Here is a 72,089-nt window from a genome sequence, read left to right on the forward strand (position 1 = left end):
CATAAAGACAGGGCAACTTCATTTCCTCTAAAAATTTGCGGTTTAATTCTTATTTCATATGATCATTGTTTATTTGAAACATGTCACTTTATTTTGGATACATCAAAATAAGAAAAGCAAAGGTGGTCAACTATATCAAAGTTTGACTGGTTAGCATGGACCTGAAAGCAGGAGATCAGAGTCACGGGGCCAGGTCCCACACTCTTATTATTATTATTTTTTTAACTAGAGCACCGAACCCCACCGATTAACGAACGAAGCAATAAGTGTAGTTGATATAATAATTTGGGAGATATTGACCGTTGAGGAAACGTAAACGGTCGGGGTAGTGGGACCCAGTACAGTCTGACACGTTTTGGTTATTCGCTGTCATGGTCCACACGTGGTATGAATACGTCTTCTTGCATTTTCTATTTTTTTTTATCGAATACGTCTTTTTATCTGTTAAAAAAGAATTTTATTACGTATAAAATTACGTATTAATCTATATATTAATATTAATTATTTTATATTTAAAATTTAAATCAATATTATTTTTATATTAATGCATATATTAATATCTAATTATATTTATAATTAAATTTTTCTTTTTGAAAGGAGACGAGTATCACAATTAACGAGAATACGTACAGTGGAAAAGAGAGGAGCGGCGGAGGTAAATAGATTTGAGGTCAAAAATCATAAATACAAAGAAAAAGTAAAACCCCTCCTTGTCAAACCTTGAGCAAGAGCAAAAGCAAAACAGTATCAGTTAGAGCATTCACATCCCATTTCCTATAAAATTTCCTATAATTTAACTAAAAAGTACATTTCCTCAAATTTTTCCCTAAATTTTACTCATCTTTCAAAAACCTCCTACATCTCATTCCCTATATTTTCTCTATTCTATTAAAATAACATTTCTTTATTATTTCTTTATTACATTTTTCTCTCACCTCCTTTTAGAAACTTAACTACAAATATTTTTATCAATATAAAAATAGTTTGGGGACAAACAGTAAGTCCCCATATTTGGGGACCTACTGTAGCAACCCCATCCCTAAACCCCAAAATGGGGAATGGGATGGGGGGTGGTTTGGGATGAAATCCCTAAATATTTCCTCAAATTATAGGGAATTTGGTGTTTGGGGAACCGGATGGGGATGCTCTTAGAGCATCCACATCCCATTCCTTATCCTCATCCCTATAATTTAACTCAAAATCACATTTTCTCAAAATTTTCCCTAAATTTTATTCATCTTTCAAAAACCTCCTGCATCACATTCCCCATCCCTATCTCTATTCTATTAAATAATATTTTTTTATTACTTTTTTCTTTCACTTCTATTTACAAATTTAACTACTCAATATTTTTTCTTATTTTTTGAACTATTACTCTAGTAAATATTTTAAACAAAAATTTAAATTATTTTTTTTTTTGTGAATATGAGAATATTTTTAAAATTAATTTTTTTATATTTTTCGTAATTAATTAAATTATTTTTAAAACTATTATTTAAAACTATGATAAATATGAGTATGAGAGAAAGTGTAGATGATTGAAACCGGATGGGGATGCTCTTAGTAGCACAATTTTGATATATAACTTCTACCTCAGATATTATAAAGATAAAGAATAATGTTATAAATAGTCAGAGATTATGCTGACACAGCATAATTATTTAAAAAGGATAGAGTCTATTATTAAAAATTAATTTTTTTTATATGAATCTCATATTTACTCTTTTCTTTAAAAAGATTACGCAATATTTGTGTACTCCATAACTGCAAATATCACTTCTCTAAAAATAAATTTAAATGCAACCATAAATAATGCTCAATATAAAATAAGAATTGGAGTCATTGCACATGCCAGGAAAGGTAAAGTATTGATCACAATGAGGATGAACAAAAGCTTATTTCCTGACCTTCTCATTGCAAAAGCTTATGGGGCTCTCCAAGCTATCATTTTTTCTCTTGATTTGGAATTATAAAAAATTATAACTAGGGGGTTTCACTACAAGTGATTCAGACTATAAAAAAGGAAGAGGAATTGTGGACTAGTGCAGAGATGGTGATCGGTGATATTAAGCAAAAGCTCAAGAATCTCTCCCAATAGCTAGACTGTACCACATCAGAAGAGATCAGAGACTAATGTAGTAGCACATATTTTGGCTAAAAATGCTTTACATGTTTATGATGTAATTGTGGACATGGAAGATTGTCAAAACCCAAGGGCCTTTCGTACCCCTAAAAATATAGTTTCCCTAGCCCTAAAAAGTTTGAAAATCCCCCATGGGCCCTACAAATATCTAAGAGAATATACGTATAGGGGATTTTTCCCTAGAACTCAAAAATAGAATCCAGCTCTTAAAAATTGGATAGTTTCTTATTAAAATTTTATATGCAAAAGTTATAAAAGGAAAAGGTTGAGCTTTTAAAGTCAACAATGTATTCCTTTTTCTCCGGTCATTATCTTTTTGTCCCTTCAATCCATTTCTTGATAAAATGGTGACCTATTAGAGCCTCTCAATTCTTTTCCCTTCTCAACTTGCTTCCCCTTTTCTGTGGGGAAAAAAGCTCTCCCATGGTCGGCTGAAGCTTCTCCCTTCCTTCCCCTTCCACTCATCACAATTCGAGTAATCTCCTCTCTCTCTCTCTCTCTTCTTATATTCTCCCTTCTCGATCTCCTTACTTTTTCAGTTTTTCCTCCCATCATTTTCTTTGTTTTCTCAAATTTTCTTAACTTTTAGTGGCTAGATCTAGCAAATTAAAACTCCACCAACCATAACATTTACAAGTGCCCCACAAATAAAACCACTGCCTCCCAATGTTCCATGGACGTACGGTTGATTAAGCCGCTCTCATTCCACATGATAAGCGTGGCCGCCTCTATACACTGCCCCCACCTTTCTACTTTTTCATCCCTTTAAAGAGCTAACCTCCTCATTTGGGACTAGCTTTTCCCCATTTCTCCTCCCTAATTTTTATGTTTTATTTTATTTGATTTTTGTATTTTCTTTGCATGTTTTCTTCATGGTTGGAGGAGATCATATTAGTTACCTCAAATGTACAACCTCTAACTTGAGCTCACCACCGGTGTTGCTGCAATTTCAGCTAGGACGTACATCATTCCATCGACACGTGGGTCTCAAGCTCTATCACTTTCATTAACTTGTATCCGGCCCCTCCAAAGGCGCTCCAAGTACTCTCACATGCACCACTAGGTGTCTTTCTTGTTGGAAACTGTCTCCCCTTATCTGTGGCTGTGAAAGAGGAGATCCCGTACTCAAACATCTCGAAACAAAAAATCTTTATATTCATTGATCTATTATTGTTGGATCCTCTCACTCAATAGAGAATTCTATCCTCAAGATCATGACCTATTTCTCAACTTTAAACTCGAGAAATATGGGAATAGAACCGTTGGATTTAATTTTATTTTCATTTTTGTTTCTTTCCTTTTTAAAAAAATGCAGTACTGTAATGTTTACCAATAATATCCCTTTCTATTGTAGTTTCAATATTAGTTAATTTTTTTCACATTAGATAAAGTTTATCATTCATAACTAAAGTAACTTCATTATCGACACAAAAATGCATAAAATACGGCCATAAAAGAGGAGCAATTAATGTTACTTTTCTCTTAGTCACTGTCATTAATTTTCAGCTACACTTAATTACTGATCATGTAGTATACTTTAAATGGTTTTATATTCATTTACTTAATTGATATATGCTAGTTAAAATATATCATATAGTATACGTGATTAGAAGTAACAAAATGTAAGATAAAAATAATATTTTTCATAAAAGAGTAGTACTACATGGCTAATTTACCGCTGGCTGTTAGGGTGGATTCATTTTCCTGCACCAGCACATGATATTGGGTATCTACAGAACCAGAAAAGTTTACAACTGAGGTCATGATGGACTTTGTTTATGTTGTTACCATGATGATGATATACCTGAATTTATTCCCGTCTTGTTGATTTTGAAGAGAGAAGAAACAGAGGGTCAAAGGTTTGCCTGCTAGCTAGTTATTGGTAAGTTATAAAATAAAGTTTACGTCTTTTTAATTAGTTTAAACTTTTGAGATAAGTAATAATTTTTCATAATATCAAAGTTCTGAATTGAAATCTTGACTTTATATTCTCGATCTACTCTCATTAACATTTCACAGCTTAAAATAAAATAAAGTTTATCTCTTTTTATCAATTTAAACTTTTAAGATAAATGGTGATAATTTCATAGTTATAAGTGTTGTCAGTATTGGAGGTCTCCTACGTACCTACCTATCTTTTATAAAATTAGGCTGCGTATGGATGTTGAGATAAGTTGAGTTAAGTTGAATTGTGAATAATAATATTTTGTAAATTTTATTTAATTTTTTTATAAAAAATTGAAAAGGTAGTGGCCCATCAATATTAATTAATTTGAGATAAATTGAATTGAATTCAACTTTCAAAGACAGCCTTATTGTTTTTTTGTTGGTTGGCTCACTGTTTTTTTTTTTTTTGGAAGGACTAAATCATTTTTCTCTTTCTGCTTTGGGAAGCTATGTCTGTAATTTTATAACCGACCAAGGCTGATACTTAAGTTACATGGAATTGTGTTCTTGTCTCTATTCAATTGCAGGGATTGGCGGTTTGTGAGAGAGACGACCTTGGCAGGCAAGTCAACTATTTGCAATCATTATAAATTTAATATACATTAAATAATTGAAAAACAAATACCCCAAAAATAAAAAAGAATGTGGCATGCAAAGAATCGGGCTCCACACTTATGTTGTTTGTCTAGTGGCATCAAAGACGGTTTGTTAGATGGATGCACGTCATAGATCATCACTAATTATATATAATTATGTAAATTCATTAATTATATTATACACTACATGAGTGACAGGTACTACTGCATGTCATGCATTAATAATAGAGAAAAAAAAATGGTCATATGTAAAGAAATAATTACTTTAATTTATCTTAATTAGTAATTTATATGGAATTAAGTAGGCAGGCATCCTTAAAAAACCAGAAGTAATGATCATGTTGTGGATATATGATTAGTATAATATATAGGCATGCATAGGAGTGCGGATACAATCATGTAATCTTAGCTTTAAAGTTTTGGTTCATCGGTGGGGTGGTTTCAACCATAACACACTTGCTAAGATTATCAAAGCCAACAACAAACTAAATGGACAACGTGGGAACTAGTTAATGCGCGCAGGAATTAATCATGTACGTGTAAGAAATTCCACCATGAAAATGGAAATGATTCAAGATATATAGCAAAAAACTAGTTTTATTTGGATGCATAATTCACCATTAATGGGTGGTTTCGGTTGAATAAAGCAAAATTTTCTTTTTCCTCCTATTTTGAGGACCACCCATGGAGTTGCGTGTACAAGGATACAAGGAATGGCTCAGGAAGACTTTGAGGAATTGATAAATTAAACTTTAAAAAGAAAGGTCTTGATGAAGACTCTCAGTTATTTTTCAGGCTATGTGGCCCCCAACTGTACTAGTAGTTGGTGCCGACTGATCAGTCCATTAATTTCAGGATATATAGTTGTATGAACATCACACAAGCAATTAGAGGCCCGAGAATATTCAATCCACCACCTGGCTCAAACTCTGCCCAACAGCTTGCATGCTCGCTTGCACTGATCAATTTGTCTCCTTGTGTGTGTGTATATATATATATATATATGCTTAGCGGATCGGAGGCCCAAAAGGATGAGTTTGGGACGTCTCCGATTCATGATCGCCTTCGAATGCCACTAATATCAAATCTTGAATATTCAGCTCATAGCAAATTAACCATATATACTTAATTAATTCAAGGCTGAAATATGCTAGCTTAATTGTACCAACGCCAACAGAGCATGAGCAGAACCCAAGAAAAAAAGATCGAGCATGGATTAATAGATCACCTTTGATTGCACCACGGCATTCATGAGCCAGCAAGTGCCAAGTACTCCTGCATGCATGACCCATGAAGCATGATCATTGACCCGCCCAATCAGTTTTTGGCCCGACCCGATTTAGCCCGCAACCCAGAACCAGCATAGAATGACCCGTCCCGACCCACATTACATCTCATAGGCCATCCATAACATAAACAATAAACATGAATATAACGTCCATATATATATATGATCAATGGAAAATATTCCAATCCTTTTAAACAAATTCATGAACTAGAAATAAATAGTCCTCATACAAGAATCTTTAACAACAAATATAGAATGTATAGAACATAAGACTTAGGTCACTCCTCATCAACATAAATAAAGCTTGATTGGAGATCAAATTTTGGAAAAAAGGAAAAAGAAAATGAAAAAAAGATTATTAAATGATATAAAAATAAACATTATGAAAAAATTCAATAAATATGGAAGAAAGAAATATATTCATTACCTGATTCTGCCTCAAAACTTTCAACATTGTCTAACGAGGCACGAAGATCAATAGGTATTGGATCTTTTAACCAATTATGAGTACAAACAAGTGTCTCAACTATTCTTGGAGATAATGAACAACGAAATGGGTCAAGCACACGACCCCCTGCACTGAAGGCTGACTCAGAAGAAACAGTAAAAATAAGAATGACCATCACATCCCATGCAACTTTCGCCAAAATATGATACTTTATTTCATTGATCTTCTACCAATCAAAAATATCAAAATTTGAAGCTTGTGCCTCACAATCATGTTCCAAGTATTGGTCAATCTCTTATTTGTTTCTCAAATTACTTTCAATAATTTCTTGCTCATATTCAACTCAAAAACTTTGCTAAGAATCAGAATCAATCATACTACGATCAATAGAGGAATGCGGCTCAGAATATGAAAATCCACCTGAACTCCCATACATAATACTATACTCCACATACATGTCAATCATCAATTCTTTCACTTTTACAATTATTTCTTCAACTAAATTACCATCATATATATTTTTGAACAAAAAATGAAAAAGACTAAATTTGCATCTTGGATCAAGAGCAGCAGCAATGAATATCATCAAGTTAGTCTTTTCAATTGATCCCCAATATTTATTATACTTACTCTTCATGCGCATAGCTATAACTCTCAACACTGGATCATTAATTTGACTCATTTTTTATAAATGCGATTAGATGCCACAAACCTCTTGAAAATATGCATTAGATGTGACGTACAAAGAGCCAGAAAGTCTCACAGTAGTATCATAAAAAATCTTAAAAAATTTAACTATTATTTTAACTCTCACCCAATCACTAGAACTCGGGAGCTCAAGCCCACACTACGACAATAGCGAGAAAAATAACCATCATCATTCTCCAATCGCAAAAATGACTTTTGAAATGTTTTTGCAACTTCTAATATGAGATAAGTGGAGTTCCATCTGGTGGGAACATCAAGGCACACCAATTTTGAACAAGTGATTTTCTCATTCTCTATACATTTTTTGAATTTTTCCATTCTTGCAAGAGATGATCTAAACTACTTAACCGCACTGCGCACCCTTGTAATCGAATCATCACAATCTTTTAGCTCATCATTCACAATAAGGTTCATAATATGGGTGCAACACTTTATATAAATATACTTCTCCTCCAACAAATGACCTTCCACAAATCTTTTTAAGTAATCGATGGTAACATCGTTTGAGGAAGCATTGTCAACTGTAACAGTAAAAATCTTCTCAATACCCCAATCTAGTAGACGTGACTCTACATGCCTTACAATAGTGTCCCCTTTGTGATTAGGAATCAACCAAAAATTTATAATTTTTTTGTGTAATTTCCATTCACAGTCAATAAAAGTGTGTAGTAAAACACATATAATTGAAGTTCTGATTGGATGTCCAAGTGTTAGTAGTTAAACTGACCCACCTAATTGCCTTAATTACTTTCCTCAACTTCTCATTCTCTTTTTTAAATAGTTTAATACAAGCTCTCGCTGCAGTGGTTTGAGATGGCACTTGAAATTTTGGTTCTAGTGATATACATACCTTCCTAAATCATTGTCTTTCCACCACCTTAAACGGAGCCTCATCACAAATTATCATCTCTACAATTGCCATTCGTACATGTTCTGGATCAAACTTATGTGTAGTTTGTTGATCCCTAGGTCTAATTCTATCAGAGTTTTTTTTTTTTTTTTTACAAACACCAACATGATGCAACATACTTAATGTACCATGTTTTTTTGGGTGACAAGCATAAGTCTTGTGGAAGTAATTACACACCTCTTTTAGGTCACTTAATAAACGTCCATCTATTTTTGTGAAGTGTTCTCATACCGCTGATGGGTCCTTACTTGCCTTCCTTTTGGGAGGGAGTATGGTGTTACTACTACTAGACAAGTTAATCTTTGAAGCTAAAGGAGTAGTAATCTCATTGTCTCTTAAATTTGTAGGAGTGTCACTTGTGAAGGAATTCATGGTATGAACTGACATATAATAAAAGTATGAGAAAATAAGAATACCATACTGTTTTGAACAATGGAAATCCAATTTTTTCTAAATGTTAAAGAGAAACGAATAAAAAGACATAAAGCAAAGAAGAATGCAAAGTGGGTTGTAAATAAATGATTTGCTGCTCTATTCAACCTTGTTAATCACCTTTCAAATATTCCTGACTCCCGAGCAATATATAACAAGTGATAGGTATGTATATTTTTGTTGTTATGACAATTCAATCACTTTGTTCTGTTTTCCATAGCACTATTGGCATTACTACTGTGGGTCGCGCTACAGAGCAGCCACTGTAGCAGCGCACACAGTGCACTCATTACGTGGCTGCCATTTATTTTTTTTTTTTTCAAATACCCAAAAAGTGCGTTTTGGGACAAGATTTGAAAGTCTGTTTTGCACTTTCACTCCCATTCGAAATAACTCACGAAAGAAAGAGTTGTCGTCCTCCCTCTGTCGCAACCCAATCCAGCGACGGCATACCCAGCTGCTTCAGGCGACGCTGTCTGTCGTCAACGACCATGAGAAGCTCCTCCGTCTGGCCAGCGCCGCCCCTCCCCGCCAGCCTATTGAACGGAGCAACTGTGATTTGAAGGCTAAATACACTGCTCAGGTGGACCTCTGTTTCGCTGCCGCCTGTTCTCAGCTTCTGTGGTAACATTTGAATGTCCATTTTTATATGCATACTGGACGTTCATCTTGTTGTATTGAGATTGGTGAATTTAGGGTTTTGTGAGATGGATATTATGGCTTAGTTAGGGCATGGAGAAAAAATACAGAGTGTTTTCATTTGATGGTCATTTTCTTGAAACTGTAAAATATGCAAGCTAGAGGATTTATGAGTCACGTACTAAAGCTTTGAAATATCATGGATTTCAACTGCAGTTACTTCCATACTGTAAAGTATACTTCCGTAGGATATTTTTGTAATAGCCGAAGCAGTTGTCATGCTACAGAAATAGAAATAATTTCGAGTAGTTTTGTTTAATTTGTTGCTGTGTATTTGGATTTGGCCGCACAACCTATACTAATATAGATTCAAACAACCTGTTGTAATGCATAGGCCTCTATTCCAACAGTTAGAGCATCTTAAGTTTATGCAATACCTATAAAGATTCAAACAAATTAGGAAGCTAATTAAGTGAGTCACGTTGATCCATAATCATGCAATTTAATAGGAGGCTAGGTTTTTTTTTTTCCTGAGGTCATTTTCCTCAAGGAACTTCTTCAAATACCTAACATCATTCTAATTGTTTCTGATATGCCAAGATATTAAAACATGTGTAAGCAAGGGTGAATGGTCTCCTAAGAATGATCTGAAGTAATTAATTTTTTTTTTCCCAAACTTACAGTTAGAATGATAAAGAAAAGGAAAAGCAACCCATATGTAGTAAGAATTTTTAGTTTGATTGATTTTAGTACATATGGTTTTTGGTTTGAAAAGTAGGACAGCATATCATCAATACAGAAGTTAACTTCTTTTTTTGTCTTCTTTTGGGTCCTTTCTTTTGAAAGGTGGCAAAATTTTTTTCTAACCAATCATAAAAAAAAAAAAAGACTAATTGTCTACCCTTACCCTTACCTTTATTTTTTTTTCCTGAGCATCCAATTGTCCACTTGATAATTGTGGACCCAAAATCCACATAAGTCATGGATAGATAATAGTTGTGTAAAGACTCTAACTCACCAAAAGTTTGAAAATTTTTCCTTAAATTAATTAATATTATGTGTATGGGGTCAACTAAAATTGTCATTACAACTTTTTTCAATAGGCTCTATTAAAAGAAATGTTATTTAAATTATATTCAAATATACACCATGCCAACATATATCCTAATTAATCATTTACTGTATGCTATGTTGGATGAATAACCAAAAGTGTTATTTAAAAGACACAATTCACTATAGAAATTCTTTTGTGAAATGAAATGAGAACAACCCATTTTTATATTTGAGTTACATAATTATCAATCTAACTAATTGCATTATTGCAGTTTCTTTCATACTGTTTGATGTAAATATGGCCGACCCTTCACCAAATATTAGGGGTGACTTTAGCCCATTTGATGATTCATTTTAGGTATATTTATTTGAATTTTTAAATTACATACGGGATCATATTAATTTTTTTAGAGTCATTCTATTTTCCCTAACAATGAGCAACATTAATTTTTTAGATGCCACTTTATATGCCCTACCCTCCGCCAAGAAATCCAGATGACTTGAGATCTGAAGCTCCCTCGGAGTCAACTGTTCCAAGTAGTGCAGAAGTTGAACAAAATATTGGAAGTCCATTTAGAATGATGGAGGAAAGTTTTCATGACCCTGATGGTATTAAGGTTTTATTTGCTTGGCTTTTACGCTATTTTTGTTTTGATACTAATCCATCCATATGTTTTCTTTCTTAGAAATGTTGTTCGACCTAAATGAAGATTTAGAGGGTACTACCGATCTCCCGGATGATGACGTACGAGTTGAAGCACCTAGATCCGGGATGGAATTTGGAGATGCGAAAGCGCTTATGATCTACTATAAGCAATATGCGAAGCAAGAGGGTTTTAGGGTACGAACATTTAGGACTAGAAGAGACGATGATGGGAGGCCTGTTTATGTGACCATTGGTTGTTACCGTGGTGGGAAGTACCAACCTAAGGGTAGTAACACCTCGAAGCCACGACCAACAACTAAAACGGATTGTAAGGCGAAGGTAAATGCAACTTTGAACAAGAATGATAAGTGGGTTTTCACCACTATTGAAAACATGCACAACCACATAACTGTGAGCCCCAAGAAGACAAGACTTTTGCGATCTCATAAGTATTTAGATGAGTATAGTCAAAGGATGCTTGAGTTGAATGACAGAGTTGGTATACGAATGAACAAAAATTATTATTCTCTTGTCGTTGATGCAAGGGGGTTTGAGAATCTTCAATTTCAAGAAAAAGATTGTCGGAATTTCATTAACAAGTCTAGATATTTAAGGATGAGTAAAGGAGGTGGCGAAGCACTTAATCAGTATTTCAAACGAATGCGAGATCAGAATGATGGCTTCATCTCAAACATGGACGTGGATGATGATGGAAGGGTACAAAATGTTTTTTGGGCCGATGCACGAAGTCGAGCTGCCTATGAATATTTCGGAGATGTTGTAACTTTTGACACAATGTACCTAACTAATAGGTATGGGATGCCTTTTACTCCATTCGTTGGTGTTAACCATCATGGGCAGTCTATACTATTAGGGGCGGGATTGCTTTCAAGCGTTTCAAGCGAGGATACACATATATTTGTGTGGTTGTTTCGAGAGTGGTTAGATTGCATGAATGGTCGGGCACCTAAAGCCATCATTACTGACCAAGATCGGGCAATGAAGAGTGCTATTGTCATCGTATTCCCTGAAACTCGCTATGGATATTGTTTTTGGCATATAATGCGCAAGCTTCCAGAAAAATTAAGATCTCATGCCAAATTCAATTCGGGGTTGAAGATCTACCTGCAAACTGCATTATATGACTTACAGACAACCACATAATTTGAGATGAGTTGGGGTCAAGTACTTATGAAGTATGATCTGACAGGCAATAATTGGCTTGAATTGTTATATGAGGATAGATCTTTCTGGGTTCCAGCTTACTTAAAGAGTGTATTTTGGGCTGGTATGAGCACGACCCAAAAGTCAGAAAGTATGAATGCATTTTTCGACGGGTATGTCCATTCCGAAACAACATTGAAGGAGTTTGTAGACCAATTTAATAACGCTCTTAGAAAGAAGGTCGAGGTAGAAATTGTTGCGGATTTCAATTCTAACAACCAAACTATTTCCTGCGTGTCCCATTTCAACATTGAGAAACAGTTTCAGAAGTTGTATACAAATGCAAAGTTCAAAGAGGTCCAAGGAGAGTAACTGGGCCTAATGTGTTGCAATTGTTGGTTGTTAAACACAGACGGGTACATTTTAACATACAGTGTTTTGGATGAAATATCTATTGACGACCACATCAAAACGGTCCAATACTCAGTTTACTATAACGAGGAGGAGATGGAGGTCAAATGCAATTATGCACTGTTTGAGACGAGGTGCATTCTATGTAGGCATGCATTTAGAATTTGTCAGTTAAAAAAGATTAATGTTCTACTAGATCGTTACTTGTTGGATCACTGGAAAAAAGACCTAAAGAGGAGATACACTTTACTCAGAAGTAGTTATGATGACCAACGGGATAAATCAGATGCACGGAATTATGAGTTTGTCATTAAAAGATGTTCACAATTGGCAACCAAAATATCCTCAGATAATAAACAAGTTAGTGCATTCCTACGTGTTCTCAATGAATTTGATACAACATGTGATGCGTCAGCACAGGAGTCGACATTCGACCAAAATAGGGCCAAACCAGATGAGGTGTTGGATAAGGGTAAGAAGGTGTTAAGCCCCAACATGGTCAGAGGGAAAGGGAGACCCCCGAGTAAGAGGAAGATGCCACCCGTGGAAAAGTTGGCCACAAAAAGAAAGAGACCGGTAATAACACTTTATGAAATAAACACACTCAAATGTATTAATACTGTAATTCTAATATTTGTTTATTTTTGTTTTTGAACTTAGACTTGCAGGAAAATCTTGGTGGATGAAACACAATTGGGTGACACTGCAGGATCTCAACAACACCAATTTGATGATGGGGTTGGTGTTGGGACACAAACCTCCATTCTTACACAATCAACTCCACTGGGCAATGAGGTTAACAATGCACTGTTACATAACTAAAAACCAATTATGTGTCATGTATTAAATTCGTTTCTAATTAATACTTGTTTCCTTTTCTTTTAGATGAGTGACTCAATTGATGCAATGTATGTACCTCCATGGTGTTGAGCATTTCAGATTTTTTGAAGCTCCTAGTTGACATTTTTTCAATCCTAATCCTTTTAGGATTCACGACCAACATCGAGTATCACTCTTTTTTATACATAGAAATGTTTGCAAAAATCTGCTTGTAGAAAGTTTGACAATATAAAGGTTTTAACTTAATTTGGCCTTCCTCTTGATTACAACACTTACGTAAATCAACTGCACTCAGTCAATTTTTGGGTATATTTACAACACTTATGTAAATCAACTACAGCTGTCCAGGATACACCACCCAAACATAAAAAATATTTGGGTATATTTAGTGCATTTCTATTATTGAATGAAAAAAGGAATCTTAAAGTAATAATATTATATTATATTATATTATATTATATATTAGGTCCTGAACAATTGGTGATAAAAAAATATACCTTTTGTTAATTTTTACATTGCGATTTTGCAGGGAAATGATGGCCATTTTTTTATTTTTTTGGCATGTGACTTCTGGGGTTTAATGGGAGCTTTTTGGGAAGCTGGAATTGTGATGCATACGTATTAATACAGAAGTTGTAGTAAAGGAGGTGTCTCTTGTATATGTAAAACCCATGGTTGATATGTAATACACTTGAGGAAGTCAATCATATTTCAATCTGGGAGACCGTTTACAATTTTTGTATCAAATTGTCAAACATTGATATCAACCACTACAGATTCAGGAAGTGTTCACGTTTTTAACATACATGGATTAAAGCAGAATTCCTACATGAACTACTGCTTCTATGACAATTAAACAATAAATCAACTCAACAGCCTTTCAGAAAAAATCCATACTAAATTGCCAACAAAATACTCAAAATGAAGCATTGCCTTAGCAGAGTTGATACAAAATCCTCCTTCCAGCTAGCCTGAAACGGCATCATCTCAGTCTCCTTAATCTATACTAGTCACATATTACAGGGCACTATTGCAAAAAACTACTAAGGTAATGTCCCATGTTGCTATTTACATACGATAACTTATCCAAACCAAGCGAAAATAATTACAAAAACGACAACCCAATACAAAAATAATAATTTTTTTTGCTCCACCCTAAGAGTTGTCTCTCGCTCTCGTACTTCATCTTGCTTTTGCAGTACTTCATCTTCCTTTTTACGAACTTCATATTGCTTTTTACAAACTTCATATTGCTTTCTACGAACTTCATTATCGCACACTACTACATCATCCCACATCTTCCAATTTTTACTCTCTCGCATACGAATGTTCTCCTCTAGCAAGTGAAGTATATCCGCCCAAACGAAAAATTCACATTTCCTCGCTTCTTCCTGTACACAATAATAACATTTAAAACGCTGTCCAATTTTTTTTTTTTTTATGTAAATCATAAACATTTAAACAACTAAAGCATACTGTCGAAATTAAACTCGGCATGCTAATTAACACCAACAAGTTGCTTTACTGTGTTATAGTTTGGGCAGACGAAAAATTTCCTTCCAGGATTTTTAGAAGTGTGCGACGTCTTTAGTGGTGCTTTTGAACCACACCAATAAGTTGGTGTTTCCAAGCAAAACTCATCAATCATAAACGATGATGACTATGAGCATGCCATTCGTAACTCTGAAAAAATTGCACACAGTTTCAGATTACTAAAGAGGGCAATTTCATAACACCCAAAAAAGTTAAGAATGTCAAAAGTTACTGACTTCATATAATCAACTGTTGCTGTTGGGTCAACTACTACTGAAGCTGCCTCATTCTAAGGTTTCCATGCCCCGGATGGCATTCTTCCTCTATGTCTATAATTTTTATAGCAATAACAATACCAATACCTATACCAATACCAATGAAAAGAGGAATTTGCTAAAGAACAAAATCTGCTAATAGTTATGCCAGCTAGACTTAACTATATAATTCATAAAACAATGTCCAATCTTTAGCATATAAATACTGCTCTAATTAGTTAGAAGGTGACCAATCCCAATTACACTTTCAGACTTATTGTTGTAACCCAGTATTAATCAGTGTGAATTTAGGATTATATTATTTCTTACTGTCATTGATGGGTCTCAAAAACTTCCCAAACATCTACTTTATTATCAGCACAAGCTCCACAAATGATATTACAAGTTTCAGCTGTATACATGAGCCAGTAATGTTTTTGTTGGCCACACCAATACCACTTTTTTCGAAAATTTCCCAGCGTAACAGAGTAGCATGGCATTTAACAATCTAAATTTTTGGCAAAACTAGCTTTCATAGCATGAACCCAGCAAGACCCCTAGTTTTGCTCACCTATGAAACAAATATATTCCCACATTTAATCTCAACCAAAGATAGAAAGCCACTTGCTTTTTACTCATCTATTCTTCTAGAATATCACACTCACCAAATTTGATAAGTGGGCATACCTCAAACAGAGACTTCAAAATGTATCTAATAACCCTAGAATGACATAAAAAAAAAAAAAAAAAAAAAGAAAAAAAAAAAAAGAGATGTAGTAAGCCCTATAATGACATAAAAAAATAGACGGAGTAAACCCTAGAATCTCATAGAAACAATTTGAAGAAGGTAATTTATACGAAAAATTACCTTACTGTGTGTCCGTAGATCTCTGGGCAACACAGGGGATGGGGTAGAGAGAATCACAAAGAATGAGGTTACAAAAAATGTGTGGATTGCGATTCACAGTGAATAAACTTTATGCATTCTCTGAAGAAAAGTGAAGTGGAAACATAATCGGAAGGGGTTTTCGTATTCGAGAGGGTAGGGATTGAGGGCTTCAAGAGGGGAGAGAAGGGAGGCTTCACGGCTGGGGGTTTCTTATTCGAGAGGGATCGAGAGGGGAGAGAAGGGAGGCTGAGTGGCTGGGGGTTTCGTATCCTATCGGGGATCGAGAGGGGAGAGAAGGGAGGCTGAGCGGCTGGGGGTTTCGTATCCTATCGGGGATCGAAAGGGGAGAGAAGGGGGGCTAGGGTTGGGGGTTTCGTATTCAAGAGGGAACGAGATGGGAGAGAAGGGGGGCTAGGGATCTTCTGGCGTCTAGAGGAGACACAAACACACTCGCATGCATGTACTTCTGATCTACTTGTGGTCATTCTCATAGTAATGATTTCTTTTTTGTTTTTGTGTTATAATAGCACTAAATGATGCACTCAAAGAAGAGATTCAACACTTTAAAGTGTTGACTGGCACATTCTCAAGTGATTGTAGAATTTGAAGGAATGCACATTTTATGCAATAATCTAAAAATTATTGGGTTTTTAGTTTTCAAAAGGGTGGTCATTAATATGCTACATGCCACATGCATATGCATAGTAGTTTGGTTCAAACTTTTTGAGTCAATTCCAAATTTGGATATTAGAGCTTAGACTTTCTTCTATCAATTTTCATTTGCTCTGCTTAAAAAAAAAAGGGTTCTTGAACAAAAGAAAAAATATTTCACTTTGCATTGTTTCATATCAATGGACCAAAGTTGCCATTCTTGGCAGAGTAGGCTAAAGATTACCCAGAGTGATAAGAATCGGATAGAACAAATGACCAACCACTCAGACCCCATCATTTTTGTCAAATATTCAGATTCATAGCTAACTTTCAATTCCAGCTCAGATTGAATTTGTCTTTTTTACCCTTTTGTATCCAGACCCATGGTTAGCCAAAAGGTTCTACAACCATTTATATTTATAGTCATCTCCATGAAGCATCAAGTGACATTTGAATGAAGGCATAGAGCATGTCTGGGGGCTTGCCATCATCTTACAAATTTCCAATTTAACAGTGAATGCTTTAATTTTAAGTTTTTAATTCTACATACATCAGATTCTTAAAGAGAAATGAATCATGTCAAGAAAACTATAGATTCCCAAATTCAGCACAAAAAACAATCTTCAAAGCCCACTCCAATGACTCCATTTCCATGGGTTCAATCTGGTCATATAATCGAACAAAAAGACATGTTCCATATAAAACCCACCACAATTCGACTCGTAGTCGAATCATCAACACAAGAAAATGTTCAGAAATCCCAAGTTCAAACCCCAGTGGCTCAATATTTCTTATCACCACCACAACTCATAGCCCAAACCATCCGAATAGAAAAACACACACTACAAAAAAATACACTGTATTGGGGTTATGATGCACGGGTATGACCTTGTGAAGAAACTATGTGCTGATCTAAAGGGTTTTATGAACGGATTTAGAAGATTTCACATAAATACATTTTATTCCCAAATTTAGCTGATTTTGGAGAAAATGAACATACCTCTTTCTTGGAAACCCACACCAAAACTGATCTTTGAGCTGTAGCTGAAGAGAGAGAGTGAGAGAGAGACAGAGACAGATAGACCCACACCACCGTCTATGAGAGAGAGAGAGAGAGAGAGAGAGAGAGAGAGAGCCACGGCGGTGAGAGAGAGAGGTTGAGAGATGCTAGGGTTGAAGACAAAGGGAGTCGAGATGAGAGTCTATCATACGGGTTGGTTCTCCTGCTACGGTTTCTCCTGCAAAGTTATTTAGATGACCCACTTATAATTTTAACCCGACTTTATTGGGTAGATTTGATTGGGTCAATCGGATTATAAAGATATTTGCACAAGCCTATGCATGGGTACTAATTCCCTTTAGAATTAGCCCCTTCTAAATTTCTAATTATGAACTTAATTTCCAATTAAATAGTGGGTGACTAATTAGATAGATCTTCTGATCAACCTTATAATCTCCAATTTATATATATAGGAATCGTGTGAAGTAAATCAAGAGCACGTAATAAAATATATCATTGAACTTAGAAAGGGGCTGGCTAATTAATCGCTAGGTTAATTTTATTAAGGAGTTAGTCTCCTACGTACAGCTAATGATCATCAATGACCTAATTTTCAAGTATATGCTAGAAGCCATGCACATACATGAGTTGGCATTACTGTTGGAGAAGAAACATCAAATTTGGGTGCAATGTTTCTTGCTAACCATGGGCGAAGGAGATCAATTAAGTAAGAGTCGGAAGCAAACTCATTTTGCAAAATACAGCTATGTACGTACCAAGAAGATATGATCAGTTCTTAATTTGTAACTATATTATATGGGAGATTACAAGTGCGCGCATATTGAAGAAATTTATGAGTCTAACTTATCTCATAAAATCGGTTCTAAGATAGAGGTTTGCTCAAATCTTATAAACATGTCCATGATCTTGTCCACAGGTAATGTTGTATTTATTCCTCAACACCATCCCTCACGTGCATGCCAGTATTTTTTTTAGATCTTGTCACGGGATAAATAGTGTGAGCCTCCATTTATCTTGTAGCGGACTCTGATATCATGTAGAAATCCATAAGTCTAACTCATCTCATAAAACCAGTTCAATGAAAGAAATTTGCTCCAATCTTATAAACATGTCCAAAACCTTGTCCATAGGCAATGTCTCAACACCCTCCCCTCACGTGCAGATCAATATTTTTTCTAATCATTGTCACGAGATAAGTATTGTAGGCCTCATTTGTCTTATGACAGGCTCTAATATTATGAAGAAATTCATGACCTAACTGATTTTATAAAATCAGTTCTAAGAGAGAGATTTGCTCATTACTTATAAACATATCTAAAACATTGTCCACAGACAATGTGAGATTTATTTCTCAACACATATGATATAGTAGCCAAAAACAAAAGAAAAATGCGGCCATAAACCTATATGTAGTGTATATATATATATGTTTATACATACATAATTTACTCAATTTAACGATTGATCTATGAGATGTTTGGATTTTTCGAAACTCCATTACTTGGTTTTTCTTACCAAGAGAAAACTCAGATACTAGAGACATGCAGTACTTTTCATGATTATTATATATTAATCTGAAAACCTCAAGGACGACTACACAGCCACCTAGCTAGCTTCAATATAATATGAATGCATGTCGCGTTAATTTGGATATTCTGATCATGATGAGATGCCTTTAGCTTTTTAATTTGCGTTTACAGCTCGTAGGTGAGATCGAAGATACATGCTTCGACGCATGCATGCATGATATATCGATCCATCATTCTGCATTAATGATCTTACAATTAAAGATAAATTTAAAAGAGGAACGTTTAATTAGTTGCAATGTGATCATGACCACTTTCGAAATTAGATTCCAACTTGCAGATCACTGAAAAGATCACTAACCATGGGATATTACAAATTCAGCGGATCGAATATTATCAATTCAATATCCTTCTCAAAATAATAAAGAAATCTTGACAGGTGATGAATTCGATTGATCAATATTCTTATAATTCTTGGGAATATATAAAAAATCAATTAAAAACATATATAATATGCATGGAAGAATTTAAGAAAAATTAAAATAAAAAAACTAATAATCAACCACCCAAAAAATATAAAGTGGCCTTCTCGCGATCTTCCGATGAATTCGATGAATATATAGATACACCCATGCACGCTGAATTTGATGTATTTTTTGTTTTTTTGAATGTGATCATGTGATATCGATGCCTACGCCGCAACAATCTAATGGAGTTCGAGAAGGTACGACAAAGTTCTCCCTCGCCTTTTTCAGCTGAAGGCCTTCATGATCATCATATAAATTTCTGGCGTTTCTCTTGTTTGCTTGATTTCCTGCATTGGAAAAGAGACTTTTGGAGTTTTTGAGCATCGAGATAATTAAAGATGCTATCGATATATAATCGGTACTTACTTCTCTAAAGACAGGTACTTGAAATATTTGATCGATAATATTTAGTTATATATGTGCTTACTTATTAATTGATCAACATGCTATATTTTGATCACATGCATGTGATGAATCTGATATAAAAATAATAACAACCGAAATGCATGCATGCATGCAGACTGAATACTAGCTAATCATATAATAATATAATTACGCTCCAACTATTAACCGACCTGAGATGATTTTGCAATCATATCATGAAGTATCGAAAGTTGAATTACGACAACCATTAATAATTAATAAGGGACTCGATTGTTTGTTGAGAAAAAAATCTCATAATATTGCTCGTGGATAAGGTTTTGGGTATGTTTATAAGGAATAAGCAATCATTTCTTGTTGAACCGGTTTTACAAAATGAATTTAGCTCATAAATTTTTTTATGGTATCAGAACGTGCCACAGGACTAATAAGGGCTCACTATTTATCCTATGACAATTACTAAAAAAAATATTGACTTGCACGTGAGGAAATGTGTTGAGGAATAAATCTCACATTATTTGTAGACAAGATCTTAGACATGTTTATAAGGAAATATTGAATGAGCATTAATCCTTTTTTGTTGAACTAATTTTATGAGATGAGTTAGACTTATGAACTTTTTAAAAAAGAAGAAGTCAATATCAAGCATATATGTGATTAGACGCACAAAGAACAAATTAAGGAATGTGTACGTATTCTAGCATAATAACAGAGAAACTCATGTCTTTTAGCTAGCTGTACTCGAACGGATGAAAACAGAGAAGTTTCCCTTAAAAAATATAATATTTTTCATTCGAGAAATGCATGGAGTACGTGGAGATCTTGTTTGTTGTAGTACCCATCCAATTATTTCCCCACAAATCCCAACGTTTGTCCCCACGAGCTTATGATTTTTCTTTAACCGTAAATATTAGGAGCCATGTACCCTAGCTAGCTAGCTTCCCATATTCTCCCACCTTCCCCATTATAAATAGGTTCGGCTGCATGGGACGTATACCAAAGATATTGCACAAGATAGACAATTACTTTCATTGATCTTTCGCTGGCTAGCTAGCTTCCAAATATTAGTTAAAACATGCAGGAAGCCTGCAATATTAACGTGGAATCTCCAGATTCTCCAAATCCAGAAATGAAGAAAAACAAGGAAATTGTGGAGGCACTTTACAGGCATTGGGAGATGGGTAACCGAGACAGTGGCGGGGCTGGTGGCGAGTGACCTCGAGTGGTGGTTTCATGGACCTCCAGAGCGCCAACACATGAGGAGGGTGCTCACCGGGGAGTCTGGATACGACGAGTTCACGTTTAAGCCGAGGAGTGTCACTCCAATAGGCGAGGATTTTGTGATTGTGGAGGGGTGGGAAGGAGCACAAGCTTACTGGGTGCATGTTTGGAGTGTAAAAGAAGGTGTCATTACAAGGTTCAGGGAGTATTTCAACACATGGCTGACGGTGAAGGATCTGAGGCCATGGGAGGTCGGGCACGACGTAAACAATGACACCGGCACCATTTGGCAGAGCCAACCTCGGGACCTCCATCACCGTTCTCTGCCGGGCCTTATGCTGGCTATTTAGAATTAATAAAGCTGATGATTCAGGTAATTTTAATAATTAAGCATGAACTCCACCAGCCTATAATTAAAACAGAGAAAAATGAAAAGCATTAACTCGATGAGATGGACCAGCTTATGTCTGCATGGACTGGATCTAGCTAGCTACCATACATATGTGTAATACTTATGTGACTTGCTTTTGTTTGTGGACCTCTTAGATAAATCTTAAGCAATTTTCATAAAAAGGACTAGAATATGTGCCACATTTATAATAACCAAGTTAAGTCACTAGGGTTATCTTACAAAAAAAAAAAAAAAAGACTTTATAATCTAAGATACTACGTAGATCGATCGAATTCTGTTTTATTGACATAAGACATATAGTTGAAAATGATCTCTCTCTAAGCTCTCTTTAGTTAGTACGTACTGATCTCCAAGCCTGCTGCTGCACTGTACGTACGTAGGAGGAAGACCATATATATATGACAGCTATCGATGCGGTCTACGCCTTGAAGAGTTTCTGAAGGCAGTAGTATATGTATTCTGATAATTTACGTACAGCTTGCATGGATCTTTAAGATCGATGGTAAGGGCTTATAGTGGTAAAGTTTGTATGTCATATATGATGACTACTATATGATCTTGTTTCCATGATTTTTTGGTTCTTTTTACTGTACGTTCTGTTTGGTAGCCTGGAAAAGGGGATCATATAATATAAGGCTAGAAAGATCGAAGCTTCAAGTATTTTGTAAAAGTCCCTGCCCTTCTTAATTAATTGCAAAATTTGACAATTTAACGCAAGTGCACATGAGCACAGTACAAATTAATAGATCATGTGAGACTTAAGTCCTGTTTATTGTGGGTTTGGGGTTAGCTTGGAGTATGCTTTAATTACCTACAAACAATGCATGGTCGTTCTAAAACATATATACGATAAAAGGAACTTAACATGCATGAAAAGGTTTTAAAGGATAATATTGAAGATTTTAATAAACAGTTTCTACTAATTAATACATTTATCCATCAACGTTGAGAATGATCTTTTGCTTAAATTGAAGCAGAAAAAAAGAAAAAGAAAAAAAAAGGGAAGCATTTTCATGGCCGCCTAAGAATTTCGTAACCACTAAATAATTAACCATATGCATATATATATATATATATAATATTTAAAAACATTAAAAAAATATATGAAAAAAATAATAATTTGTTTGCACTGTCGGGATCCCGCATGGGATCCCATGTGTGGCTGTAGAGCCACTCATTAATCGAACTCAGTTTACATTGCAGCAGTATCCTTCCATACATTAGCTTTTGCTTGGGATCGAAGAGACCCGATGTCATTTCACTTGCTACCATCTTCAAGGAATGAAATTCTAGCAAAAGAAAGCTGTGCCTATATATACGTGATGGTATTTTTAAGAATAATAAGAACAAAAAGTAAAGTAAAAATGGAATCAATCACACATGATATACAAAATTTCCCTGGTTCTGCAATATGTCTATACCCTTGGAGCAGTAGAGGGTTTTATTTCAAATGGCAATCGAATACATAGTGCAGTAATATAGCAGCTGTACGAGATGATACAAATATATAGTAAACCCTAATTAGCAACTAAACCATAATTAATATGTCAAGTCGGATCGATTCAAGAGCCAAAAACAAGTCTAAAATTATCTCATTAAAAATCTATTAAAAAATTGCAACAAATTCTTGTTGGGTCAAGTCATCAAACCGGACCCCCATAAAATAAACCACACAAAAAATTCAACAAGTATTTTTTTTTTTTGATGAATAAAATACATAAAAAATTTAACAAGTATTTTACTTGCTTAACAACATGCAGAAGGGCCTCCACCCACCTGAGCAGTACCACTATAAGGAAAAGTTTGACTCTCAACATTCCAAAATCGATTTCTGTTTTAATTATTCTACTATATCTATGAGATATATGTGTTGAATCCATGCGCAGTTGGGATTTATCCCTAGATCTTCAAAGATACATGGTGCTTGATTCAAAAAAAAAAAGATACATGGTGCTTAACAAGAGGTCTGATCTCTTTACTCATTAAAAAACTTAATGATCAAACAGGAATGTTAACCCACACTATCATGATATGCAAGCATAGACAGGCTGGCCGGAGAAAAACATTTAGTACTAATGCTCATATGCTTTAATGTGTCCCAATTGACACGTCACAATACACGTGCTAGCATATACGAAACTACGAAAAGTACGGGCACAGATGCACCATAAACATGACCACTCGACGAGTCACTGCTGAATGCCGCAATAGAGTTTTTCTCAGCGTGATTTTTGGTCAGTCTTCTCTCTGCATCGATGATAGATTGGGTGGCTTCATAGAATTGTCCATGACGCCCACAGAAAACTCCTGCAACGTTGGGAGCTCTCCATCAGGACCATGATGATAGTTTGGATGTGGCCTACTTGGACTCATGGAGTTTTCATCCCTGAGCTTAGACAATCTGGGGCTGTTCCAAAGTAAAGTTGGGCTGGAACTGAATCGAACTGATCCATCTTCACGTGGTAAAGGAGAGAGTGATGGCTGGCCGTTCTCATCCTCCTGTTTTCTGCAAAATTTATCTTCCACAATGTCATAGAAATCCTTCGTTCGAACTTCCTGGGCAAGAGAGCACCAACAACAGAAAAGCCAGTGTGTGCAATCTGCAACAGCTGGCTTTCCACAAAAAAAATCATTCGCAGGCAAGTTAAATCTCTTCCTCATTTGAATCCTCCAGTATCCACCATAGAGTAAACCAAACAGACAAAGCACTACACCAGTTAATCCTAGAGCTTCCCTGACAGTCTCATTATCAATATTGATGGCAGCCAAGTTGAAGATCCAAAATGGGGCCATGCAGAAGAGGAGAAAAGTTGCAATGTGAACATACATATTCCCAAACCCAAGTCTTTCCATATTCCAACCGAAGACACAAAAGCAGCAGCATAGAGAGAGATATGCTGTAGAAATATCGTCCCAAATATCAAATAGGCCCCCACTCCATTTGGGTGCATGCTCAACAATCATCTTCTCATTTCTTGATGCAAATGAAAATCTTTTTTCCATTGCCTGCACCCTTGGGTGGCTGGGTTGACTGGTGCCATTACTAAAGGTTTGAACCTGTGCTTCCTCATCAGCTCCAGAGTCATACTCCCTCCCGAGGGGGCTTACAATGGAGTAGACACCTGCTATTGCTGGAGCAGTAATTGCAACAGAGAGACAGATTCCAACACCCAAAGCAGGTCGATTTGATCTTTTATATCCCAGATTGAGTGAGCACAAGGCATATTGAGCAAAGCAATTCACATGAAGTAACACAACTACCACCATCATATGGGCCCATTCACGTGGCTTGTAAGCGCCATTCTTGCAGTATATCTTTCTGAGTGTGGTAATGTCCTTAGCCTTCCACCTGCACAGAAGCACAAGGTGGTGGAACCGCGTTGGGTGTTGATACAGACACATGAGGGTAAAGAGAGCATTGAGGATTTGATTATTGACCTCAAACCAGGCATTTCTCTGTGACTTTTTAGGTAGGACACTGTTTAACATACCTGTCATGACTAGAAAAAGGATTGCACCTGAAACAGCAACACAGCCTATCCAGAAAAGAAGGGCCATGTTCAAAGGGTTCTTGATCCATGCTTTACAGATTATCCTCAGCGATTTCCAATCAATCCTCGGAGCTAGAATCCCACCGAAGTGCTCTTGAAAACCTTGGATAGTCGAAGAGGGTACAGAACATGAGATGTCATCCTTCTCATCTGCAATATGCTGAAATCTAGCTTTTGGGGAAACTAAGTTACCGCTGGAATTGGTTTTCAGCAAGCCCAGTCTACTGGGAATAATTGATAACCTGTCCCTTTTCTCTCTTCTAGGACTTTCATCACTCAGTAGTCCCTTTCTGGATCTTGAAATATGAAGAGCATCGTTTCCATTGGCATTATAAATGTGCATGGCCGTACTTGAGGTTGATTCTTCCCAACCTTCAGTTAAGTCTCCTCCATTACGAGTTGGAATCATTCTACCACTAAAATTAGTTTTATGAGTGTCTTGGATACCAAGAATTTAAAATTTCAAATGCCCGCAGACCACCACGACTGTCTACACTGTGCCACCAATCAAGGAAGAAACAGAGATTGCTAACCACCTTTCTTGAATCTAGAAGATGGACAAGGAAATTTCAGACCGCATCTCTTGCTGAGAATAAAAAAGCATAAGATTTAGCCAGCTCATCTTTGGAAAGATAGATCCTAGCATTCTGATAAGCAAAGGAAGCAGAGGAAAGAATTGAAGAAAAAACAAATCCATTATTGATCCGCGTAAAAAACTTTAGTTTTCTTAGAAGTTGAATTGCTGCATATTAACTTAAATATTGTAATATTCTTTTAAAATTTTAGAACTCATCAAGGTATTAACACAAAGATTTGGATTTTCCCATCAGGCACCAACGCATCATTGTTTGGGGGAAAAGCTACGTCCAACACCTCGTGAATGAAAGGTGATGATAATTGATCGTTATAGCATCTAGATCATAACCAATTCTTCAACTACCGGGGAAACCACAAAATCTGATAAAGAAACATCATAGTTTATACATGTTTTAAATGCATTTCTGACGCGAGTAGAAAAAAAAATTCCATTCCTGACAGAACCCACCACAATCTACAGAATTGCAGAAGATAAAAAATAAAATAAAAAATCGCACGCTTTTCTCATATATCCACCGCATGATGCACGATCATTCTTATCAAACAGAAAGGCAACGAACCAAACTGCTAATTACAGCCCATTACCGAAGTCCTTCTACATCACACGTCAGAATCCAAAAACAAACAAAACTCCGAAAAAGTAAAACACAAAAGCACATGGAATTCTGTAGAGTAATTTGTTAAATTCCTACCCAGAACCAAAAGAACAAAGAAGAAAGAACACATATTTCGGTGGACCCAGAAAATAAATTATAAAATTGTTTACAGACGGAACAGTACCTCTGAGACCTGAGTGGTGGCTGCGGACTAGACATCAGAGAAACAGGGGCATTGTTGTTCTTCACCCTCGTCAAAAAGCTCGGCCGCCTGGCCAACAGTTCAAAATGAGAAGGAGCTATGACCTTTCCACCAAAGGCGGGACAATTGCGGTCCGGACCACACTTTTCCTTTTATTTCGCCATCCATTGTTTACTTTTTGCTTTGGGTCTGTTTCTTGGTTTTATCAATGTGGAAAAGTAGGGTGGTGTTGCAGTCAGATTCGGAGATTCCCTTCTAATACCGGCAGAATATTACATTACAGGTGGTCCGAAATATACCGTTTAAATAATAAAAAAAATCACATTAAAATTAAAAGGTTGGAAATAAAAAAATAATAATACTTCACGTTATCTTTTTGTATTTGTATTTTTAATTTTTTTAATAAATTAAATAGCATAATATCAAGTTAACAAAACCAATCTAAACGTAAATTTTAGATTATCAAAATTAATAAATTATATTTTTTTAGTTATAAAAAATTAGAAAATAATACTAAATTCAATTCTAAAGATAAACAGCACACATATATATGATGTGATGTAATCTGGACAATTGAATTGAACGCTATTCAAATTAATTTATTGATAGTTCAAATAAATCACGGGAATCACTAAAAAAAGAAAACAAACTAGAAGACTGAAAATGATTAAGGATTTTTATTTTGATTTCTCGTATAAATCTCTATTATTCATCCTAAATTGCGTTATCAAAATGAAATAAAAATAAAAATAAATTAAATTGAAGATATTGAAAAGAGTATAGTTTAGTTGAAGAGGCAGTCTGACTGTTGTCTCACATACTGCAACATGGATGATGCCACTCGTAATGAGTGGCTCGAGACAGCACAGACGGTGTCAGAGGACCCCCTTTCCTCGCCCACCGTACACCCCTCCCAACACAACACCAGAGTGAACTTTTTTATTTTGTTTTTAATTTTTCTCTATACAAATTCTCTTTTATACTACAAATTATACATAAATTTTTATTTTTTTATTAAATATATATTATATAAATGATGAATAAAAATTTTTAATTAATTTAAAAATAAGAAAATAAAAACAAATATAATGTATAAAAATAATAAATAATAAAATTATTTCTCTATTTCTTCTCAAGATTTACGTGGCCAACGTCACACCATTTTTTTTTTTTAAAACTAACGTCACAGCATTTATTTTCATGATAAATATACCGTTTTCATATATTTATTTAAAAATTAATTATTTTATATAAATCTTAAATTTATTAATCTTTTAAAAAAATAATACGTGAAAATTATACACTTCAAAACTGTGGTATAATTTTAAAGCATTGTTGTTGGTCTAGGCAATAGATTAAATAATTTTTGGTTAATTATGTCACTTTTTATAGTTAATATATTTAAAAGCTACCCATATTGGATTAGTAGTCCTCTCAATAATAATAAAATTTTGTTACTTATTATTTAATTTTTTAAAGCGTATATTAAATCTATCAAATTAGCTTCATTTTCATTATTTTAAACAATAACCTATAAATCAAAATACATCCAAAAAACAAAAAGCATCAAAATAAATCAAATTAAATAAAACTGGCATCCTCCTCAAGTTACATTATGATATGTTTAAATAGTGATTTGAGATGAGATAAATTGAAATAAAATTGAAATAAAATATTATTATAATATTATTTTTTTAATATTATTATGTTGAAATTTGAAAATTTTAAATTATTTATTAAATTTTATGTAAAAATTTAAAAAAATTGTAATAATTAAATAATATAAGATGAGACGACATGCTTTTTGTATCCAAACCTAGCCTAAGAAAACAATGTTAAAAAGAAAGAGGAACACTTAAAGGCACTCGTTTTCTTAACACTCGTTCAAAAAAAAAAAAAACAAAAACATGAATAAAGTTTCTGGTAAAAAACGAAAAACAAAAGTGGGAGGTTCAAGTGGATCGCTCTAAAGCCAAATCAAGCAGCAAACGGAAGAACTGGCGAGGATACATGGGCGGTTCCTCTGCTAGTGCCTGAGACAGAGTCACAGATATTATTTTAAAAAATACGTGTAAAAGATATCATTGTGCAGCATTTGGGGCCAGCTGAAAATTTTGTACTGCCACCGTTTTTAAATGGACCTATATCTTGAATTTTGAAAGGACCGATCCTCTTTCAATGCATATGGAATATAAGAACAGTGGAAAGGATTCTAATGCGATGAATTATGCAATTAATCTAATCAGTTTCCACAGGACGTCTAGACATGCGGCAAAAAAGTAGGAGGAGACAGAGATTGACCTGATGGATTAAAACAGTAGAAGGCGTCATTCCGGGTACTGTATTAACCTCTATGATCAACACCTGTAAACAGTGTACTGCAATTAAAAAGAAGTCTACAACAATCAAGCAGGTCTAGCATTAATCACATAATTTCTGGAAGGCAGTATCTTCACTTGAAAATAGAGCCGCATTAGGGGAAACGGGACAACTGTTATTATTTTCAAATGAATATGTTCTGCATGAACGTTAATCTGTCTTCTTTGAAAATTAAGCACTTGAAATGTTCTGGCCGGTTATGCATGGAAAGGTCAAAGGCATGTGCAAAGGGCAAAGAGAACAAATAATCACAAATCGTGCCTGTGTTGGTAATATTGCAAAGGCTGAAAGGTAAATAATGTCCTCTCGCCAAAGAAAAAATCTACACAACTTCCCAACACCTTAACATCCCACTCTTTTTCAATTTTTTAATATTTTTTCAATATTTTTTTTTGAATTTATTCTTTTTAAATTAATTTAATTATTTTATTTATTATTTATATATTAAATATTTAATAAATAATAAAATAATAAAAATTAAAAAAAAGGTGGGGTATTGGGAGGTTGTGTAGCAAAACCCCTCGCCAAAATGAAATCAAAATACCTCCCCGCTGTCAACATTGACAAATGCATCAATTCTTGAAAATCCTTCCAGTTGCAGAGTGTTTGCAATCAGTTCGATACATTCTTTACATCTCTCCAAGGCATCTTTACTGGTTCAATGAATAAGAAAAAATGAAACGTAAGTAATACCAATATAGTGGAAGAGAGTAAATATAAAAGACACATTAGCACCAGAGAAATCACATCCCCCTCATAATCTAGAAGTACTAAGTTCTGCCAGCCAAAGCCATTAGATAACATGAAGTAATGCATGTCCTGGAAGATACATGGCATGATAGAAATCATCACCATAAAAAAGATCCATTTTTCAAAGGATGGGGTTTTTCACAAACCTAACAATTGATAATGGGGGTGGAGTCAGATTGATGCCAGTCCCACCTGTCAAGCAAGTAACATCTTCATGAGGAACAAACATAAGACTTATTGAAATTAAAAAAAAAAAAAAATCAGTGCTCACTACAGATTGACAAAACAATGTCCATATAATACAAAACAAAGAAAGTAACATTCTGTCACGAGTATACATAGTACTCCTCCCTCTTGATCTTTGTTAGAGGCACAATCATTGGCCCTCAAGTTTGAGCATATTAATTATGCAAAGAGAGGAATGCTTCAACCACTTTGGTTAATACAGCCAAATCACTTAATTAGAAGATATCTTAAACTTATATGCTCCATACATTAGCTCAAAAGTGACATAATAGAGTACCAATACAATCATGAATTCAGAATTATTGGCATACAAGCAGTCAACTTGAAAACAGGAACAGTAGTTTGCAATAGTGAATAACTACAGGCAAATATATACCTTGGAATTTTTCCTCTAGTGATAGGATATCACCACTCTCCTTGACGGTAACACTAGGACTCAATGAGCGCATTGATCCGCATTTTCCAACAACACCGACTGTTATTTCCACCCATCTACTGTGTCCTTTCCACATAAGGCGATGCCCATTTTCATGCATGGATTTGGATGAAACAATTATCTCATCCGTCTTGATAAAAGGTTCAAAGATCAATAGATTTGGAGGAGGATTTGGCATCTCAATCATTCCATGTGCCTGTATATTAATCAAAATGAAAGGCACATACTGTGAAAATTAGAAGTTGATAATGGCCTTTCAAATGTTGCATGAATAAAGCTAAATGATGATCGAAGGATATTATAATAGCTGAACATATTGCAATTGAATTCGCATTTACATATCAGTTAGAAATGTAACAAAACCAATCCCTTAAGTGAAGAACAATAATAAACAATAAATCCTATACCTCTAAATAATGATAATAATACAATGCTGGATTTAATGACTTTCCAGAAAACTATAATGTAAAAGAATAAAAGAAATGATACTTTTTTTTTTTTTTTTTTTATTGACTTATAATTCAGAAATGAGACGGCTCCCATAGCACTTGTCATACTTGCCTCAGGCCCATTATGCCTCTAATTTTCATTTCCTTAGAAAGGATTTGTAAGCAAAGTGTTGGTCAAACAAAGAGCATAATGTATTGGCATAACAATAAGGTTACACATCGTGGTTTAAGATAAGGATATTTGAAACAACTTTTACTGATAGGCATGCCACAACCACAAAAAGACCATGTTGAGGGGGAAAAAACAAAGGAATTATAAGAAATATCTATAATCTATATACCTTTGACAAACTATTTGAAGGAATCCGAAGAAGGCAGTCCTTCAATGCTTTCACATATACTTCAAGGTCCTTCGCACAGCTGCATGAACAAAAATAAAATAAAATACCCCATATGACAACAAAGTATCACTATAGGCGTAATATATGAATTTACCAAAATAGGTGACATGCTTCCCAACATTACAATCATCATTAACACATGAAGAATGAAATTAACAAACGTTATTAACCTACAAATAGAATATAATTAAATGATTAAATTCACCTTGTTCTGTGAACTTAAACTTTTGATACAATTGGTGGCTTAATATGGTATCAAAGTAGTGTTTTTAGTTCAAACTCTAACACATACTTTATCTACTCTCCCAGATTTAAATTAAATATTTCACTTGTTGAGCCTGCTATTTTAGTGGATTGTCCACATGTACGAGGGAAAGTTAGAATATAAAATAAAGAGAAAAAAACACTTTCTATCCTCTAGCTATAAAAGGCACACTTTGCACCCCAAAAAACCAAAATTGGCACATTACAGCCTCCAACTACCCAAAAAAAAAAAACAAAAGAAAATGGCAAATAAAACTTTTTTGTAGCTTAAGGATGCAAAGTGTTAAATTTTTTTAGTGTAGAGTGCAAAGTGTATTTAATCATTTATTTCATTCTAAATTAAATGATTAAATACACCACTTCATATCAACTCAAGTTTTTGGGATAATTGACAGACTGACACCTACCATAATCTTGCAACCCCAGTTGAGCATCCATCCCTTGCTGGTTTTACACATAATGTTTCACACTGAATCTTTGAGGTCAAATCATGCCATGTATCTAGTATGGGCATGTTCAGGAGATCCTCTTTTTGCCGAACATCTTTATTTATGGTATGGACTCCCGAGGTTGCAAGCTGTACATATTGAGAGATTTAATTCATGCTTATCAAAGAAAACATGCAAGCCAATACTGAGGATTCAGGAATAATAATATCAGCAAATCACCACTTGTTTTTATGAAGAATAGTTGCCATACATGGTTAAGAGAAACAGATGTTGCAACTTTGTCCATACAAGTCTTTGAAGCAGTCACTCCAGGGCCTTCAATTGGAAAGAAAGAGAGAAAGAAATGAGCAATTGGTACCAGGAGAACATACAGTCCTCTTAAACAGTTGATTTGTAAGAGAAGACCTGTATAAGAAACCCCTTCAGCTTCCAACAAAGCCTGAAGTGTACCATCTTCACCAATACCTCCATGCACTGCAAACAATAAAAGATAAGCTTCTTGTATTTGATGATACCTAATAAATGAGACATATTTTCTAGTATTTTTATGTCCAGAACAGCAAAAATAAGAAAACTCTTGCAAAGGTTTGAAAGTAAATTATACGAGTGCAAAGAAGATGATGTCCATTCCACATATTAGCTGTATTCAGAATAGTATATTTTATTAAAGGTGATTTTTTCATTTTCAAAAAAATAACACCAAATCCATGCATAAAAAATTAGTGGTAAGCTATCATGTTTTTTAGAATTAAAGAAAAAGAAACAAATGTAATATTCCTCCACTAGAAAATAAACGGATGGTAATCAAAACCTGCAATAAAAACCGTTGCTTGAACTTCCTTGGCTTGCCTGATCCATTCCCTCAAAGAAAATCTCACAGGTGGTTCATCAGCAATATCAAACCCTGTAAACCAACCATGTTTTGTTAAACCTTCCATGAGATCATTTATCACAGTGTTCCGCAACTGAGATGTCAGTGCAGCCCGAGCTGGTTCAATTGCCTCTATGCATGCAGCAAGCACTTCCTCTGTTGTGTGTCTTAGCACAAGAGAATAACTGTAGTCAAAGAAACAAGTTACAACTACAAATATTGTATAAAAAAATGTACAAAAAGCAACAGAATGTCCACACAAACCAACCCATACATGCTTTAAAAATACAAAAACGTGCTAATGTGAATCTAACTCTTCAACTGTTTAATCAATCAAGTAATATAATGAATGAGAAATGATATTTGCAGTCGTGGTTGTGCAAGCGGCGTGCAGTCACTTTGAAAAAAATGAATTAATATGAGACCCACATAAAAAAAACTAACTTTTTAATTGTGGACCCCACTCTTTTTCAAAGCGATTGCGTGGCGATTGCAATTCCACGACTGTATATAGCATTGCTCATAATGAATACATCGAATATTTGGCAGACCCTTGAAAGACTGTCATTTGGTAGAATGATTTCAAGAATATTAAATCTATGTAGAGATACTGCAAAAATCATGAATGAAGAAGCAGATAAACCATACAAAGTGACATGCTATCTTGGGTACTGGAAACTTCGGTGTATATGACTAAAATAAATACCTTATTTGTGATTGCATGCAAACATAATAAACTTAGGGACACTCATATGTGATCTACACTTGCTGTTTTCCTTTCTTCTGTCCTGTTGAGAGAAAGAGAGAGATACATGAAAACACTTACGGTAATGACCAAACAGTTCTGGAGCTAACATCACTTTCCTCAATTGAATCTGCACTCGAGGAATTTTCATTTGTGGGGGCAAGCAAACATGGAGTTACTTCAAGCTGTAACCACCAAAATTGCCAACTCAGACATTATGTCAAATCCGGAATGCACTTTGACTAAAAATGAAAACTTTGAGGAACTATATTGAATGTCATTCATTTTTTTAGTCATTAACAAATAACCAAAAATAATTTTCCAGAGAACTCTGGGAGAATCCTTCTAATACAGACTTGTAACATTTACGAAACACTCCTCTCTTATAAATGCCACTGAATCATCTTTGAGATCTACAACTATACTAGATGTTGGATCAATTTTAAGTGTGAAAATTTTTTAAATGGGTATAAAATCCTGACCAAAAGTCACATTCATGCTCATCATTAATCAATTTGACAGAGTCTAAAAAACTAAAAATAAAAAACCTCTAAAAGCTATATATGTTTCAGCAATTCCACCACCAAATTAGGTAAGTTGGACCACTTTACACACCAACCACTTGCTGAATGATACTTACATCATCGAAATCTTGTAAATTGAGCCAAACATTTGTTCCACTCATAAGTGACACCTGTCGCTCAGATGTAGCCCCTCCAAAAATGACAAAAACCTTGCGGGTTCTTTCACTATTGGAAAATACTTCACTAATATGAGAGGATTTTAATCTTCTAGGCAAATGACCTGATCCCCTGCTGAATGATGTAAGATTGGAAAACCGCATACAAGCACGGTAAATAATGGTCCGAAGAATGTTCGAATGAGAAAATCCAACCTGGATATTGAAGAGGGTAACTACTTTTTTAGGTTGGGTAGCAGCATAAAATATATTATCAATATAATCATTGAAAGGATCAAAAAAACTGAATGCACAACTTTGAAGTAATATAAGTAAATGATTTCTTGCATATGAATCCAGAGATTTTATGCAAGAGGAGAAAACAAAAGTCCATTCACAAAAGGCATGGAACTTTATATTTCTGCAAAACGCTACTAAAGACACATTTTTTCTGCACAAGTAGCTTTATACTTTTTCCATCACGGGAAGCTGTCATGATGTCCAAACAAGGCACATAATTAAATTCAGAATTACCTTTGAAGCTTGTTGAAATAAAAAACTGGTCTGCTCCATTCCGCTTATCTGATATGCACATAAAAATCAATATGGAACCCCAATGAAACATCGACACTGGTAATAAAACTGGTGAGGATAACCAATCTCCCAACTTACCAGGTTAATATCAGTAAATATTATGTTACCCGATTCAGTCCTTCCAAATTTTCTTTCAGAAGATGACGACATACGAACAGAATTAGGCAAAAACCATCCATCAATTCGAGCAAAATCACGTAGATGAAGCCTTTGGAACAACAAAGCCGCTCCTTCTCGGATGCTCTCAATTACATCTATAGGAAAGCGAGGTGGAGTGTGATAAGCAACCTGCATAATATGCAGGGTTCTGACTATTAGAAAGATGAAAGAGCCCACAAAAAGATGGAATTTATTAATTTGTTATGCAATCTAACTTACGAAATAATCATTGCATAAATCATTTTAACGTGCAAAAATGCATCCAACTGTGATGTTTAGATACATGTGTCTGCGTGATTGTAAGATGTGCAACTGCTGTACCTGCTGTGTTGGAAGATACTTCCTTCGGTAATTAAAAATTGCATCCTTTTCTCTTGCATCACCACTGCCATGGAATTGAAGCTCTACCTGGTCATTTTAAACACAATGTTTATTAAAAATATTCATTAGGAACCAATTAATGACATCTAGTACATAGCCAGCATCATTTCAGCCGTGAGAAGGTCTAAAAATTTCATTACTCTAGTCTCTTTCTACAAACTATTTTTGTTTGCATAGGAAGTAAGCAATTTATCCAGTAATCAAGTTCAAAACCTACCATATGTATTCATGATATTTTGAAGTTTAAAAAGTACTTTGTTTTTGTAAAGGCAAAAATTGACTAGGATTAGATGACTATATGATAAGGCTTATCTTATCATTATATTTGTAATTGTTGGATGAATGTAAAATAATTATCGATTTATCTCTAAACAATATTGAGTTTATCTAGAACTCTTAGAGGTTGTTTAGATAAATTGTTTAGGTAAAAATTGAGTCCATGAGGATCTGCATTTATCAAGAACAGAAGCTAAACAGAGATCAGTCACTGCAAAAGAGAGTTGTCGCGAAATGTCAACAATCCGTCAGGACACGTATTTGCAACTATTGCTAACTGTCAGCAGAATTCTACTTCGAATGGAACTCTTTCTAGACTTTCTATTTAGAGGGATTTGGTTTTGTAACTCATTAAGGAGTTTGAGCCAGGAATTCTAGAGAGCATATTCCGAGTACTTGTGAGAGAAAATTCACTTGAGAATTTTCACTTTATTTTTCATCACTCATTGAGTGTGATCGTGCTCCAAGTTTGGAGGATCGTTGATTGGATTTCAGCCACTGGAGTTCTAGGAGGAAAGGCAATATTTGAATATCGCTAGAAGTTCTGGTTGCTACTGTGGTAGAAGACAAACGGGTCGTTTGTCTAGGCAAATAAGAGAGTCAAGTTACAAAAGTTTGTAATTGATGAATACTTGTAATTAATTTTCAAATAATAAGATTGATTTTCCTGGGTTTGGCTACCTTGTAGGGTTTAACCTTTAAAAAGTTCTTTAAAGGATTTCCCTTCATAACCAATCGTTGTGTTATGCAAGTTTGTTTAATTTTTTTTTAAGTATTTGATTCGTTTAATAATCATAATATTGAGATATAACCAATTGTTCAAGGAAATTAATAGACAATTTCGTAATTTTATAGGAGTACATTGGGAATTTCAGTTTCCACACCAAACAAGGTTTAACCCATTGTTAGACATAGAGAATAGAGATAAAAGTTAATTTTCAAACTTTGTGTTATCAGAGAATACAACTAGAGAGCAAAACAAATGTATACCTTTTGTGTCAATTTTCTCCCAGCATATTTATTCCACAAATCTAGAAGGTTACTCGACCTTGATGACAAACACTATAGAGAGCATTTCTATAACTTATCTAGTACATACAACTCATATGATATGTTTTTAAGTTGATGACACAAAACCCTAGGCAAGGCATTGTTCTTTATATTGAACAATTTTTTTTTTGATAGGTAAACGATAGTATTAATATGAATAGGCATAGCCCAAGTAAAACAAGAAGTTATACAAGAGATAAAACCTATCTAAGATGCTAAAGAAGACAAAAGAAAATCGTGCATATTTTGGCCATTAAAGTTTACAGCGATGGCCCAGAGGACTAAATAAGAGAAAAAAAGAGAGCAAAGCTCCACTAGTGTCCGCTCCTTGTCCTCAAATATCCGCTCATTGCGCTCTTGCCATATGCACCACATAACACAGATTGGAACCATTTTCCACACGGCTTTGATCTGTGGTAATCCACCCGACATCCCCCAACTAGCCAATAACTCAGTCACCGTAGCAGGCATCACCCAGTTTAACCCGATTCTGTTGAACACTTCGTACCACAAGGCTCTCGCTGTCTCACAATGTAGCAACAGATGATCCACGGTCTCTCCGGCTTTCTTACACATACAGCACCAGTCTGCAATGATTACCCGGCGTTTACGCAGATTATCTGTCGTCAGGATCTTACCCAGGGCCGCTGACCAGACGAAAAAAAGTGCTTTGGGAGGTGCCTTATTCCTCCACAAACTTCTCCAAGGGAACTGACTATTTGGTGTGGTTATAAGGGATTTATAGAATGAGTGAACTGAAAAGTTCCCCTTACCCGCAGGTGTCCACCACAACTTATCTTCTCGCATACCATTCAGCTTCGTGGAATATACTAATCTGAAAAAAGCCTCAAAACTGTCTACTTCCCAATCTTGAGCTGCTCTACTAAAGGTGACATTCCATTGGACTTGATCCCCTGAACGCACCAGAAAATCTGCCATCGAAGCTTCTGGCTCACATGCCACACGGAACACGGTAGGAAAAGCATCCTTCAGCACCACCTCCCCACACCAGATGTCCCTCCAAAATTTTATACCAGTCCCCTCCCCCACCAAGAATCTAGTACGGTTTGCAAAAACTCCCCATCCTCGTCTGATATGCTTCCAAATCCCCACCCCATAGGTGGCATTCCCATCTCTAGTACACCAACCACCCCACGTTCTCCCATGTCTGCAGTCAACGACTAATTTCCATAATGCCTCCGGTTCCATATTGTATCTCCAAAGCCATTTACCAAGAAGTGCTCGGTTAAACGTCTTCAAGTTCTTTATCCCCAATCCACCTGATGAGAGTGGTCTGCATACCTTGTCCCACTTAACTAAGTGGAATTTGAATTCGTTCCCCATCCCACTCCATAAGAAATCTCGATAAAGTTTTTTAATGCGTGAAGCCACAGAGGTTGGGATTTGGAATAAAGAAAAGAAATAAGTTGGTAGATTAGAGAGAGTGCTTTTGATAAGAGTCACACGACCTCCTTTTGACAAGTATAGTCTCTTCCACCCTGCCAGTCTTTTTTCCACTTTCTCAATAACTGAATCCCAGATTTGTAGGGATCGTGAAGCAGCCCCCAACGGTAGCCCCAAATAAGTCATAGGGAGAGAACCCACCTTACAACCCAAATTGTTAGCCAAATGCTGAATACTACTGATTCTACCAACTGACACTAATTCTGATTTATCAAAATTCACCCTTAAACCTGACGCTGCTTCAAAGCATAGAAGAAGGGCCTTTAATGCCCTAAGTTGTTCTTTATCTGCTTCACAAAAAATTAGTGTGTCATCTGCAAAAAGCAAGTGAGAGATAGAAATAAAGCCTCTATTCGAGTCACCCACTGAGAAACTAGCCATAAACCCATTGGCAACCAGAGCCGTTAACATCCTACTTAGGGCCTCCATGATGATAACAAAGAGAAGTGGGGACAAAGGATCTCCCTGTCTTAAACCTCGAGAGCTGTCGAAGAAACCCTCCGGGCTGCCATTAATGAGGACTGAAAATTTTGCCGTTGAGATACACCATCTGATCCACATGCGCCATTTCTCCCCGAAGCCACATCTCTGCAAAAGATATAGGAGAAAGTTCCAGTTTACATGGTCGTAAGCTTTTTCCATGTCCAGTTTGCAAATGATCCCTGCAATACCAGATTTTAGTCTACTATCCAGACATTCATTGGCTATTAACACGGAATCCAGAATTTGACGACCCCTTACAAAAGCATTTTGAGGCTTAGAAATAATTTTTCCCAAAACCTCCCCTAGTCTGTTAGCCAGCACCTTAGCTAGAATTTTGTAGATTCCGTTGATAAGGCTAATGGGCCTAAAATCCTTCACCTCCGAGGCCCCAGATTTCTTCGGAATAAGAGCAATAAAAGTAGCATTCAGGCTTTTCTTGAATTTTCCGGCATGGAAAAATTCTTGAAATACGTTCATAATGTCTTCTTTCACAACCTCCCAACACGTTTGAAAAAACCCCATCGAAAAACCATCTGGTCCTGGCGCTTTATCTTTCTCCATTTTCCTAATCACATCGTGTACTTCATCTTCTTCAAAGGCTCTTTCTAACCATGATGCTACTTGTGGTTCAATAGAATCAAAGTCCAGCCCATCCACTGTTGGCCTCCATCCCTCTCGTTCTGAAAAAAGATTATCAAAAAAACTCACCACTCTGATCACTGGAGCTTCTGTGCAAACTCTACCATTGATTTTCAACATATCAATGGTATTATTTCTCCTATGAGAGTTGGTCACTCTATGGAAAAATTTCGTGCTTCAATCCCCCTCTTTTAACCAAAGGGCTCTTGACTTCTGACGCCAAGAAATCTCTTCTAAAGATAATATTCTTTCTAATTCTGAAACCAGCTGTCTTCCGTAAAAGTTCCTCTGGGGCGAGGGCTCTTTCTTCGGTGATTCTATCAAAAATCTGAATCTCCTCGGTCATGGTTTGCTTTTGTTCTCCCACATCTCCAAAACTTTGAGAGTTCCAAAGCTTTAAATCGTTCTTTAGAGCTTTTAGTTTACGTGCGAGAATAAAAGAGGGGGTGCCATGAAACTGATAAGAAGACCACCAATGTCTTACCTTGTCCACAAAGCCTTCACTTTTAAGCCACATGTTTTCAAACTTAAAAGAACACCGACCACCTTGAATACCACCTCCATCCAGTAAAATAGGAAAGTGATCCGAACATAGACGTGGTAATCTCTTTTGAGATACCTCCGGGTAATGACATTCCCAATCCAGCGAAATTAGGAATCTATCTAGTCAAGAGTAAGTCTGGTTGTTGGACCATGTGAAAGGGCCACCTACAAGTGGGAGGTCCACCAAGTTCAAATCAAAAATACAATCTGAGAACTCCGTCATGGCTGGACTTAGTTGACTGTTTCCCGATCTTTCACTAGGGAATCTTGTGATGTTAAAGTCACCGCCTATGCACCAGGGGAGGTCCCACCAGCTCCAAATTCCAGCTATTTCCTCCCATAAAAGTTTTCTAATGTTGTCAGCATTGGGCCCATATATACCTGCAAATGCCCACATAAAATTGTCTTCCGCCATCTTAAAAGATATAAGCACTGAAAATTCCCCTACAAACTCCTCCATTTTCTCCATTACCCTCTTATCCCACATCACAAGGATTCCACCCGAGGCCCCATTCGAGGCTAAATAAATCCAGTCTACATACGGACAATGCCACACACTTCTCACTAATTTTCTGGTCACCAATTTCAACTTGGTTTCTTGTAAACAAACGACATCCGCCCTCCATTCTCGAAGTAAATATTTTATGCGAAGGCGTTTGTTGATCTCGTTCAACCCCCTAACGTTCCATGATAAAATTTTTGGCTTCATAACAAATCAGCATTACCCTTCCCTTTGGTTCTATCACGGCTTGAGCTCCCCTCGTTCAACGACCAGTCAAGCCTCTTGAGCTCCCTCTGTTTCTTGGAGCCATTTTTTTTTGTATGCACATGACCCACCTCTATTGCCGTGAGAAGTGCCATGAATTGATCTTCATAACCCACGCACTTTATCCCCACCACATGTTGTATATCCTCTACCTTTTTAAGGACCCAATCCGACATCTCAAAGTCTCTGGGTAATAAACAATTCAAAGGGTAAGGGTTCCTGTCACCAACCTCATTATCATCCCCAGATAAATTATTTCTTCCCCATTCAGTCAAAGTGTCCACGTTATTATTCTCTTCAGCAGCAACCATTTGAGTATCCGGGACCATGACGATGTCTGTGTGATATTGCGAGCTCCCTTCTGATCGATTCTCCCCAGTTCCCAAGTTTCTGCCATCTCCACCTTCTGGAAAAAAATCCAGATGTTCATCCGAAACTAAGGGAGCCTCCACTGAAGGTGATGTTGACTCCTTACCCATAATCGGTGTGCTCTGTGTGTCAAGGAGCTCGCCCGAAGCCACGGGAGCCTCCATCTGGCCTGAACAAATTAACGTGCCCCCTGTCGTTACTTTATGAGCGTGTAAATCAGGGAAAAACGTGTCAAGGAGCTCACCCGATGCCACAGGAGCCTCTATCTGGTCTGAACGAAAATTGATGCCCCCTGTCGTTACGTTCTGTTCGTGAAGATCAGGGAGAAATGAAGAAAAATGCCTGCTGTCCTCTTGTTCAGCATCCCTTGACGGCAGAATCTGTTCCACTGTGAGCGCCGGCGTTGTCTGTTCCACCTGGGTTGGGTTCTCCGTCGGTATCGGTACAACCGATACTTTCTTCTTTGGATCAAGTCCAGACGAAGCTTGCAGGTCGCTGTTTCGGATTCTCCATGTGGGGGCCTGCCTGCTGGGTCGAGAATTCCGGTTGGGCTGAGACTGGCATATAGAAGGGTTGGGCTGGGACGGGCCTACAATGGGGTTGGTTTGGAGGGGACCCATATGTTCCGGTGTGGGTTTATCAAGTTGTAGATCAAGTGTCCCATTCGGGCCCAAGGAAGGCCCATAACCATTCGGCCCTTTTTCTTTCCTTATTAAAAAGTCTACTTTAGCCTGCAAATCACATAACTGAGACTTAGCTTCCAGGAGAAGCTTCAACGTCTCCCCTATTGTCACGCAACCTTCATTTCCGCAACCGCTACCCTAGCAAATTGCTAGACGTCTTTCACTGTCAGAGAGTTGTCCCGTGTTCAGATTACTGTATCCTTTCTTGCCTTTGTTTTCAAACCGATGTTCAAAGGGTTGTGCCACCATCAGTGCTTCTCGATAGGAACGAGGCTGTGGCTGAGCTTCCGTATGTGGCCTCTCCACTCCTCCATTGCTGTGAAAACTTCTGTTGACGACCAAAGACTCCTGCAACACCTCCCCCATTCTCCTCCATCCATTATCCTCTTCCTCTGGGACAAAGATAAAATTCCTCCTCCCTCCACCGCTAAATTCCACCACTGCCAAGAAGCGGCCTCTTTCATTGCAGCACCGCTGAGCAATGAAGCTTCGGTTACCCTCCCTTATTGTGGTGTAGAAGCCATTTTTCTCAAACTTTGAGCATGAAACCATGGCCTTGGCCAGCCATTGTGTCGAAGCAGGTCCCAGTGTAATTGTAGCCACCACCTTCCAAGATCTTTCTGTGATAACCAAGTTGACCCCCTCTTTCGCAATTGTAAACTGCTTAGAGTCAATAACTAAAACTTGAAAGAGACCCATGATGTGTGTTGCCCCCAGGATAAAAAACAACAAACCACCGTGCAAACCGTCGATAACCCCAGAACAAGAAAATTACTTGAAAGACATGGTGAAAGCAATAATAAATCTCTGAATGTGAACTTTAGCTAAACGTTTGAATTCAATATTTCTCATATTATCATAAAAAGAGGATTCACACCTCCTCCTCTAATGGTCAGGATTTGGAACAACCATTTGCAGTATCTCTCTCTCCCTCTCTCTCATGTTCATGTTACGACATTATTTCAAGTTATAGTGAATATATCATTAACAATAAGCTCAGTATTATGCATGATACAAAATAGGTCAAAAGGAAAAAGAACACACAGAGAGCTCATACCTCAGTTGGCAGTAGTACAACAGGCTGGCAATCCAAACCAGACCCCACATCAAGGACAATGGCTGTAAACTCACTTCCTCCTTCAAGAAATATTTCAATGAGGACTCTATCATCAATTCCCTATCAAAGATCACAAAGACTTTATAAAATAAAACGTATCTGCGGTGCATTTATAAGTCCAAAACTTTGCAGGCACATCCCGAAGAAAAATTGATGCAGAAATTCTATAGCTTCGGATTGTTTCTATGTGGATACTTTAAGTAATGTCTAATGTGTTTTTCTTTAAATTAAAAATAAAATAATAAAATAATAATTAAAAAAAAAAAAACCAATGTTAAATTAGTCCAACATTTTCAATTAAGTTGGCAAATTGGTAACCTAGCCTCACAGAAAAGTCTCAAGAAAAGCAGCTTACCTCTGAAATAATTTCATTAGCTTTTGTCAAAGAATCATGCACACCATATGCAACTTTAACACCAATGCTTGACCCAGCTCTCGCTGGTTTTACCTAACAAGTACAAGAAACAAGTTCCACATGTCATAAACATTTTTTTTATAGGTAAATACATGTCATAAACTTCCAACAATGAAAGGAAAAATGTGGCTTACCACTACTTTCCCAGAGTAAGGGTCCAGCTGATTTGTAGCAAACCACTTTGGTAGTTCAGATTCATCCCTTACACTTCCCTAAAAGCCTTCCAGCATTCAGCACTCAGCAGAACCAAAGAGTTCACAATTTCAACCAAAGCTCAAAAACTCAAACTAAAAGAACCACTTGAATCTGTCTCATTTCTCAGAAGAACAATTGAGATCGAAAGTAGAATCAGAAGTAATCATTTTTTTTTTTTATAAAAAGGTAGCCATTAAGCAGAAACTGGCAATGAAGAGTTTTAATCATCCATTGAACCATCCCAAAATAGAAAAAATGTTTTTTAATAATACTTATCAATAAAAAAATTTTCCACTGCATGGGGGCTGGCAATTTCAAAAGAAGCTAAGGCTCCTCTCAATTACAGACAAGGGTATTATGGCACAGTTGTGGTGCTAACTGCTCAACATGATAAAAAAATACATATGTACTTGGGAAAAATATCATGGCTTTGTTACAAAAGATGCAGTGTATGCACTAGTAACAGACATATAATCATCTGTACTGGGGGGAAAACATGACACGGTGATTATTGATCAACAGATACAACTTGGTTGAGAAAATACCTGCACTAAAAAGCTAGGTATTGTTATGAATCCCTGTTTACTGAGCTCCAAGGAGGCATCATACTGCCAATTATTCAATGAGACAAATAGTTAGTGTTTTCTGAACAAAGAATTTGAAAATTGTGCGACAGTAAAGGGCATACTAAAGAGAGGCCAAGATGTGTTTTCGTGCAGATCATCCACGGAGCCGGAAAACAATGATAATTATAGCACTTTGCCTATCTGAGGTTCTGATTGTGAAAATTAAAAAGGTTCATGCTGCTAGTTTAAGTTACATATCATAATTAGTGTAAATTCAAAATTTCCATCATTAAAGATTTCAAACATGAAAATAAAAGAGTTCGTATATCAGCCCACTTTTAGGCTTTTTTGGGAGTTTATAAAGGAATGAATTGGAATAGAACAGAAAAGAATGGAAAGGAATTGAATGAAATCAGCATAATGAATGAAAATGAAACGAATAGAATGAATGAAATCTCTCTCATTTGAAAGTTTTGAAAGAAGGGAATGGGAAAGAATAGAATGTAAATAACCACATTTAGAAGTATGTAATAGAAATAAATGTATATGGAATATATTGGAACCACATTACTATTATGCACTTTTCTTAAATTTCCTTTTGTAATTTATGAATTGTACTTTATTGGGATGAACTTTCAAATATAATTTTCGATTAATAATTATAGGGATGGACTTCCACAAATAATTTTGCTTGAAAATAATATCAATATGCAGTTTTTTTGCAACTAAACAATAAAAATTACTATGGATCTATTTTGATTATTTTTTCACTCCACCATCTAAACGAAGCATTTATGACAGGAACGGATCAAGGGAGAATGAGAAGAAAAATGAAGGAGAATCTACGAGTGAAAATGACAAAGATGGGTTAGTTTAGAATTTTAACAAATTATAAGGGTATATAGGGACTTTGGTTGATATTATATTAACTCTCATTTCATTTCCTCCCAATTTCGTAGTGAATGAAAATTTGAGATTATGAGGGAAATGAAGGGATTGGGAGTTCCCCGTTTCACCCATTCCATTCCCTCTTAATTAAACTTCCAAACAAGGGAATGCTCATTCCAGTCCCTCCTAATTAAACTTCCAAACAATGACAAAAAACCTACCTACTGTAGGCCAAAGAGGCTCGAGACGAAAATTTCCAATTAGGTGCCCCACGTCATTTAAAATTTGTAGAGACAGCTTCAAGGTCCACTATATATGATGTAACGGGACATGAACCAATTTGGCACTTGAATACAGAATGACACCTTATAATGTTCTAAACAAACCAAATTATCTTTAACGAGATCAAAAGTTTCTTTTACCTTGTCAAATGCTTGGAGACACTCAATTGATCCCGTGCCAACAAATGGAATATTATATTCTTCCAAAAGCCCCTGAAAATTCCATCACATGTTTTTACATCCTATTAATCCATAACACCTTAAATAAGTTTTTTTTTTTTTTTTAATGCTGACATGTTAATTTTTGCTTGGTGTGTCTAAGATGTAACAGGCTTATAATATATTAAACCTGAATGCCACCATCTTCACCAAATCTGCCATGTATAACAGGGAACACTATGTCCACAGATGCAGCAAGATGTTCTGCGAATTCAGATAAAGATCTGAAACCTTGTGCGAGGCTGCAAAACCAACAGAATTGGCCATCATAAAATTTGAGTTACACAAAGAAAGTAAATACCATACATTAAATGCTACCTTACTTTTCAAGTTTAAAATCAAAATCAGCAGGAGTGTTTGAGTATGCCTGGAAACATCATAAATAAGAAAGAAAATCAAAAGATTATATTATAATAACCAGATTTTACAGAAGCATGCTGATTTGTATGCATGTGATGAGACACTAAAAACACAAGAACAAAAGAACCACCAATGGATTTTGGATGAGAGTATGGAGTTGACTGAACGATCCCTAGACCAAGAACTTGCTCAGCAGTGACAAGTAGAAAACTAAGGGTTAAATATTAAAATAGTTTTTGTGGGTTGCCTTTTGGACAATCAATCTCTACACTCTAATTTTGAACCTTTTGTCTCTAAAGTTTGGTCTCTATATTTCAACTTTGATCAAATAAGTCATTCCACCTTGGGAGATTGGTCTTGAACCTTTTGTCGCCACACAATGGGGAGATGTTGGAGGTCCACCACTCCCTAAAGGGGGGGCATGAAATGCAGGAGGGAGATTTATTCAAGTATCACCCATCAGAAGCATCTATCAAGAAGGCAACTTGAGTACGAGTTATATTCAAGTGGGATGACTGATGAAGTCATGTAGGACAGGATGTCATATCAGTAAGATATTAAAAAACCTATCCTGACACAGACATCCAAGGAGAGTTCAGAATGTCTTAGGAATGTTGCCAACAACCTGTCCTGAGTTAAGTCTTCCAGAGAGGCCGTATGTTAGCTTGTCAGCAAGGGCTTCCTGAAACCGCATATCTGGGAGATTTCCAACAGATATATGACAGTCAACTTCTGTCCTACTTTCAACACAATCACTTCTCAGCCAACTTCTTTCCAATTTCAGCACCGAATCATTTCCATAATAGTTTTTCTTTTAAATTTCCATGAATCCAATTTTTTTTTTCCTTTTTCCAATTAGTTTCTTCCCAACTTTAGACAATTTAGATCAATTTGGTCTTTTGTAAAATTTCCTTTTTCCAATTAGTTTACTTTATTTGGTTTGGTTTTTATATATACTGATGGTGCTGTAAGAGGAGCACCAACTTAGTGGAAAGGCATCTCAAAATTTAACGTGATTTCAGTTTCTTCCTTTTGATGTGTGTTTTGAAAACACAGCTTTCAATCACTTTATCGGCTCCTACATCACTTCAAATTGCTTTGCATGTTATATTTTTTTTAAAACTAAATAAGTACAAGACTTTCCCAATTCAATTCTGTCCTATCCCATGCTGTATTTAAAACTATTAGTATTGAAATTAACAGATACTTGAAAGTCCAATAAGAACAATAATTTATTAGAAATCCAGAAATTGTGCTCAATTCATTGCAAATGAACATTAGACAAACCTGAGCAGAGGATATTGCAAACGCATTGAGATTGCAATCAATGTAATAGCAACTCACATGCAGGTCATCTCCCTGGTACAAAATGAAACAGATTATTTTGTCTAACATTAAGAAACAATATGAGCACACCTCTGATCTTGTGTACTGCTAATGGACAACTAGGGACCATCCATCCCCAACAACATTCAACATGGGACTAGCACAGTTTGGTCGTTTTGTAATTTGGTTTCCAAGACCAAGGAAGGAAATGATCAGGAACAACAGTAAAGCCAAAAAGTAAAGGAGAATTCAAATCTTAATTGTTCTTCCAACAAAGAAAACGGAAAAATGGGCTCCACTCCGAAATATGGGCACTTTTCGGCTCAATTAAGTAGTTATTTGTTTAACTATTAACTAAAGGCTGAATTTATTTTACTATTTCCTTTCTTTCCCAACAAATTCCACAGGAACCAAACAGGATATCAACACTGTACACGTTGAGTGTGGCTTGATTCTTGTTGAAAATGCCATTTTGGAGACTTGGCTTGATTGTGGCCCCACCTTGGCTCGAGCAAACCTTGGCTTAACAGTCTGCTCAAGCGCCCTAGATAGATTGTTTGCTCGACATATGCTCAAGTGAATGTTCATAATTAATCCGTGCTGTACAGTATAAATACATGTTATGTTTTCATTGTATTGTGGCTTTGAGCGGCCAAACTGACTCTGCCAGTGGATGTAGGCTTGTTCTAAGCCGAACTATGTAAATCTTGGTGTTCTTTGTGTGATTGTCAAATTTTCTTTTGTTTGCTTCCACTATTATATTTCAAATTAGCCAATGATAGCCAATTAATCCCAACAAACTAGTATCAGAGCACCAAGCTCTTTAGAAGATCTTGAGAGATGGCTATGACAAAGTTTGAAGTAAAGAATTTCAATGGTTAGAATAGTTTCAGCTTATGGCGCATCAAGATGAAGGCTCTGTTACGATGACAAGGCTTGTCAAAGGTCTTGGATGAGAAGGTGTCATATGAATCTTCTACACTGACAAAGAAAGATGAAGAGAAAGCACATAGTGTTATTCTATTGTCTCTCTCTGATGGAGTATTGCAAGAGGTTGCTGATGAAGAGACTACTGTTGGTCTTTGGAAGAAACTTGAGTCTGTACATGAAGAAGTCGCTCACCAACCGTTTGTATTTGAAGCAACAGTTATACACTCTCAAGATGAAGGTACTCCTATTTTCGATCATCTAGATGAATTTAATAAAATTATTATGGATTAGAGGAATATTGATATTGAGCTTGATGATAAAGATCAAGCCTTAATTGTGTCGTGTTCATTGTCAGTTTCATTTGATAATTTTGTGAACTCGATGTTATATTGTAGAGATACTATCTCCTTTGCAGATGTAAAATTTGCTTGCAATTCTAAGGAGTTGAGAACAAAATTTGGTGTACAAGGCACAATAATCAAGCTGATGGCTTGTTTGTGAAATGTTCTTCTGGTGGTAGATCTAGAAAAAAAAGTTCAAAAAATGGTAGTGGTAATTCTAGTGGCAATTCAAAATTCAACAAGAAAAATATTAAATGTCACTAATATCATATGTTTGGTCATTATAAGAATGAGTGTCCCAGATTGAAGAACAAAGAGGAAGAAGTTCCTCCAATGTTGTTAGCGTTGAAGAACAGTCTAACAGCTCTTATATTGTCCTAGTAGTCAGTGGCTCTAGAGGCCATTTTGGTGACAAATGGGTCATGGATTTAGCTTGTACGTTCCATATATACTCCAGGAAAGATTGGCTCACTACCTATGAATCAGTCAACAATGATTCCATTTTGGTTGGGAATGATATGCCTTGTGATATTGTTGGGATTGGTTCAATCAAGATTAAGATGGAATTGTTAGAACTTTGTCTAATGTTCGGCATATTCCATCTTTGAAGAAAAATCTTATATCTTTAGGCATTTTTAACTCCTTTGGTTATCGATATTCAGCTATAGGTGGAGTGATTCGAGTCTATAAGGACACTTTGGTGGTAATGACAGGGAAGAAGACATGGTCTTTAATTTCTTCTTGGTAAGATAGTGATTGGTGTAGTTGCATATTCAAATGTTCCAGATTCAGGTATTACTCGTTTATGGCACATGTGATTGGACCATATGAGTGAATGAGAGTGGTCATTTGTGAGTAGGTAGCTTTTGCTTTGTGTGATCAGAAGACAAGGAAGCTTGATCTTTTGTGTTGGCATTGTATACTTGAGAATCAGTACAGAATCAGGTTTACTACAATTTATTTGGTCTGATTTTTGGGGTACATTATGAGCAAGGTGGTGCCCTGTTTGTACTCATGTTTGTTGATGACCATTTGAGAAAAAGTTTGGGTTTCTTTATTTTTTAACTTTTGTTTTGTGATGTGTTTGATAATCTTCAAACATTGGAAGGTTTTGATTGAAAATCTAACAGGCAAGAAGGTAAAACTACTTTGTACTAACATTTGGGATAGAATTTTGATATTTTCATGTATCGTACAATTGGGTCCACTCCACATAAATGGAGTAGCTAAATAGAATGAATCAGACTCTTATGTGAGAGCCCATAGTATGCTTTTGGTATGCCAGACTTGTTTACAAATTTGGGTGAAGCGGTCAACATAGCTTGCTATTGGGTAAACCTTTCTCCTTCCACAGCTTTTTCAGTTGTTGTTCCGACAGGAAATGAGAGCAAAGTTATAGCAAGAAGGTGAAGTTCTTTATTAGAAAGCCGCATGATTATGATTTTGGCATTGGCACACAGTGAGAGCAAGTCTACAGTTTCATTTGGTAGGTAGAGGAGGTAGTTTGGCCACCTTCTAAATATGCTCATGTAGACTTTTTGGTGTTCTTACTTTGACAAAGAATATTTGTTGTTAGCCTTTGTGTGTATTCGAAAGTCGTTGTTCAAGTAAGCAATCTGTATTGTAGTGCATTTGTCTTTGTGTGAAGAGATTGAAATTCTTCATTAGAACCAAACTTGTGATTTGGTCAAGTTGTCTATGGAATTAAAGACTTTTGGGTGGAAATTGAATTCTTCAATGATAGACGACATATTCTGTTTGGGATTTGTGGAGGAGTTTGTTTTTTTCAATCTTTGGTGGGCATCTTTGATGTTTTCGTCGCCGAATGGTGAAATTCGATTTGGTGGAATTCATTTTTATTTTAGGCTTGACGGAATTGAAGCCAAGCTGGAGATTTGTTGAGTGTGACTTAATTACTATTGAAAACGTCATTTTGAAGACTTGGCTTGATTGTGGCTCAACCCTAGTTCGAACGAACTTTGGCTTGACACTTTGCTCGGCAGTCTACTCAAGCAAACCCCAAACAGATTGTTCACTTAACACTCACTCAACAGTAGGGGTGAGCATCGGCCGGTCCGGACCGGCAAAACCGACCGGACCGGCACTGTTTGGACCGAACCGGACCGGACCGAATTGGGTCCGGTCCGGTCCGGTCCCATTTTTAAGGGACCGAAAAGATTCGGTCCGGTCCCGGTGAGGGAGTTTTTCACCCCGGACCGGACCGAATAGAAATAAAAAAATATATATTATTTATATATATTATTTATATAATAGTATTAGCATATTACTAATATATATATAATAGTATACTATATGTATATATATTAAATATATTACAATATAATTACATAAATATTAAAAAAAAATGTCATTAAATATTAGCATATTATATAAATATATAGTTATCACTATTACTATTATTACATATAGTTATTAGTTATAGTATAGTTATTATTACATATATTTATTAGTTATAGTATTATTACTAATAGATTAATAATATTAGCATATTACTAATATATATATATATAATACTATATGTATATATATTAAATATATTACAATATAATTACATAAATATTAAAAAAAATGTCATTAGATTAAAAAAAAAAAAAAAGAGTCAACCTTGGACCGACTGGACCGGACCGGACCGAATAGGACCGGACCGGACCGGTCCTGATGGAGTTCGGTCCGGTCCAGGGTGGGAAAACCCTGGACCGAATAGGTCCGGTCCGGTCCACAAAACCTCCCCGAACCGGACCGAACTCACCCCTACTCAACAGTCAGCTCGAGCGAACGCCAGGCAGATTATTCGCTTGATATGCTACTTGAGGAAATGTCCGTAATTAAGGTTTTTTGCACTGTACAGTATAAATACATGTTATTTTTGCATTGTATTATGATTTTGAGTGGCCAAAACAAAGAGAAGAGAGAGAACTTCTTTTGTGAGATTTTGAGAGCTCATTGGGTATATTAGGGCTTTTGGGATTGCTGAGTGATTTGTGAAATCTCTCTTGTACTCCATTTTGTTATGGTAAATTCCTTAAGACTGACTCTGCCAGTGGAAGTAGGCTTGTTCCAAGCCAAATCACATAAATTTTGGTGTGATTGTTGAATTTTCTTTTGTTTGCTTCCGCTATTATATTTCAAATTAGCAGCTGATAGCCATTTAATCCCAACAGCACAGCTAAAATATTATGTATTTGCGGGTTACAAACCACTGTTAGATTTTGCCACCTGAATTCATTTTGTTTTTATGAGTTCTATGCATACTATCAGAGATCAAACTGGAAACAGAGTAAGAGTGCAGAGATCTGCACACAAGAGTTTAAACAGCAAGCTCGAGAATCACCAAGAACAACAGAAAGTACTAGAGAGCACCGATGAAAAGAGAAAACTAGTGATCTTATTGAATTAATCAAGAATACTACGTTCAGGTCTCTTATATACACAAATGAATCCAAGAACTACCATAACTAATTTGCATAACAGAATACTGACGCGGTGGACTATCTTGGCTTATCATGCCAGCTGGGACATTCTAAAAGTTAGGCTCGTGTAAAATACTCCCCCTCAAGATACATGTAGTGTTGATGGCCAAAAGCAAAAGTACCTGTATATGATCAAGAACCGATCTCGCAGAGTTGAGCGAAATTCCACGCTCCGCGGACGGACCACCGCAAACGAGACCGACTCTCAGAACGTCCCTGCGTTTCTCCTTAGCGCTGCCCTCCTTCTCTACAATCCGATCATCCACAACCTCTCTTGCGGCGCGTGGGCCTCGGAAACCGGAACGTCGAGTCCGCGAAATGCTTCTCGACTTGTTATCAAATGTCAGGGAGCTCTTCCGAAGGACAAGCGGCTTCTGAGCAGCGAAGAGAGTGTCCGGTCCAACGCCGTCGCTCTGCTTCTGGCGAAGCAAGGGGAGGTTCGAACCGTAAGCGATCGAGGCCATGGGAGAAGGAAGAGCTAGGATTGGTTAGAGAAGACGATAGGTGAAAGCTGAAGGGATGGGTTAGAGATTTGAAGTTGCTTCGGGAGTATATAGTGAAGAAGCGAGCAAGGTGATGGTGGTTGCTCCGTTCCATTTTCTTTCGAGAAAAATATTGCTTCAGACAGCAGGGTAGCGCCAAATCTGGGAGAAGGTGCGTCTTTCTCATTGGACGTTCTTGTTAGTTGTTCGTGTCTTTTTTCGGAAGGAAATAGAAGATGCCATTATTCCTCTTTTAAATTTATTTATCGTTTATTTTTTTAATTTATAATAAAATAATAATAACTAAAAGTAATAATTAGTATTTATATAATTATAAAGACTAAGCGTGTGCACTTTTTTTGATAAAAAAATAAGATTTATTATTAAAAATTAGTTTTTTATGTAAATCTTATATTTATATATTTTTTAAAATAAGAAAAAGGTTTATTATTAAAAATTAATTTTTTATATAAATCTTATATTTATATATTTTTTAAAATAAATATTAATTTTTCATATAAATCTTATATTTATATATTTTTAAAAATAAATATAAAATATTTACTTAATTTATAATTACAAATATGATTTCCCATTTATAAATTAATTCAAAGCATAGAAAATGTTGATGGACTTACCTTAATTTATCTTATTGAGTCATCGACCGTTTAATTTTAGAAGTCCAACAACTCCTACAAGTCCGAGTCTAGGCCCACATATTTCAGCTTGAAGAGTAGGTACCAAGTTTTGTCAGTCCAATTAGTAGCTCCAAACTTAGAAGGGCTTGGGCTGGCGATCAAGCCCAAACACGTACATTCTGCACATTCTCTGTTCATTGAGATATGATCATAGCCTAATATTTGACACGAGCTCAAATAGCCCGTCACGAATTGTCACCCCCATCCCATACCTTCGGGCTCTTCACCTTCTCTTCTCGATGATCTGTGACTTAAATTATCGTATCTCTGCCACTTCAAGATTGAAGCTTGGCCCAACTTGACAGGACCCTAGAAGGTGTCGCAGAACAGATCAGCTAATTGGTTGAAAACTTGAACGTACCAGGCTGCAGGTTTGAGCTATCTAAGGACGTTCTTTTACCAGGTTCCATGTGCCACACTAACCAAACCTTGCTACTCGTATGAGTCCACTCTATTAGGCAGTCGTACCAAAAACCTAGCTAACACTTACATGTACATGTATATACACTAACTAAAATACTTAGAGATGACAAAAACTAGGATCAATGAAAGCGCGACATGATTAATACTATTAAGTTTATGAATTGTGAGGCACCATATATAATTTCAGATGTGTTAACGTACACTTGATGTTGGATTCTCCATTACCTTAATTTCTTTTTTTCTCTAGAATTTGGTGTATGTGGAGATCAAGCTGGACCACTGATACCAAAAGCCTATAGTGTGGTCACTATCATTTAAATTTACATCCATGAAAGCACCCAACCGAGAGGCACTGCACATCTTCTAGTACTTAGGAATCTTAGAAGTGTAACCGGTCTGACTTGGTCTTATTTTGAATAAAATTTATGACCGAATCGGTATGCACCGGCATTTTTTGAAATCGATTACGCATTGATTACTCTCCTAACCAGTACCTTTAATTTTACATGTTCCGGTCCTATTTTTCTATTTTAATAGCATTATTATATTTATTAGTGTTAGTTATAATGATTAGAATAACTATATATTAGTACTTGTTATAGTGACTTTAATTTATTATAACCATATCATTGATAATGATAGTATTAATATTATTATATCATTATTTCATATAGAATTATTTAGTATAGTGATTTATATATATAGTAATTTATATATAGACTTAAAATATATTACTAATGGTAATATAGTATTAGACTATTAGTATTAAGCCATAAAATGTAAATTGTAATTAATATACATTATTTACTAATGTATATTGGTATTACTAATTTACTAATGTACTCATAAAAAAAATATTGAGAATTTATTCAGTCATAAAATGTTATTAATATATATTGTTGTCTAGATGACTAATATAAGAGGGGGGTGAATTGAGTTATATTTAAAAAAAAATAACAATTATAAATTAAATATACAATATAAAATATGAACAAAATACGAAATAACAATAAATATAAAAAGTAAGGATAAGAGAGAAGTAAACTCAGTATGTTAACAAGCTTTAGCCCCACTGACTACGTCCTCGCCTCAAGCTACCCCTTGAGGATCCCCAAATTCACTATTCAACCTCCTTCAGGTGGAGATAGAAACCTATTATACCTTTGAACAACACCGCTACAAAGGATCCGTGTAGAACACCCTCTACACTTGCAATCACCTTACACGTGGTGATTTAACTATTTCCTATGTAGAACACTTTCTACACGCACAAGGGTTATACATACCCTTTTACTGATACAAGAACAGATAGTGGGTAGGTTATCACAAAACACTCCTCAATGAGTAAAATAAGAATAATACAGCGCAAACTATATTTCTCTCAAAATGAATAAGGATTAAAGCTCAATGCTTAGAGAAGAGAGAATGAAAACTTTGAATGAATGTTGTATGCTCTTGATATTGTGAATGTGAAGCTCTCAAATGATCTATTTATAGGCATATGAGACTTCATATTCAAATTTAAAAAGATTCACATGTCAAAAATAACATCATTTACTTTTTCAAAAAATTCAAATAAAATATTCTTCTTTTTCAATTGTCAAAAACAATATCATTCATTTTTCAAAAATTTCAAACCTAATCTTTTACTTTTTGCATATGACAAAAGGAGCACACTTTACTTTTCAAATATTTCAAACATAATCTTTTTACTTTTTGTATATGAAAAAAAGGAGCACACTTTACTTTTCAAATTTTTCAAACCTAATCATTTTATTTTTACATATGACAAAAGGAGCACACTTTTACTTTTTAAATTTTTCAAACAAAATATCTACCTTTTGCATAAGTCAAAAAAATATCAATCACTTTTGAAAATATTCAAATAAAATATGCACACGTGAAATATGACAATCAATCATTTTTAATATTTTCAAAGTTCAAACCTTTAATCATGCAATGCACATGTGAAATATGACAATCAATCATCTTTCATGATTTTTAAAATATTCATGCACATGTTGAAAATGTATTTTAATACTTTATGATAAAAAATTAATTTTAAGTCTTAATCTTAATTTCAAATTTTTAAAAGATTTACAACATTACTCTATGACTTTAATGTGAACTTGTTCCCTCCTTGTTCATGCTTGGTTCCTTGATGTGCTTGACTTCATTGAAACAACTTGAACTTGAGACTCCTTTATTATTTGAATTCATTTGTTATCATCAAAATCTATGTATAAATATATAATTATATGAATCTTGAAACCTTGAGTTCAACATATATTTTATGATTAAAGCATATGATCAAATAAATTTTCATATTTTAAATTAAAATTTTATGTTATAAATTATAATAGCATTATCTTATATACAATTCTAATTTATATTATTTTATATATTATATATAATATTAAAAAAATTATTTAAAATATATAATATAGCAAATCTAAAAAGTATAGAACCAGAATTGGACCAGTACCGGCTAGTTATGGAACTAAGGGAATGGGTCCCAATTTGGTTTTTTGATTTATCAATTAATTTTTATAGCCTTACATAGGATATATAAGTCGCTGCATGCTTTGTTGCTTATGGTAATGCGCATCTCGCACATTACATATGACCGATCAACATCGACATGAAAATCTAAGTTTGAAAAAGCTTTAGCTTAGTTCATGTATTTTGTTATATAAACAAGTTAACTTTTGCATACACTAGCTCTAAGTCATGGGTCAATATTTGTTATAATGTAACAAGAATGTGACTTATCATTCTAGTGACATTATTGTCACACTTATATTAGAGGTTTGTTGAATTCGAGAGCATGAGTTTGAAACTATACAAGTGCACTTGATGGGTTGGACTTGAGATTTGGGTATAATAGATCCTGCTTGTGAGCTTAGACCCAAGGCCCATCTGCACAGCCCGTTCGAAGAGGCATTTGAATGGGTGAAACTTCAAAAATTAATTCAATTGAAAGTGCTTTTAAAGAGACTCAAATCGATGACCTCCCTTGGAGAAGAGAGCCAGAACTAATTGTTGCATTAATGGTGGACATTCTTGAGCTTTAATCACTTTATGCTTGCAAGTCTATATGGCACATTAATCACTTTGAGTTTTAATCATTTTTCATGAGTTAATGGTGCCCCTTTTTATTCTTTTGTCAAGTGGGTAATCTTGTTAAACTTTCATAGTTTTGATCGATGTTTGTTTTTTGTTGTATAGGATATTTTTCTATTTTATATCGAGTTTCATTGTATCTGTTTGATTTCATTGCTAGTGACGTTGATGGCAGTTGGTGACTGTTGTGGGCGACGAACTGGTCTTCGTGTGGGTGGGAAGGAAAATGGGGAAGAAAGGAAAAGGGAGAGAGAGACAGATAGACAGAGGGATGGGCAGCGGGGGAGAAGAGAATTCAATGATAAGGGTTGTCGGTGATGGGTTGTGGGAAAACACGAAAAAAAGTGAGGAAAGAGGGGGGAGAAGGAAGAGCGAGGGGGAGGGAAGAGTAGCATGTGTTTCTAAAGAAAAAAGAAAAAGTGACGATGTCACGTTAATGTGCAGGATCCCTTTGTATCCCTATCAGTTTCCTTAAACTAATAATTGTCCGTTAAAAAGTCAACTAATGGGTTATAATCTTTCATGAAGTGCTACTTCATTTTTTGTAAAAAGAGGACCTAACCACAAATTTAAAAATTCTATTCTTCCATTATTTTAAGTCAAATATACAATTTTGTAAAGAAACTCTGAAAGAAAGTTTTTAGAATTGTTATTTGTAGTTGATGACTTTGTTGTATTTTGGAGATGAATTTCTTGTAACTCGATACTTGTATATATCTTTCCATTTACAGATAACGTAAACTGTAATTACTTGTATTTATATTGTTTCCTTTTTTTATTTCATTGTAATACTCTATATATATACAGAAGTTATACAAGAATACATTTATCAATTTTCACCAATTGCCTATCTTCTATATGGTATCAGACAGCTCTCTTGTCTAACGAGATTGTAAATTATTTTTTTTTAATCCTATAGCTTCCAACAGCTCAAACACTCCAGTATTCAACAATCCATTAAACTCATCGACAGAACAACAACCCTTGGTATTTGTCAATGTCAGCACCTGTTGAATCCAAGGTTTCAAGTTTCGTATAATTATATATCTACACATGGATTTTGATGATAACAAATGAATTCAAAGAATATATAAGTCTCAAGTTCAAGTTGCATACACAATGGAGTCAAGTACATCAAGGAACCAAGTATGAGCAAGAATAGAATAAATTTACATTAAAGTCATAGAGTAATATTATAATTCTCTTAAAAATTCGAAATTGGGATTAAGACTCAAAATTAATATTTTATCGAAAAGTATTAAAATACATATTTCACATGTGTATGAATATTTTGAAAATTAAATTTAAAAATTTTGAAAGATGATTGATTGTTATCTTTCACATGTGCATGACATGATTAAAGGTTTGAATTTTGAAAATATTAAATATGATTGATTGTCATCTTTCACATGTACATACTTTATTTGAATATTTTCAAAAGTGATTGATATTTTTTTTTATTTATACAAAAAGTATATGATTTTGTTTGAAAATTTTAAAAATATTAAAGATGATTGATTGTCATTTTTCACATGTATATGCTTTATTTGAATATTTTCAAAAGTGATTGATATTTTTTTGACTTATGTAAAAAATAGATGATTTTGTTTGAAATTTTTGAAAAGTAAAGTGTGCTCTTTTGTCATATGTAAAAACTAAAAAGATTAGGTTTGAAATTTTTGAAAAGTGAATTATGTTGTCTTTGACATGTGAATCTTTTTAAATTTAAATATGAAGTCTTATATGCCTATAAATAGATCATTTAAAAGCTTCATATTCATAACACCAAGAGCATACAACATTCATTCAAAGGTTTCATTCTCTCTCTTTTTAAGCATTGAACCTTAAATCTTGTTCATTTTGAGAGAGATATAGTTTGCGATGTATTGTTCTTATTTCACTAATTGAGGAATATTTTTTATAACCTACTGACTATCAGCTCTTATATCAGTAAAAATGTGTGTATAACCATTGTACGTGTAGAAAGTGTTCTACACAGGAAATAGTTGAATAACCATGTGTAAGGTGATTGCAAGTGTACAGGATGTTTTACACGGATCCTTTGTAGCGGTGTTGTTCAAAAGTGTAATAGGTTTCTATCTCCACCTGAATGAGGTTAAATAGTCAATTTGAGAATCCTCAAGGGGTAACTTGAGGCAAGGACGTAGGTAATGGGGCCGAACCTCTTTAACATACTGAGTTTGTTTCTCTCTTACCCTTACTCTTTATATTTATTGATGCTTTCTATTTTATTTATATTTTATATTGTGTATTTGATTTATAATTGTTAATTTCTCAAATATAACCCAACTCACCCCCCTCTTGTGATAGTCATCTGGGTAACAGCACCCAACTACCTTTGAAGCTTACCCCTACCAATTATCCTTCATGGCGAGCTCAGTTTGTCACTCTTCTCATTGGATATGATCTTATGGGATTCATTGACGGCACATCTCCTTGCCCATCTCGTGGTGACCTCAATTCGCCACCATCAACTACATACACGTTATGGTACAGACAGGATCAACGCCTACTTCACACCATATTTGCCTCAATCTCTGAGACTGTGATGCCCTTAATAGTATCTGTGGCAACATCACATCCAACATGGGAGAGACTTCGACGCTTGTATGCCAACAAGTCTCATACTCGAGTTATGCAGCTTAAAGAGGATCTCACACTAATACAACGTGGAAATCGATATGTTAGTGATTTTCTTCAATCTATGAAAATGCTTATAGAGGAACTTGCAATAATTGATGCACCCCTTTCGGTAGTTGACATCACACTATATGTTCTCAATGGATTAGGGACAGAATTCAAGGATATTGTGGCACCCATTAGAGCTCGAGAAAACCCTCTAAATTTTGAAGAACTTCATGATTTATTGGTTGGTCATGAAACCTATCTCAAAAGAATGGACTTTGTTGCTACTAATCTAATTGCAATAGCCAACTCCACTCAACGTCATAGCAATCAACATGAATTCTAAAACAAAAAATAGCAAGGGGGAAATTCCAATGGTGAAAAATGTTATTCCAAGCAAGACAAAGGAGGAAAGCCACCTATAACCTATCAACTATGTGCTGAACAAGGTCACACAGCCAAGCAATGTCCTGCATTCACCAAAGGATTACCATATGCAAACTGTGCAACCAATGGAGGTGCCTCAGACAAAAAGTGGCTGGTGGACTCGGCAACATCCCACACAATAACCTCAAACTTATCAAATCTATCTATTCACTCTGAATATGATGGAACTAATGAAGTAGTTATAAGGGATGGATCAAGTTTACGTGTTACACATGTTGAATCTGTGTCAATTCCTTCCAACTCTCGCACATTCAATTTACCTAATACTTTATGTGTTCCTTCAATTCATAAAAATCTTAGTTTTGTGCATATCTTTACAAAAGCTAACAATGTCTTTTTTGAGTTTCACCCATTTGAATTTTTTGTAAAGGATCGGAGCATGTGAATGACACTTCTTTGAGGTAGATGCCAAGATGGTGTATATCCACTTCCAATACCAGTTGCTACAAGTTCTTCTCTACCACTTGCTCTAATAGGTGAATGTGTCTCACTTAACAATTGGCATTGGAGGCTAGGCCATCCAACTTATAATATTGTGTCTCAAATTGTCAATCAAAATTCTTTACCTGTTTTAGCTAAGGATTCTTCCTTGACAAATCTTTGTATCTCGTGCAAATGCAATGAAAGTCATTGTCTTTCTTTTGGAACTACTTTGCTTATCAGCCATAATCCTTTACAATATATATATATATATATATATGTGCTAATGTTTGGGGTCTGGCATCCTTTACTTCTGTCAATGGTTTCAAATATTATGTCATATTCATTGACCATTTCACAAAGTACACTTGGTTCTTCTCTCTTTGCAAAAAGTAAGATGTGAGTTCTATTTTCCCTCACTTAAAAACAATGCTTGAAAACCAATTTCAGCACAAAATTAAAATTTTTTATTCAAACAATGGGGTGAGTTTCAATCATTGAGATCCTTTCTTGCACAAAATGGAATAATTTTTTAGACCTCGGCACCTCACACTCCTCAACATATTGTGGAAAATGGTCTTACTCTACTCCATCAAGCTTCTCTCCCATTTGTCTTACATGTCACATGCTTTTAGACTGCTGTTTACTTAGTAAACGGAATGCCAACCAAAATTCTTAAAAATCAAAGTCCATTTGAAGTGTTATTTGGCCAACAACTAAATTATCTAAAATTAAGAACATTTGGTTGTCAATGTTTCCCTTGGTTAAGACCATACAGTCCAACCAAACTTCATCCTAGGTCTTGGGCATGTCCATTCATTGGATACAGCACCTCACAAAGTGCTTATCGGTGTCTTGATCTTGAATCCTAAAAATATATCTCTCCAGAGACGTTGAGTTTGATGAAAATGTCTTTCCATTTCGTGGCTCCGCCCTAATCAGTCCTTGCCAATTGTTCCACCTCCTAGTGCAAGCACTTAGGCTAAACTATTGCATCTAGTGCATAGAAAACAATCTACACTAGCTTCACGTTTGCCACTGCACGATGTTGTTCCCACTGCCTCGACACCTACACAATTGAACCCCTCAACAGAGTTATCACCATCAATTAATTCAAGCTTCTTGCCTCCACCTGCTCTTGTCCAGTGCTCAAGGAATCATTCAATGACGAAAAGGTCAACAAATAACATTTACAAGTACAAACAACTATATATGGTGTCCAAACATCCTCTACTGCAACCTGTTGAACCCACATGTGTCACATAGGCTATGAAAGATCCTCAATGGCATCAAGCAATGTCAAAAGAATTCACGGCACTTGTGAAATATGGAACTTAGGACCTTGTTCCAAAAACAGAAGTACAAAATCTGATAGGATGCAAATGGGTATTTCAAATAAAAAGAAATCCTGATGGCAGTATTCAGTGCTATAAAGCGCGATTGGTGGCTAAAGGCTTTCATCAAAGATTGGGCCTGGACTATATAAAGACTTTTAGTCATGTAATCAAGCCGGTAATAGTTCGATCCATACTCACCATTGCTATGAGTCGCGGTTGGTCCTTACGGCAATTAGACATTAATAATGCTTTCCTCCAAGGAACTTTGAATGTAGATGTCTATATGATCCAACCACCAGGATTTGTTGATACTAATTCTCCAATGCATGTAAGCCGACTCAAGAAGTCTATCTATGGACTAAAACAGGCTCCACAAGCCTGGTACAAGGAGCTTAAACTTTATCTTCTAGAACTGGGTTTCACAAACTCACAAGCAGATCCTTCTTTATTCATATTTTAGCAAAACACATTAATCATCTATTTACTTGTTTATGTATATGATTTAATTATTACAAAAAGTGATAAAGCTATTGTCAACAAAGTGATCAGTCAACTTGGAGCAAGATTTTCACTTAAGGATCTCAGACTTCTCCACTATTTTCTTGGTGTGAAAGTAATTCCGTGTAAACATTGATTATTTCTAACCTAGTAGAAATATATTTGTGACCTCCTTGTCTGAACAAAAGTGGATGGTGCAAAATAAGTCCACACTCCACTCGCTTCCAAAGATAAATAGCAACTCAATGATGGATCTTCACCTGTTGATGCCATTGAATATTGAAGGGTAATTGGCGCTTTGCAATACCTCGCACTTACATGGCCAGATATAGCCTTTACTGTCAATAAGCTTGCTCAATTTATGCATAAACCAAGTACAAGTCATTGGCAAGCTACAAAACGGCTACTCAGATTTCTCAAACTTACTGTCCATCACGGAATTCTCATCAGACATACGGACAAGTTACATCTGCATGGCTATTCAAACACAATTGGGGTGGCAATAAATTGATCGCACACCGACCTCTACATATGTTATTTTTCTCGGATCAACACCTATATCGTGGTCCACTTGCAAACAACGTGCAATTGCAAGGTTATCCACTGCAGCATCAAAATTGGCATGGATTACATCTCTGTTTAGTGAGCTCAAAATTTCAATTCCAAAAGCTCCAACAATTTTTTGTGACAACATTGGTGCAACACAACTAAGTCTCAATCTTTTTTTTCACTCACGTATGAAGCATATTGCAATCAATTTACATTTTGTTCGATATTTTGTTGCCAAAGGTATATTGAATGTCTCACATGTTAGCACCGAATATCAACTTGCTGACCTCCTCACAAAAAGCTTATCATGCTAGCATTTCTAGAAACTTTCATCCCAGATTGGTGTTGATCTTGAGGGGGTATATTATAGATAATGGTTCAAAATAATATCAAATCCTCACAGCTCATTGTCGTCGGTTACTTGCATGATTTTAGGCCAAAATACTTGTATATATCTTTCCATTTATAGAGTAACGTAAACTGTAATTACTTGTATTTATATTGTTTCCTTTTTTGATTTCCTTGTAATACTCTGTATATATACAGCAGTTATACATGAATACATTTATCAATTTTCACCAATTGCCTATCTTCTATATAACATGACTCAAAGTCTCATTTTTTTTTTCTAATTATTGTGTCCACTCAACTTTCTTCAACAATATTAATTAACCCAAGATATATATATATATTATTTGGTTTCCATAAGAATTTAATTATATACATGTGTGTGTAAACCCTAAGATCAAGGACCAGTACGTACGCTACATTCACTTTTTTGGCTGGTTCTAAGTTCTTCCTATTTCAATCTTGGTATGGATCAGCTAGCTTCTCTCAATTAATAAAACAAAAATTAAGCCTATATTCACTTTTACTATGATTTGCAGCTTCTCTGAATTCCACCAATATGCATGACCCTAGCTACTACAACTAAATTGACCGACTTTTAACATGCAACTCTCTCTCTCTCTCTCTCTCTCTCTCTCTCTCTCTCTCTCTCTCTCTCTCTCTCTCTCTCTCTCTCTCTCTCTCTCTCTCTCTCTCTCTCATGTGTGTGTGATAAAAACTAACAGTAGCTCTTGTACCGCATGGAAGAAAGATGGGACCCTGAACAATTGATCATGAGTACTACTATATATATAATTACGTATTACTACTTACCGCATGTATTATACAAAAATAACATGCATGACTTTGATATTTCCACTTAAGAAGAAAATTAATAAATTTGTATGGTTGGAGGAAACTGGATTAAGATTGAAGATACTGTGAGGTTTGGATAGTGAGATCATCATGACCAAATGATCGAGATGGTTTTAAATCATGAAATTTGAAAGTTGAATAAAATATTATTACAATATTATTTTCTAATATTATTACTATTTTAGGATTTGGAAAAGTTAAATTGTTTATTATATTGTGTGGAACTTTGAAAAATTATAATAATAAGATAAGATGAGTTGAAACATTTTTTATCCAAAGCTAGCCAAAAGATCATGATTGAAATGGTGATATATTGTTCAAACTTTAAAGGTTGTCTCCAGAGATGTGTCCAATATCCATCCCAATTAGTGTGACAATTTTGGTCAATTAAATATGAAACATGATCTCCGGCAAACAATATTAACATATAATTACTAGCTAGACTAAAGTAATGTAGAGTTGACGGTACTCATTATAATTGGCGAAGTCATATATTACATAATTGTGACTTGAAGTCATAGATCCCATGAGAACAAGACAAGAAATAATATAAGATAAAAAAGGGTTAACTTTCCTGCTTTTTCTTCTTGATTAGACAATTAAATATCGTGATTGTCATTCACTTGAGTATTCCACTTCACCACATGATCTTTAAATAATATTGCTACAGATTCGATCTCTTAATCTCACTGTTGGCATGCCCAATGATCAACAACAAACAAACCTGATCAGATCGATTGAGGGACGTTCTAGCAGTTGATTTGATTAAGACCTAGCTAGCCAGCAATGCATTACGATGGCATGACAATGGTTTTGAACTAATTAAACATTAATTTATTATAAATGGCCTAGAAATCACTCCATAAAATCATATAATAAACATTGATTTTATGGTAGCTAGGTAATGTGAAATATTAATATATCTCGCATCACTAGTGCATGCTGAGCATTATCTAGCCTAAAACTTATATTTAAAAAAGCACCAAACTCTAAGTACTCTTTGTTGGATCAAGTAGATGTTAAAAACTTAATACAAATAATTAAATCTATTTCTTCTCATCAGTTTAAGCTTTTGGAACAATTAGTAATTTCACAATACATGGTATCAGGGCAAAATTTCTAAATTCGAACCTTGAGTCTACACACTACTTAATTTAATTAAATATTTCATGTGTTGGGCCCACTCATTGAGTAATAGTCTAACTAGCAAGCCATGCACATTTGAGATCAGGAGTGTTAAAAATATAATACAAATAATTAAATATACTTCTTTTCATCAAGTAGTGATTCCACAATAGATAGCTAGGGATTAATTATTCCTTGAGCATCTAATTAAAATCTCTATATGCATATATATTAATCGTTTGCGCCATACGGGTCCGTAAGTTCACACCAAATGGCTAGTGATCTTGACAAAAATCCCTTGATATATATCTCCAAAGAGTTAGGTAGATGGTAATAAAGAAAATCCAAACTGATCGATCAGGCTCTATGGTGGAAAAATCATGAGCTCATAGCCCAACTTTGTACATATATTGATCAGAATAAAACTCTCTCGAAATTAAATAGATTTTAGTGAGAGATTCCAATATTTATAAAGCGAATCAACAATTAATAAATGTTGTGAGACCTAATATTTCATGTGTATAAGTCATAGATCGATGTGGATCAAATCCTCAAGTGAACTTGATCAGGAATATATATATATATATATGAGGGCCACCAGCCGGTTCAATATTAGATTGACACATAAATATACACATCATGAACATTTAATGGATGTAGGCCTCAAAGTTATTTTATTAATTCCTTATAATCAAGCAGCTCATTAATTTTTATTAATTTATAGTTGCCTCCACTGTTAGATATTGTGCTCGTAAGTGATATCTCCATTACATGAGTAGGGTGTGCAATGGTCCTACCTTTACCTACTTCTCCCCCCTTTTTCACTTTTTATTTTTTATTTTTTATTTTTAATGTTATGTATGTCATCTATGGCTTACAAAATTGACTCCTCCGAGATGCCTAATTGTAATTTCAAAAAGACATTTGAAAATGTATCTTTCTTTCTATGGCTTGATCGTGTTCTTTAATAGCTTATTCTTTGTTTAGAATTGTCTCCTTCTACTCACATCTCTATCGATGACTTGTATAGAGTGGAATTCCAGGTCAATAGGCAGCATCGCCCCCAACATTTCATTCAACCTATGATCAGAACAGACCACGAAGCTGCCATAAATTAAACAAAATGGTTGGACTAAAAGAATAATATTTAATTATAATGATGTGGTTAATTATAAATATATACTTGTATAATGGCAATCTTCTCCAATTTGATATCATGGGTAGTTGCCATATCATATATATATATAATAGTTTTCATACCTTGTAATTTGGTTCAAAATTGCAATATTTTATCCAAGGTTATATAGTTAGGGCCTTTTATAACGGAGTCCTAACATTATAAATTAGAGTAATGTTACATATAATCTTGAAGTGTGTAAGCACGCGTAGACACTTTGAAAAAGAGTGAGATATTTATTATCAAAAATTACTCTTTTTTTTCTATTTGGATCTCATATTTATTCACTTTTTTCAAAGCGATTATGTGACACTTATATACTCACGACTATAACTATCATTTCTCTATAAAGTAGCATGATCAACCTTATGCAGGGACATGCCTACATATATATCAATGGCTTGGCCCCGGGGGCTTCAGTCCTCAATTTGTTTTAAAAAAAAAAAAAAATAGCAAAATTTTAATTTTCTAATTAGGCTTTTAATAAGATAAATTGTAGTAAAAAAAATACCTTTTAATTTGTCCGATCTCTACCTAGGCTTTGTTTTTACAATTTACCGGCCCGTAATATATGTCTTGTTAATAATTTTTACGTTTATGTACGTAGTTGCACATTGTGAGACAAGAATCTATCCATGATCTCTTCATGTTTTTGTTTGAACTTTAGTAGGAAATTAAAGGGATATATGTAGCAGTTGGATATATGTAGTAGTTGGATATAAAAACGTAAGTGGTTAATTAATTTTTACGTAGTACGACGTAGGGCTTCATGATAGGAAGTACTACTTCATAAATGGTATCTTCTCTTCTTGATCTTCTAGTAATTAATCCGGTCGGCATAAAATTTACGCAGAACTTGAGACAGCAACCAACCTTTCTGATTAAGACACGGTAACATATATGCATGTTCTGTGGCTAGCAGCCATCTTGGAATACGGACATGAGGCACGAGACGTGGACACGTATTATAGTGTTGGCAACATCTCCTGCCAAGAACATCAATAGGCCCATAGTGGTAGGATTGTCTGTCTAGCTACTAGTTTCTCGGTCATGTTTCAAATGGTATTAGTCCTCGATCTACAGATAATTTCTCTTTGGCTCTTCCTTTATCAGTAGTACTATCACCAATATCTTGTACTGAATCTTCAAAACGCGCGATCTATAGCGATCTATTGAAAATCAAATCAGTTTGCATGACTGCGTACTTATAAAGTTGGGTATATATATTAAAACCTATGCCATCTAATACGAGATCATGATCAGGAATAATATATGAGGGTAAGGCGCAGTTCATGAATAAGAGGCAACAAGATATATATATATATATATATATGCTTCATAGTTCATGCGCGCAGTACTTCATGCAGATCTTGGGTTGTAGTTATATGATCGATCTGTATAGTGATATGGAGCCCATATGCGTATAGTCAGGAAGATGGTAGCTAGAACAGCATTTTTCTCCCTCTTCCTTTCTCACCCAACCCCATCTAATTACTGCAAGAACCACTAGTAGTACTTCGACCTAAAGAAATATTAGATCATTTTTGACAAATATATATAATCAGGTCAGTTTCTAAATTATTTAGTGTACGAATACAGCTAAGATGATCCCCTTTTTTTTTCTTGGAGCATCTAGTTTTTGTAATGTTTTTTGGTTTATAAACTATCTGATTTGTTCAATATTCCTCAGAGAATTTCCAGCTCTGTTGCATGTGTTCTCCTTCTCCTTTCTTTCCATCTTTACTACTGGATGTTAAAAAATAAATGGGGGCGTGCTAAAAGGACTCCAGTTTTTGCAAACAAAGCTTAATTTGGAACCAAACAATGCATTAGAAAGTGCTGCCTACCAGGGAGTGTCAACATAAAACAATGATAGGGTAAACTGGTAATCTTGTTGGCATAGTAGTGATGGAGGTGTGAACGCTCTATTGCTAATTGTGACAATCTCTTCGGGGTTTGCAAACTCGGGGGTCCACACCCAACTAAGCCCTTCATTAATCCCTACTCCTTTCCCACCTTTACACATCTCATTTTTCTCTTTTTGTTATAAATGAGTGGGCTAGCTAGCTACTAGGACAGCAATTTTTGCAGACGGGTGTCTCAGATTCACCATTTTTAAGACCCCTCTCTCTTTCTCTCACTGCTCCTGATCTCTATCTTCTTGGTGTGAGAACTACTGCCTCCTAGTATGTATTGGAACGAGAAAGCTGGTGTGTGTTGAGCGAGATGGAGAAGCAGGGCACGTGCATTACTAACTCATGATAAGCACACTCACAGTACTGGCATATACATGTTAGTGTCTTGCTGGAGTTATGAATTCTTGCTAGTTAAAAAGATCGAAGGTTTTCGATAGCTAGCTAGTTCCTGTGAGTTAGTTCTTCATGTGCCCGTCTTCCCCATCATGACCACAGCACCTTAATTATATATGTTCCTTTGTTGGAGTCTAAGATCGAGCCAGCTGCAAGAAGAAGACTATCCCAGAAATCATGCATCCTCATGGGATTTCTGAGCCAATAATTCAGATTAAAGAAGCTCCAAGTTCCGGGTGAGTCATGATCATGCATAATATCATCGCTCGATCGCCACTATGTTGGGAAATTGAATTATTATATATATACTTGAGTTATAGATTTATTAAATTCGTTTAAGTGCAGTAACTATCAAATTAAGTTAGCTGTTGCGTATTAAGATTATTATTTTAAGTATATTTTTCATTTGGTAAAACATTTCAAGAATACTAGCTAAGAAGAAAGCTTAATGTAATTGTAAGGAGAGAGAAGAAAAGATGATGTTAGTTAAAGATCGACGGATTGGATATTATATGTGGAGAAATATCGTATATACGATACGAATGTGTGATTCTGCGACAAGGTCATGGCTGTCGGTACCCATCAAAGAATGAAGAATGAAGGGCGGTATGGTTTGGAAAGTGAGAATTTTGAAATAAGAATTTTGAGTTTTAAGATGAAATATTAAATATTATTATTTGTTTAGAATTTGAAAAAATTAAGAAAAATATTGAATTATTTATTATATTTTATATGAAAATTTAAGAAAATTGTAATGATGAGATGAAGATTTTAAATTTGAGATAAAAATTCTTGAGGGCCAAACCGAACTGGCTCTGCAGTGAAGTTTGATTTGATAATTAAGTTCTCTCTCTCTCTTTCTGTTTGTTGTGCTTACCCAGTACTTGACAAATAGATAAATAATATTTATAATTATTGAGTAAATAAATGTCATTTCTTTTGAAAATAATAGTAAATAATATGAGATTTACGTAAAAAAAAAAAAAAATTGTTTAATGATGAACTCATTTTTTCATAAAAAGTGCAGCATGTGCAGAGTTTGCATAACTTATAACTGTATTAAGCATTTATACTCTGTCAAATATGTTTGCGGCCAATTATGCATTAATATTAGGTTTTTTTGTAAGATTGTTTGTGTGATTATATATTTATTACATATATTTATATTGAAGCCATTGATAGCATCCATGCTCACTAACTGATCTTCTTGTTCCTAGCTATATGTATAATTATTAGTTTCAAACAACTGGGGGATCGAAGAAAACAGTAGTCAGCCGAATGGTTAAGAACCATATTGCATTGCCATTATAATTTTAAATAGTTTTTCGATTCTGGCCACTCAATATAATGGGTTCGAAAGGATTACTTAAAAAATCGGCGCCAAGATATTTATTTAATTGAAAAAAATAGTTTAAAAGCAAATATTGTACTTTTCGTTTTCAATGAATTATCAAGAGAAATCAAAGTAGTATCCTATTGATATCCAGTTGATAAGAATGGCTGATGGCAAAGTTTCAGTGCATTAATTTTGCTTTCGATACCGGCCATGCAATTGATTAACTAAGAAGGTAAGGGAAAAGTGGGATCTGTTCCTCGTCATTTTAAGATAAAAAGAAAGTATCTAGCAATTCTCACGACACACATTTTCTTTGAGAAAAGAAAGTGATTGGTGATGATGATCATGATATATATATATATATATATATATATATTATAGGCAATTGGGCACCACCACCCTAGGAGACAGTACCACTACGATATTACCACTATGTATATGTCGATCTCCATTCCATCACTTTCAGCGACTACTCCGGCCGGGCCTCTCATCCACACACATTAGAGTGACATTGAGATAGCTACATGCACAACATGATCTTAATTGCTTTTCATGTACATATATAGTTAACCAACCAATTCAAAATAGAAAAGAGTCCAACATTATCCACACCACTAAACAAGCCAATAACTTCTCTAACGGACCATCACATGGGTAGCTACTTTGAATTTTGTACTTTATACTGTTAAAATGTAATTTAGTTTGTTATGTATTTGGATTCTTTCCACTCTTGTAAACATTATATATACTCAATGAAACATGTTATCTAGTATCAATTGAACTAGACTGCAAAAACTTAAATTTGGTACTAGAGCCACAAATAGGCTAACCCCTCTTTCTTTAAATCCCAATGGCCCTACCCAGAGATCAAGCTGCCTTTATCTTTCCCAACATTACTCCCTTGGTTTCTGTTAGGCCTAATGGAACCAATTATCTGAATCGGACCACCCAATTCCTCCCTCTTTTACGAAGCCATGATTTACTTGGAATTGTAGATGGCTCCAAGCCATGTCCTCCTCAGTTTGTCACTGATGTTGAAGGCAAAATTACAACTACCATTGCTCTTGAGTATATGCTATGGCAGAAAAAGGACCAATTCATTTTGGCATGGATAAATGCCACTCTCACATAGAAGATTTTGTCTACTGTTTATGGACAAACAACTTCTCGACAAGTATGGACCACCATGTCTAACAGATTTGCCCCACATTCTCGATCTAGAATTTTCCACCTCAAAAGACAATTGCAAAATCTCCACCAAGGGTCCAAGTCATGCACTGACTATCTTCTTAATGCCAAAAACTGGTATGATCAACTTGCAACTGTTGGAAAATCTGTTGCTGATGATTAAAATCTGATCTTATATGTTGTCGAAGGCCTCAGTCCCTCATATAATCCATTTATCACCTCTCTTAACTTTGCCACTCAAGAATCCTCTATTACCTTTGATGATTTTCAAACCAAGTTGCTCAACTATGAGCAATTGCTAGAGACCTAGCACAAATCCATACCACCAGATAATACCAACATAGCCTTCTTCACTCAGAAAACCAAACCCAATTACTACCACAAAAAGTCCAACAAACCATTCTCCTCCAATAAACCCTCTGGTTCCAGACGATCCAACAACCCCAATCTTCTTATTTTGTCAAATGGAAAAAATCAGAATTCTAATTCTAGTCCATTCTTTCAAAACTCAAAACCTCCTTGTCAGATTTGTGGCAAGACAAACCATCAAGCACTTGATTGTTACCATAGAATGGACTACTCCTATGAAGGAAGACACCCTCCTCCAGAGCTGGCTACTATGGCTGCCCATACACGTCACACCAAAGGATGATCAACCTTGGTTCCTAGATAATGGTGTTAACAACCATGTTACCTCTGCTTTGGAGAACCTCATCATCGATCAATAACCATACCAAGGTCCAACTCAAGTAACTGTTGGAAATGAGGAAGGTTTGATCATAAACAACACTAGTTCCTCTATTCTTCAAACCAAAAATAGTTCCTTGCTTTTATATAATATTTTACATTGTCCTCAAGCCTCTTCTAATCTCCTTTCAATCCAGCAACTTTGCCAAGATAATAATTATTATTTTGTGTTAATTGCTTCATATTTTGTTGTGAAGGATCTGTAAACCAACAGAATCCTCCTCCAAGGTCTGAATAGAGCAGGCCTCTATCCAATCCATTTCCAACCAAATAAGTGGCAGTAAAGATCTACCACCAACTCTTCTTTTACTGCTTTCCTAGGTTTCACAGCCGCTATCCAGACTTGGCATGCAAGAATGGGTCATCCATCAACCGCAATTCTGCAACGTCTTCACCATGATACTCTTATTTTAGTTTCTAGTTCTCACAAGCTAAAACAAGTTTGTGAATTTTGTCAAATGGTTAAAACTCATAAACTTCCCTTTCCTACAAATGTTCATCAATCAAGTCATCCCTCAGAACTTATTCATTCTGATGTATGGACTTCTCTAATTATTTCAATAAGTGGCTGTAAATTTTATGTTATATTT

The 72,089-nt window shown here is 35.3% G+C and overlaps 4 protein-coding genes and 1 pseudogene across 6 annotated transcripts; 3 read left to right on the forward strand and 2 right to left on the reverse strand.

The window, feature by feature from the left end:
• Positions 1-10,631: 10,631 nt before the first annotated feature.
• Positions 10,632-11,974, forward strand: LOC122277129 (protein FAR1-RELATED SEQUENCE 5-like). The gene is made up of 2 exons (XM_043087006.1): positions 10,632-10,773; positions 10,851-11,974. Exons 1-2 carry the CDS (start codon positions 10,632-10,634, stop codon positions 11,972-11,974), a joined length of 1,266 nt encoding a protein of 421 aa, XP_042942940.1.
• Positions 11,975-12,001: 27 nt separating this feature from the next.
• Positions 12,002-13,315, forward strand: LOC122277130 (protein FAR1-RELATED SEQUENCE 1-like). Its single transcript, XM_043087007.1, has 4 exons — positions 12,002-12,342; positions 12,409-12,961; positions 13,046-13,180; positions 13,271-13,315. The coding sequence occupies exons 1-4, from the start codon at positions 12,002-12,004 to the stop codon at positions 13,313-13,315; spliced, it is 1,074 nt and encodes a 357-aa protein (XP_042942941.1).
• Positions 13,316-21,136: 7,821 nt separating this feature from the next.
• Positions 21,137-22,314, forward strand: LOC122277748 (annotated as a pseudogene).
• Positions 22,315-23,591: 1,277 nt separating this feature from the next.
• Positions 23,592-25,600, reverse strand: LOC122275099. 2 transcript variants are annotated; one of them, XM_043084055.1, is made up of 2 exons: positions 25,132-25,275; positions 23,592-24,989 (listed from the first exon to the last, which is right to left on the reverse strand). In XM_043084055.1, the coding sequence occupies exons 1-2, from the start codon at positions 25,218-25,220 to the stop codon at positions 23,876-23,878; spliced, it is 1,203 nt and encodes a 400-aa protein (XP_042939989.1). In that variant the 5' UTR covers positions 25,221-25,275; the 3' UTR covers positions 23,592-23,875. The 2 variants fall into 2 exon arrangements, with proteins under 2 accessions (XP_042939989.1, XP_042939988.1); XM_043084054.1 differs by having other exon boundaries at positions 23,592-25,600.
• A 1,105-nt stretch (positions 25,601-26,705) lies between these two features.
• LOC122275098 lies at positions 26,706-52,487 on the reverse strand. Of its 2 annotated transcripts, none has more exons than XM_043084051.1 (24): positions 51,914-52,487; positions 46,991-47,062; positions 45,667-45,710; positions 45,474-45,585; positions 45,266-45,337; positions 43,935-43,997; positions 43,329-43,406; positions 43,135-43,227; positions 42,720-42,839; positions 35,330-35,416; positions 34,928-35,137; positions 34,790-34,837; positions 34,217-34,471; positions 33,658-33,761; positions 32,772-33,016; positions 32,366-32,434; positions 32,211-32,275; positions 31,919-32,088; positions 31,188-31,266; positions 30,338-30,593; positions 29,862-29,907; positions 29,510-29,618; positions 28,888-28,950; positions 26,706-26,841 (listed from the first exon to the last, which is right to left on the reverse strand). In XM_043084051.1, the coding sequence occupies exons 1-24, from the start codon at positions 52,253-52,255 to the stop codon at positions 26,758-26,760; spliced, it is 2,886 nt and encodes a 961-aa protein (XP_042939985.1). In that variant the 5' UTR covers positions 52,256-52,487; the 3' UTR covers positions 26,706-26,757. The 2 variants fall into 2 exon arrangements, with proteins under 2 accessions (XP_042939985.1, XP_042939986.1); XM_043084052.1 differs by lacking the exon at positions 26,706-26,841 and adding an exon at positions 28,328-28,619 and having other exon boundaries at positions 51,914-52,486.
• Between the last annotated feature and the right edge of the window lie 19,602 nt (positions 52,488-72,089).

This window comes from Carya illinoinensis, chromosome 9, assembly GCF_018687715.1.
Source record: "Carya illinoinensis cultivar Pawnee chromosome 9, C.illinoinensisPawnee_v1, whole genome shotgun sequence".
Lineage (NCBI taxonomy): Eukaryota > Viridiplantae > Streptophyta > Magnoliopsida > Fagales > Juglandaceae > Carya > Carya illinoinensis.

Coding starts and splice junctions, on each gene's coding strand:
- LOC122275098 (XM_043084051.1), bottom strand. CDS start 52,255: ATGGCCTCGATCGCTTACGGTTCGAACCTCCCCTTGCTTCGCCAGAAG. Junction 45,586..45,666: donor TTTGATTTTAAACTTGAAAA/GTAAGGTAGCAT, acceptor TTGGTTTTGCAG/CCTCGCACAAGGTTTCAGAT. Junction 34,838..34,927: donor TATTTACTGATATTAACCTG/GTAAGTTGGGAG, acceptor TGTGCATATCAG/ATAAGCGGAATGGAGCAGAC.
- LOC122275099 (XM_043084054.1), bottom strand. CDS start 25,600: ATGATTCCAACTCGTAATGGAGGAGACTTAACTGAAGGTTGGGAAGAA.
- LOC122277129 (XM_043087006.1), top strand. CDS start 10,632: ATGCCCTACCCTCCGCCAAGAAATCCAGATGACTTGAGATCTGAAGCT. Junction 10,774..10,850: donor AAGTTTTCATGACCCTGATG/GTATTAAGGTTT, acceptor TTTCTTTCTTAG/AAATGTTGTTCGACCTAAAT.
- LOC122277130 (XM_043087007.1), top strand. CDS start 12,002: ATGAAGTATGATCTGACAGGCAATAATTGGCTTGAATTGTTATATGAG. Junction 12,343..12,408: donor TTCAAAGAGGTCCAAGGAGA/GTAACTGGGCCT, acceptor TTTAACATACAG/TGTTTTGGATGAAATATCTA. Junction 12,962..13,045: donor CCACAAAAAGAAAGAGACCG/GTAATAACACTT, acceptor TTTTGAACTTAG/ACTTGCAGGAAAATCTTGGT.